The sequence below is a fragment of the Oreochromis niloticus genome, linkage group LG3, assembly GCF_001858045.2.
Source record: "Oreochromis niloticus isolate F11D_XX linkage group LG3, O_niloticus_UMD_NMBU, whole genome shotgun sequence".
Lineage (NCBI taxonomy): Eukaryota > Metazoa > Chordata > Actinopteri > Cichliformes > Cichlidae > Oreochromis > Oreochromis niloticus.
This window is the reverse complement of record NC_031967.2, coordinates 75,292,376-75,358,905: the sequence shown is the minus strand read 5'-3', so window position 1 is coordinate 75,358,905 and position 66,530 is coordinate 75,292,376. Positions and strand designations below refer to the sequence as shown.

At 40.2% G+C, this 66,530-nt stretch overlaps 4 protein-coding genes and 1 long non-coding RNA gene across 6 annotated transcripts; 2 read left to right on the top strand and 3 right to left on the bottom strand.

Annotated features, from left to right (window-relative positions):
• Positions 1-6,585: 6,585 nt before the first annotated feature.
• On the bottom strand, positions 6,586-7,796 carry LOC112846451 (uncharacterized). The gene is made up of 2 exons (XM_025905977.1): positions 7,636-7,796; positions 6,586-7,409 (listed from the first exon to the last, which is right to left on the bottom strand). Exons 1-2 carry the CDS (start codon positions 7,792-7,794, stop codon positions 6,891-6,893), a joined length of 678 nt encoding a protein of 225 aa, XP_025761762.1. The 5' UTR covers positions 7,795-7,796; the 3' UTR covers positions 6,586-6,890.
• Positions 7,797-22,197: 14,401 nt separating this feature from the next.
• On the bottom strand, positions 22,198-23,394 carry LOC112846452 (uncharacterized). Its single transcript, XR_003219418.1, has 2 exons — positions 22,832-23,394; positions 22,198-22,704 (listed from the first exon to the last, which is right to left on the bottom strand). It is a non-coding gene; the product is annotated as an uncharacterized LOC112846452 (long non-coding RNA).
• A 75-nt stretch (positions 23,395-23,469) lies between these two features.
• LOC112846018 (zinc finger protein 737-like) lies at positions 23,470-24,081 on the bottom strand (the record flags this gene model as incomplete). Its single annotated transcript, XM_025905230.1, has 1 exon — positions 23,470-24,081. A coding segment is annotated over one exon (612 nt), but the record flags the coding sequence as incomplete, so codon positions are not given.
• Positions 24,082-31,762: 7,681 nt separating this feature from the next.
• On the top strand, positions 31,763-35,805 carry LOC112846450 (uncharacterized). Of its 2 annotated transcripts, XM_025905975.1 has the most exons (11): positions 31,763-31,821; positions 33,052-33,214; positions 33,556-33,758; positions 33,847-33,912; positions 34,069-34,160; positions 34,664-34,724; positions 34,822-34,872; positions 34,961-35,005; positions 35,090-35,154; positions 35,231-35,339; positions 35,459-35,805. In XM_025905975.1, exons 4-11 carry the CDS (start codon positions 33,862-33,864, stop codon positions 35,720-35,722), a joined length of 738 nt encoding a protein of 245 aa, XP_025761760.1. In that variant the 5' UTR covers positions 31,763-31,821; positions 33,052-33,214; positions 33,556-33,758; positions 33,847-33,861; the 3' UTR covers positions 35,723-35,805. The 2 variants fall into 2 exon arrangements, with proteins under 2 accessions (XP_025761760.1, XP_025761761.1); XM_025905976.1 differs by lacking the exon at positions 31,763-31,821 and having other exon boundaries at positions 32,500-33,214.
• Positions 35,806-55,370: 19,565 nt separating this feature from the next.
• LOC109196663 (gastrula zinc finger protein XlCGF8.2DB-like) lies at positions 55,371-64,301 on the top strand. The gene is made up of 3 exons (XM_025905994.1): positions 55,371-55,416; positions 59,859-60,873; positions 63,058-64,301. The coding sequence occupies exon 2, from the start codon at positions 59,985-59,987 to the stop codon at positions 60,870-60,872; it is 888 nt and encodes a 295-aa protein (XP_025761779.1). The 5' UTR covers positions 55,371-55,416; positions 59,859-59,984; the 3' UTR covers position 60,873; positions 63,058-64,301.
• Positions 64,302-66,530: the final 2,229 nt, after the last annotated feature.

The following is a 66,530-nucleotide window of genomic DNA, read 5'->3' as shown; positions in this document are numbered from 1 at the left end:
TATTCCTCCATCAGTTATGACACAATAGATTTGAAAATGAAACCCGAGTCTGTGTGTAAAATTTTAAGATGTTTACTGAGTCAGACTCAATATAAAAGATGATGTAAGCCGGCACGTTGAAGCTTCAGTGAAAGCTTGAGTAACAACTCTGATAGAGGTCACCTTCACCTCTTCAGACTCCGCCCTGTTCTCTCAGGAGTACCTGATAGTTCTGTTTCTGCCACCTGCATCTGACTGTGGAACACAGCATGAAAGAAACAGGAAGAAGTCAGTCAAGAAAACCTTTATTTAGAGAGCACATCTTAATCCAGGTGCAAATACAAGCAAAAAACCGCACATTTAAAGCCCCATGGTAAAGACATGAATTAAACAAATCAAAACAGCAAACATGAAGAAAAGAACACAAGGAGATAATCAAAATTAAAAAGACCTAAAAATAAATCCCTAAAACTCAAAATAAAACTTAAAACTGCTGAAGCAGCAAAAATGATTGGAACGATAAGCTTAAACTAAGAAAAAGTGAAAAAATTAAATCAGTTACGATGAACAAGAGGTCCACTAAACAGGCCCCACAAAAGTGTTTCAGTCATTTCTTTATCAAGATGACAACATTTAGGTTAAAACCAGAAGCAGAAAAGAGATATTTTAATCATTTGCCATAGAAACAACTCCATACCCTTCATCCATTTTCCTGCTTGGGCTGAACTAAGGTCAGTTTTGTCATCAGACAGTTAGTCAGAAGGTTGTTCCCACATGCCAGTTATTATTGGGGGTACGCACGTGCTGCAAGAGCAAAAGCTGAAACCTCTATGCAGACCATTGATTCCCAGCCTCAGTTTTCATTTGCATTGCTCTCTTGACCTGTTTATCTCTCCACCTGTGACCTAGGTTGTGAGAAGACGTTTGGTGTGAGTGAGTTGATGCTCCTTCAGGCTGTTTTGCCAAAAAAAAAGGAAAAAACAACATTTTCCCGCAGGTTTCGCACCAGAACGGCCTCTCTCCAGTATGCAGATGCCTGTGGTGGTTAACACTGGACCGCTGAGTGAAGGTTTAGTTACACTTGTCGCACCAGTATGGCTTCCCTCCAGTGTGTATACAGCGATGGCTTCTGCCAGTTGAGCAAAGGTTTTGTCACACAGGTCACATCTATATGGTTTCTCTCCAGTGTGCAGCCTGTTTGCCACATTCTCCACAAACATAGGGTTTCTCTCCAGTGTGAACACGGAGATGATTTGTCAGTGTATCTGAAAGTGCGAAGGCTGCAAAGAAACTTACCTTACATAACACATAACACATTTCAAATGTGTTTTTATCACTTTCTAATGTTTTATTAATTAAACAATACATGTATTAATTGTTGTGTTATCTATAGATATAGTATTTATATATATTTATTTATAGTATAGCAAATATATTTAATTATTACTGTTTAAATGACTAATAAGTGACATATATTAGTAGTGATGTGGTGCTGAGGGTTAAAATGCCTTTTTGTCTTTTGGTATATTACGAAATGGCAATAAACCATTAATATATGTCTATGCTGTGCTCGTATTTATTTTACCCTACTCAAATTCAATGATGTGATACATTTTAAGATTTGAAATGGTTCTTTAAAGAACCATTTCAAAAAGATTCTTTAAAATGTTTTTTTAAAGAACCATTTGACAGACCTTTTTCAAAATGGTTCTTTGAAAAACCTTTAAAGGTTCTTCAATGAACCACTGAAAGAAATGGTTCTTCAAAGAACCATTGTTTGAAAGGTTCTTTGTGGCACCAAAAACGTTCTTCTATGGCATCAGTCTAAAGAACCACTTTTGGTTCCAGTTGGCACCCTCTGAGTGATAATGTTCTCAATCTTGGTAGAAGTACTGGAGCTGCAATCAGGGTCTTTCATTATTTCTCCAAAATGTTTCTGGATCCCATCCCGCAGTGCATCAACAAGAGGTCTACGCATTTTGCAAGATGACTCCAGCTTCCTCAGCTTCTCCAGCAACTGGTTAAGTGTTGACAGCTAGAAGCCCATGTGCACAGGTGATTGCCCTTGGAGGATGTTAAAGGCCATGGCAAGGGGCTTCATCACAGCAGTGTACTCAACCACAAATCCATTTCAGCAGGATTGAACCTAAAAAAGGTGTAAAAACAGAAATAAGTCATAGCTATTTCTACAAGAATGTAATAACTGTGCATTGTCTGTAAAATTTGCAAATGATTGGAAAATAAGACAGTAAAATTATAAGTAATTGATAAGGAATATTCACATTTTCAGTCTCAGTCAAAGTCACTTAAAAAAGGGTGGATTCACACATTAATCACAATTTAATATTTAAAAACAAGTTCAATCAAATTACATCTTTATCTTTAATGCTGTGCAAACATTGCTGATTCCTTTCTCTTCTTGCTCTTTATGAATGAATGAAACTGTCAGAGAAAACGGCAGCCTCGAGCAAGCCAGGATATTAGTTTACAGAGGCTGTTAAAATTATATGTCTAATGTTAAAATGTTGGTTAAAATGTTAATTTCATCCTAATGGTACTGACATATTCATAGGGTTGATTTTTGAGACAAAATATCATGAAGTAGTCATGATTATGCAAATATTCCACCTTGTAGTGCAGTTTGCACAAATCTTTTAAAAATGCACTCACCCTACAAACATTACTGATGAGTGACTCCTCAGTAATGTTTGTATAGTGTGCCTAAAATGTTGCATAATTTTCATAATTTTGATCTTTTACTTTGTGGTCATCTTAGATGAGTAGTTTTACGGACAAAACCCAGCAGGTCATTCAGTGTTCCCTTAGTGCTAATGTATCAGAGATGTTGGTGTACTATAACTGAAGTAATGTTGTTAAGTCCTTAAAGTCATATTCTTTTATTGTCATGACTGTATTTAAAGCTATTTTTATTTTTGTATGATACTTGATTTATATGGAATATGGCTGAAGTAAACTAAACTCTAAAATACTTAGTCAGTCATTTGTTTAATAGTAAATTAACATTATATAATTCACATATAAAACTATGAACTGTAATTTTAAATGGTTTAAAAGCATGTAGAATAGCATATGTAGGCAAGTATGTTTCTCTTTTTTTTTTCTTTTTTTTTTTTTTTAAATCAAGAAGCAAAGACAAAAAGGGGGGAAAAAAAGAAACAGGGCAGCGTTCTGTGGTTGAATCATCCGTCCCCACCAATGCAAAAACCAAACCTACGCCCTTGGAATGGATTTCTTCTAATGTTGCAGCAAGAACATCAGATGTGTGTGAACCTTTAATAGGTCTACAAGCCAGTGCAGCAGAATGCCTTTCTAAAGAGATGTCATCTATCCAATGACAAGTCACTCCTAAGTAGCTATGCTGTCTGGCAGACCAGCAGTCTGTTGTGGTAGCAACATAGTTCACAGTGCTCAGTTTTTTTATTCAAATTCAAATTGAAATTGTATTTGTCACATACACAGTCATACACAGTCATCTGCCCTTTGGTTTCACCTGCACAAGTGCCAAGGTAGGCCTCCCCTGCATAATTGGTTTTCCCTTTGTTGGGAGCACGCGCTGGGCTGTTCAAATCACGGACAAACAGTATCCCACATTCATGATTTTTAGTACACTTGTAATGACTAAATGACTAACTTGGAGATGTTAGCTTGTAAAAAATCATCGTTTTCGTTGATTCAAAACGCTGTTTACATGTGGATGAAAAAGCTCCGTTTTCAAAAATACCTGTGTAGGTGCGGAGGTAGCGTAAAAGAGTTAGTAGTTACTTTCTTACTACCTGTCATTTATTGCAGATTACTTGTATTTGGTTAATTGTTTACTAGATGTGAAATAAACCACAATGGAGCAAAATATGGGTGGGTGTTGTTGGAGGATGTGTTTGCACATGTGCACACGCGGGGGGGGGGGGGGGGGGGGGGCAGGCATTTTTCTTGTAAAACAAAGGGGGCCTTGCACAAAAACTTTGGGAACCACTGGGATAGCAAATTAATATGAAAATTAAAATAAAGGGTAAATTTCACCAGGAAAGAAAAAAGTAAAGTATAAAAATTAAAGTTAAAAATAAAATAACTGTACAACAAAATACACAACATAGAAAATATATAAAGAATATATGAAGAAATACAGAACAATAAGAGCAGCTGTACAAGTAATAAATGGTAATGAAAGAAATGCAATGTCCAGGGTTGTGCAATCCACCTATTTAAGTGTCTTGTGCTGTGCAAATATGCTTAAAAGTGATTTATTTAAGTGACTTGTGATAGTGTGATTTGATTTGATGACCACACAGTGCAGTAAACAAATGTCCATAATGTCCAGTGTGTGTGTAAAAACCATATGTGTGGGTCAGTACTATGTGGTGGTGTGACTGAGAGACCGTATCACCTCCACCACATAGTACTGACCCACACATATGGTTTTGACACACACACTGTCTCTTAGTGACGCTGAAAAACTAGTTCATGCATTTATTACTTCCAGGCTGGACTACTGTAATTCATTATTATCAGGATGTTCTAAAAACTCCCTGAAAAGCCTTCAGCTAATCCAAAATGCTGCAGCAAGAGTACTGACAGGGACTAGAAAGAGAGAGCATATTTCTCCTGGTTTGGCTTCCCTTCATTGGCTTCCTGTTAAATTCAAAATCCTGCTCCTCACATACAAGGTCTTAAATAATCAGGCCCCATCTTATCTTAATGACCTTGTAGTACCATATCACCCTATTAGAGCACTTCGCTCTCGCTCTGCAGGCCTACTTGCTGTTCCTAGAGTATTTAAAAGTAGAATGGGAGGGAGAGCCTTCAGTTTTCAGGCCCCTCTTCTGTGGAACCAGCTTCCAGTTTGGATTCAGGAGACAGACACTATCTCTACTTTCAAGATTAGGCTTAAAACTTTCCTTTTTGCTAAAGCACATAGTTAGGGCTGGACCAGGTGACCCTGAATCCTCCCTTAGTTATGCTGCAATAGACGTAGGCTGCCGGGGATTCCCATGATGCATGTGCACTTGTTGATTGAGTGAGAAATGACACACACTCACACCTATATCAAAATGCTGATTCACTGAGAAGTGATCCACACACAACATACACATGCACACGCTTGTGCAATGAAGAATGCTTTGCTAACAAATGCTTATGCTGATACGCAAAAGGCTGCACGCAAACATCCAAATACAGAAGTTGTTATAAAAAGCCATGGATTGCTTATTGGTTGAATGTGTTTTATGTCACCCAGAGGGCATTTATGTAGATTTAAGGAACAAGGTCTAAAATTGTCTGGTTATGAAAACAATGTCTGTGCGTGATGTCTGTTTATGGCTCAAGGCCTCGACTGAATTGTTTACTGTGCTTCACACAGCCTGATAAGGAGCGAAAACAGAATGAAAATGATGAACTAACTGTGTAAGTTTTATTGCGGAGCGTCGCATTTTCTTAATTCAAGGAGGAACAAAAGTTGTTACAGTACCTGAGGGTCTCATTCCTACACAATGTTGTCCGAGCAGGAAGCAAAAACTTTCCTGTGAATTTCTGGTTGATTTTTTGGGTTTTGCTTAGCACTAGGTTGAGTTTATCAGTGAGCTTTGGGTTGTTTTCTTTCTCTAAGAGAGAGAGAGATGGTTTTATGCTTGGACATGTCTGCGACGGGCCCTAGTACGTGTTATTTTAATCAGTATTTTATTGGTTACGCTTGTGTTTGCTTTTGTTACAGTGCACTGAGATAAGAACATCTGAGAGGTGTGATCCACCGACGGTGATATTTTGTGAGTTCATGATTTAAGAATCAGCTCTTTAAACCAGGCCTGAGAGATTGAAATTTAAAGTGCTATGAAATATTCTTACTGGAAACAGTTGCAAAGTGTGCTTCTCAATGATTATAATGGGTTTTGGAGAAATTCACTTATATGGGACACTGATCACATGACATGGTCCTGAGTCTAAAAGGATTGCAGCGAGTCAATCCAGTCCAAAATAACAGGGAAGTGTTTTCCTGTAAAATGATGACATCATCTTGCTGTTAATCAGTGTTGCCACAGTTACTTTGAAAAAGTAATATATTACGGACTACTGATTACTCCTTCCAAAAGTAACTTAGTTACTTTACTGATTACTTTATTTTTAAAGTAACTAAGTTAGATTACTAGTTACTTTATTAGTTACTTTCAGAAGCTGCCTATAACACTCCCCACTGCCTCAACATAAAAACATCAACCGGTTTTGCCAATACTCACTTTATTGGAAGTGTATTTTAACAGTAATGTCAACAATATATCTCCTGACATTTGAAGTTGAACTTATAACTTTTTTCCTGACAGAAATACTTGTTTGTATGAAAATAAAGACAGTCTTGTTACTTCACTTAACATAAATACTTTTTATAAAAAAAATAAGTCGACTTCATTTAACATAAATACTTTTTATAAAAAAACAAACAAACAAAGAGTCTTTCTTGACTTCATTTCACATAAATACTTTTTATAAAAAAAACAAACAAACAAAGAGTCTTTCTTGACTTCATTTCACATAAATACTTTTTATAAAAAAACAAACAAACAAAGAGTCTTTCTTGACTTCATTTCACATAAATACTTTTTATAAAAAAAACAAACAAACAAAGAGTCTTTCTTGACTTCCCTTAAGATACTTTTTATACCATCCACATGTAAGCACTATTGTCCGCTTTTGTAACTTTGGACTAATCTTATGAAAATAAAAGAGACTGCAGGTCCAACTTAAATTGCCTTACTTCCTTGCAAGTAATTGATTTAAGTTAATCAACTTGAAAACTTTAATAAGTTTATTAAGTGACTTTGATAAACTCAATTCAATTACTTGTAAATAGTTATTTAAATTGGATTCCCCATTCTCTTTTTTTCAGTATATGTTGTCATCGCATGTTATGGGGGAAACAGTAGAGTGGAGCGAGTAAACCAGTGGTTGTACCTCATTAACAGAAGCTTCTCAAACCTTCTGTCAGAAAGTCGATTTCTTTTAGGCGTGAGCACCAAACCTCCCAGACTAAAAAGTCGCTCCACAGGAGCACTTGATGGGGTTGGAGTGTTATACTTTAAAAAAATTGTCTTTATGCTTGAAAACTTATGCAGAATCTGAAGGTCGTAGCCTGACATCAGGTAGTCCATGACTTCTTTTTCTGCAGAATAGGTCTCCTCCTCTGGCTCTGCCTCAAAAGTGAAAAAGTCCATCTCACCTTGGCTGCTAGATGTAGTAGCACTGGGCACACTGGCAGGGTTTTTTGCCAGAGGAGCAGTGGTGCAACACTCTGCTGTCAGAAGCTGTTTTACTCGCTCCCTCCTTCCTGCATCTCTCAGCCATCGGAGTTTGAATTTTGGACTACTGGCAGCTGCGAGAAGGGCATCTTTGTCGTCCAGCACACTGGCGAAACGAGTCTGAATAGCCTAAAAAACATAATCGATATTTTTATGCCTACAGTTTATTATGTTATTGAATTATTTCCAAACCATGCCTAATATGAGATCAGTATTATGGATTTATTTTGTTTTAGGTTACTTGTAAACATTTTTAATTGTTTTAATCTTATTTTTCAATGATAATTAATATTCTGTTCCATGTTTGTGAATTGTATGAAGCAAAAAATTTGACTAATTTCAAGATGGAGCGTACCTTTACAATGGCATCTGGAAGGCCTGCAGTCATCCTGGAGAGGTCATCTTTCACAGCCTGGGTCTTCTGCATCAGAACTTCAAGTGTTGGTAGTAAAGTTCCATATGGACAGTCGCCTTGTAAAATGTCCAGTGCTGCAGTCAGAGGTTTCATGGCCATGCAGTACTTATGCAGGAACTGGTATTCTTGATCTTTGAAGCACTTCAGTCCTTGCTTTGTGCACACAGTATTCAGCTCACCCATGGGGATTTCTGCAATTCGCTTTACAGCATCAAAAAAGGAATTCCACCTTGTGGATGTTGGTATTAGGAGCTTTCTTTTGCTGATTTCTTCCACTGTTTCAGATGCAAGTGTAGATCTACTCAATTTGGTCCAAAGAGCTGTGCATTTTGCTGTGCTGCTCCTATACACAGCCCTGCTCTCTGCATTGGTTGTTAAATGTTTCTCCACATCACGTGTGCAAATTATGTTGATGGTGTGCGAAGCACACCTGCGGTGCGGGGGAAGAGACAGCTGACCCTCAGTTTCATTCTCAGCCGAGAGGATTTCTGACAGATCAGAAAAAGTGACATCATCGTCTTTGGGGGTGGACTCTTCCTCCTCCGTCTCATCATCGGACTCCGTGACAGGATGATAAACTTGAAACGCCTTAACAAAGTTGGATCCATTATCAGTAACTGTTGCAACTACTTTGTTGAGTAATCCATAAGAGGAGTGAATGTTTTCGATTTCTGTACCAATGACATCATACGTGTGTCTACCACGAATTCGCCTACATGCTAATGCAACCTTGTGGCGCTCTAATGTGGTTCTACTGATCCAGTGGAGCGTCACTCCCATATAGCTTCTGTTGTTAGCAGTCCAAATATCCGCGGTAGTTGAAACAAAGTCAATCTCATTCAGTGCGGCCTTCAAATTTCTCTCCATTTCTGTAAACTCCTTCTCCAGGTAAGAAGTAAAAGTCGTTCGGTGAGGCAGCTCGGCATTAACAGAAGTAGGGATCTTTTTTATTATGGCACGAAACGAGGGCGAGTCAACAGTATTTACAGGTAGCATTTCTTCTACAATATACTGCGCGACCAACTTCTTCAATTCTTCATCACTTACTGGTTTTGCACCAAAGTCCAACTTTTGTTGTTTGGGGTGTGTGGGACCTTCTGCGGAAGTCACGGCTCTCTGCTTCGGACCACTTGGTGGGACTCTCTCTGTGAGTTTGACTGTGCCGTGCTGCGACTCCAAATGTTTCTTTAAGTTTGACGTAGTGTTTTTGAAGGTAGATAACACTTTTTCGCCAACACAGAGTGTACAACGAACCTTAATATTAAAATCTTTAGTTGACAGAAACTCAAAATAGTGACCATATTTCCAGCTAAAGAACGAACATCTCTCTCCCTCCATTGTTGTTTACACTTTTTTTACGTCGCTGGCTGCTTGTGAGCGGGAAACGTGACCTGTCGCTTATGTGACGTTTCACGACGCATATGCGTTTGTCATCCGCTGAGACGAAAAGAAGAAACCAAATCTTTTTGCTTAAAAAAACAAAAAAGTAACGCACAGTGGTTTGGACAAGTAACTTTAATCTGACTACTGTTATGGAAATAGTAACGCGTTAGATTAGTCGTTACTGAAAAAGTGGTCATATTCAGAGTAACGCGTTACTAAGCAACGCGTTACCGGCATCACTGCTGTTAATGGATACTCGAATAGGTTGTGCGTGAGACTCCATTATCAGCAATAACTGGTATGGATGTGTGTGATTGAATGCATGCGACTGGACAATGATGGACTGACGATGTAGACTAAAAGTTTTGACTGACTTGATACTGAGACAAAAACTGCACCGACCATAGGATTAGTAAATGTCGACAAACAATTCACCCAGCCGGTAAGAAAAGGGTGGATGCATTGTTTTGTTTTGTTTTTGCAGGAGCAGGAGGACAAGAGAGACCGGAGGGGGAGAATGTAGCTTCACATGAGAGTGTGGAACTGCAGACTGAACCCTTTGGCTGCTAATTTTAAGTTACTGATGTTTGCATTAAGAAAATTGTATTTTCTTGGCTGTGTTTTGATTAAGGTATCAGATTATATTGTTGGGAATACCAAATGCTACAGTGGAGAAAACGTTTGATATCACTCATGACTGGAATATGTTACTATTAACCATAGCAGGCCACTGTAAAAGTTGATTACAAAATAGCCAAAACTTTAACAATATTTATGAATAAAAGGGGAAGGGTAGATTTGTCATGTTCAAAATAGAGATATGTAATAACAAACACTGGTCCATGTGATTTAGGTTCTCCCTTGAAATAGTCAATAATTAAAAAGTAGAATACAACTGACAGGGGCATGTGCTAGTGTAACGCTTCCAGTTCTTCATAAATCACAGACGCTCGGTTTATTCCTCACAGTGCAAACACGCCTTGTGTTGACAGACTTACATATTACTAATTGATAAAGAAAAGATGGAAAATAATAATTTCTCCCATTTTAGTCTGTCACACTGAACTTGTATACAAAAAGAAATCTTATAACCCATACAAATACTTTTCACAACCGTATAATCAAAATAACAGGATAACAGAAGTATCAGCGGCTAAACATTTCCCTCTAGTGGACAAATTATGGTAGAGCACTACACTTTCACATGCTTGAGCTTTACAGACAAAATGACCGTTAACAAGCGCACGTCCCTGCAGAAGACATAGAACACACTTAACACGTGTCTTCTGGTGGTACTCGCAATTGTAGCTCCTACAATGTAAAACAAACGTCACAAAAAGCACAGATAAACAGTAAGTCCAAACACATTTCCAGCTATGCGCAGCAACCACTAGGGGGCCGGCAAAAGCTTACTGCCAAAGAGCATAAATACGGCAGAAACACTGTTTAACAGCAACCAGCCTTTGTTTCGGTTATGCAGTAACATTCTAACATCAATACTAGTGATGGGGCCAGCAATACTAACGCATGTATCAAGCTCACAGAGTGAAGCCTGTGATCGCTCATTGCCAATGCACCAAAATGTTTTTAAAAGGTACCGCATCCGTAACTGTCAAAAGAATGAGTCGCCACCAAACCCCCCCCACAAAATTACTCTCGAAAAGATAAATAAAAATACACATCCCTCCATAACAAAATGGAGCCCGAAAGAAAAAGAAAAGTTTCTGCTGTGTGGGATCATTTTGATCTTTTAACTGCAAATAGTTTGTCTGTCTTTGTTTCAGTGTTTCAATCTATCAGAATGGGAAAAAACAGCAATGTGACTTGCAGTGTAAATTATTTATTTCATGTTCTGCATTTCTTACACAAACAAAAGCAACTCCTCAGTGTTCAGGCATGACAGAACCAAACATGAAAATGAGGAGACAAACACACTGAGAATGAACACAGGTTGGCCTATATTGACACTGAACAGCTTTATCATCATTTTTTTTTAATATGTTTTATGATTTTGGAGAGTGTCGGAGAGAAACATTCCAAGATCAGAGGATCCTTTAACGCAGAGGTTCCCAAAGTGTGGGGCCCGCCCCCTAGGGGGGGCGCAGAGCCATTGCAGGGGGGGCGCGGTATGAAAAGGGAAAAAACAAAAAAAGAGCGCTTGGACACTGTGGACAGGTTTTTGACGGGGCTCCCACATAAACGCAAAGCAGGAGATGAAGCATCGCCAAATATGTTTCCAAACCAACTTCTTTCCAAGCCAAAGACTAGCAAATATGGTGAAGCATATCTTCCCTTTGGCTTCACCTGCACAAGTGCCAAGGTAGGTCTCCCCTGCAAAATTAGTTTCCCTGCGTCGGGAGCAGCGCTGGGCTCTCCAAATCACGGACAAACAGGATCCCACATTCTTGATTTTTAGTTCACAAACACTTCTTGTAATAACTAACTACTCCTGACATTTTGGACATGTTAGCTCTTTATGCAGTAAAGTTACAGTGGGATACAAATAATATCAGGCTGATCCTGCCGTAATTTGTTCCCCCTGTTCAAATCACGGACAAACAGTATCCCACAGCTGTTTATGTGTTTAAACCCATTTTGCACAGAGAGGCATTTTTTGAAAAATGTATTGACAGCAATGTTGAATATTATTACACAGGAAAAAAAACAACTACACGTAAAATAATCACACCGTGACGCCTCTGCCTTTCTAAATGGAGGGACAGTAACTGCGTGTGTATATGTAAGCGTGTAAAACCTGAAGATAGTCAGATTAACAATATTTTGTCTCTATCTGCAATTCATCTCATGTAAACAACAACGTGGCGCACAGCGTGACGTGAAAAAAGGCACATACCTTTGACGTTGTGTGACGAACTCTGTAATCCTCGTCCAAACGTAAACGCAAAAAAGGAGTTTTAAATAATCTCCGTTTTCGGTGAATCGCAACGCCGTTTACATGTTGACGAAATGCCCAAACACATAGAAACAGCTGAGTTTTCAAAAATACCCGTGTAGGTGTGGACGTAGCGTAAAAGAGTTAGTAGTATATTTTATTACTACCTGTAATTTATTGCCGTTTACTTGTATTTGCTTAGTTGTTTACTAAATGTTTGAGGTGTGAAATAAACCGCAATGGAGTTTGTAAACAAAATATGGGTGTGTGTGTTTGGAGGATGTGTTTGTGCGGGGCGTTAGGTGGTGGGGGGACGCGAACATTTTTCTTGTAAAAAAGGGGGGCCTGGCAAAAAAAGTTTGGGAACCACTGCTTTAACGTACTGGAGGAATAGGAAGACGTCTTATCAGAACCTTTTCCACCTGACTTTACAGTTTTTGTGTACCCCAGCTTCATCTGTGCCTGTGAGTTTTCCAAAGCTGGGGAAATGGTGTAATAAAAAAAAACCATTTAAGTAATTAAAAAAATATTTAAAGTCCAGCAGGTGTCAGTATGGAGCAAAACAGCAACACTGTGTCGACACGGACGATCTGATATGCTCGTGTCAGTGTTGTTCCCACATCATCATAATAAATGTTGTTCCAGGTTCAACATTGCAAGTGACCAATCACATTGTTGTGACGTCCCCCTTTTGTGCCTTTGAAAAATACCACCTTAAAAAAATCTACTTCACTTGCGAGAAGAAAAACCCCTTCTGTCTGCCGATCCAGGAACTGGAATTCTTTGCATTTCAGGATACTTTCCTTTAATAAATGGTAAGCATTGTACATATTGTCCTTACAGAGGCAGTTTCTCTTCTTGCAAGTGAAGTCGAATTTTTGAAGGCGTTTGTTTTTTTCGAGGTCGTGGATGATGTCAGCAGAAGGTGATTGGTCACTTGCAATGTTGAACCTGGAACAACATTATTTATTATAACGAGGGAACAACACCAACACGAGGATATCAGATCGTCCGTGTCAACACAGTATCAATACAGTTTGGGGAATGTGCTGAAACGCTTCATGAGGCCTCATCTACCCATCACTAATCTATACAAACCTATATACATCGACATGTACAACTTATGTGCCAACATTTACGCCAGAAACCATAATAATGTCAGAGCCTTTCATTACTGAACTTACCCTCACAGTGCAAACGCGCTTTGTGAGGAACGGAAGCCTTAGAAGCTTCAGACGCCAGAGTGAGATCCGGTTTCTGGGTTTCCAAAATAAAATACAACAAAAATGATAAATTCACACTTAAAATAATAATTAAGACCAGGTAAGTACATGTTTTTCCAGATGTATTTTTAACTCTGTTACACTAGGATGTAGTACTGCAAAGAAGAAGAGTAAAAAAATGAAGGAAAAACCACTGTGTTTAGCTTTGATAAATTAAAATGTACCATTACACTCAGAGGATCAATATGAAATCAAAATATATGCAAATTTTGCATGAAGCACATGACTGATAGTTGTTCTGTCCTGAGCTTTTGTTTCCTATAGCACCCACTTTATTAAGCGGTTATAATCATTTTCATACACACATTGCAAAGAAGAGTTGACACTCAGTCTTCTGAAGGTCATAAGTAAATGCAAATGCTTAAATGGTAAATGGTCCGTATTTATATAGCGCTTTTACTAGTCCCTAAGGACTCCAAAGCGCTTTACACATTCAGTCATCCACCCATTCACACACACACTCACACACTGGTGATGGCAAGCTACGTTGTAGCCACAGCCACCCTGGGGCGCACTGACAGAGGCGAGGCTGCCGAACACTGGCGCCACTGGGCCCTCTGACCGCCACCAGTAGGCAACGGGTGAAGTGTCTTGCCCAAGGACACAACGACCGAGACTGTCCGAACCGGGGCTCGAACCAGCAACCTTCCGATTACAAGGCGAACGCCCAACTCTTGAGCCACGATCGCCCATGCTTACACATGTAGATATGATTAGAATAAGTCCCTGGATCAGAGAGTCCTGAACATGATATTCTAAACCAAATTTGAATCACTAGAAGAACAATGGATAACAACATTAGATTATTAAGGCTAGGCAGAGAGGTGTTTTGGTTTTCTGCCTTACAGAGGAAGGAACAGACATCAGACGAGGTCACGGAGATACAAGGACCCTTCGCAGCAGAGACAGACACAGAGACTGCCAAGACAGTAACTGGGGTCAAGTGTCATGCCGTTTGGGCTCCGGCTAGTCACCTCAAGAGGATGGATCCCATAAGCACACTAATAACCACGAAAGGGGTTGGCAGAAATCCAGGAACACCAGACCAAGGAGGTTCGAAGAGGAGCAGAGAATCACCCGACTGGAAGAAACTGGTAGCTGCAGCAATAAAACAAAGGTTAAAAGCTCCTCAGACAGAAGTTCTAGTCTGAGTACGTGGGAAAGGTACAAGGTAGCACCAAGATGAGGTTGGGGAAAACTGTAGCACCAAAATAAAGCTGTGGGAGAACTGGAGAGTGATGGGAGTGTCATCTGTAACTACTGTTGTTGTTGTAAATTTAGTCTTTTTTGGATCTGAATTGCCCAAACACAGAGGTCATCCCACATAAGGTCCATCCGTTAAAGGAGCACAGAGGGCCATAGGGGTAAGAAGAATTGGACCTCGCAAAACTGGATTATAAGTAGAGCTGGGCGATATAAGATTTTTTCATATCATGATATGTTTTTTTCATTTCAGGCGATAACGATATATATCACGATATAAGCCAAATAACTATATTTGTAAGATTTAAATGTGCTGTTGCTCACAAGTAAAATGTGAAATAATTAGCAGCTTGTTTTAATGAAAATATTTATTTCCCATAATAAGTTCAACAGGGTAGATGTACTTAAGGAACATGAGACTTCAGTTTCAGATAAATAAAGGCAAATATTGCAAACTACACAAAAGGCAGCCGCTAAAGCGTTTAAGTTTCAAAAGAGAACAAACAAACAGACTACTAAATTGTCAATTCCACTTAGAAACAAAATATTAATTCTAAAAATAAATCTTAGTTCATTTTACAGAAGAACAGACAAAATTGACTAACTTTTGTCAATATCAAATAAACTGAGAACTAAAAGGAAATTCTCAATCTCTCCTTGTTGTATAGCTTAGCTTTTCAAACAGTTTTAACAGTTACTTTAGTCTGACAAAAGCCGAATGACGAATTAGCGCTTTCAGTCAGAGATTGAGCATGCACCGCTTTATTGTATTTCCAGACTTGCTTTCGGCACAATTTACAGTGCGCGCTACTCTGTTTTTTGTCAGACTTGAAATAGCCGAAATACCTTCACACTACGGAACTTCTGTGGCCTTTCCGTTCGACAAGCTCTCCGACATTGGAACCATCATCTGTTTTTTTCTTCGGTAACCTTCGCTCACGCTCTCGGTTGATTTTTCTCTCGTCGGCAAACTAATTTCCTTCATTACCCGGGCTGCACGGCTGCAAAAACAAATACACATGTGCGCCTTGGCGCTTGTGCTGTACGTAACAAGTCACGTGACGTGACGCTGCGGCTGTGATTGGTTCCGCTCTGCGCTACTTAATTTGGATTGGCTGTTCTTTTTTTTTTTTAAAGAGGACAAGAGAGATGAGGCCTATCGCAATAGTTTAATTTTTCTATCGAGAAAAAGTTATTTCGCAATACATATCGTTATCGTTCTATCGCCCAGCTCTAATTATAAGGTGTAAGTGATCTCTTTAAAAAGAGATCAAAGGGGGAATTGTGAGATTATTATACTATCTTATGCCACGTTATACCCCTAATTAAAGACTGTGAAATTATGTAGTTTTAGTTTGCATTGTTCTCCTGTCATGTTTTTAGTTTAGAATCTGATGAGCAATATTTTAATTTATTTTTTGATTTGTTGCTTTTCTGTTTTCTACCTGAGGGATTGCCACCTTAATGTGGTTAGGGGGTTTGCGTGCCTTAGTGACCATAAAAGCTAGACCAGCAGAAGCTTAGTTTTCAGGTGGGACACCCAAGTTGGTCAGGTCATAAGGTGGAGGCCTGATAAAGTGCAGTCCAATTACATGACAAAAACAGTTCTCCAGAGTAGGGGTGCCATGATTAGTTGACTAGTCACTATTACGTCGACTATCAAAGTCGTCAATGACTAATTCAATAGTTGGCACGTGATTTGAAGCTTTGTAAGATCTTGAAAGATGCAGGAATAAGTAGTAGGATTTAAGAGTGTAATATCGGACTGAACGGAAAACAGTTACTCATATTTTGTATTTTAAATACGTAACGCCGGTACATGTATTCCATTACTCCCCAACACTGCCCCTAATCCAGAGCACCCCACCCAACCCCCACACTGTTCTTGCTTCCATTGCCACCAGGTGCCCCCTTTACATTTCTGTCTGCCCCCTCATATATGCCTGTCTACAACCGACCCAGGTACTGTCACTGGGTTCATACTAAAGGAGTATTCACAAGAAATCATCAGTATCAAACTGTGACAACAAAAAATGTTCATTAAAGCAACCAAGAATGGGATAAGTTTGATGTGAATCTTTAGTAATGGATGGGGGAAGCTCTGTGACAATTTTATCAACAAATAAGGATTTCATCGTCTTCTGGATGCGATACCTTGGCCTCCAGTAACACTATGAGGAATCTTACAGTCATTTTGACCAGGACTTGTCTTTCAATGGAAATATTAAGCAAATGTTTAAGCCTGCTTTCTTCCATTTCTGCAATATATTTAAAATTAGAAATATCCTGTCTGGGAAGGATGCAATGGCTGTTTTTTTTTTTATCCATGTGTGGATGCACCTGCCCACCACCCAAATTGTACCCAATAGTGATGGGATTTCCGGCTCTTTTTAGAGAACCGGCTCTTTCAGCTCCAAACTGGCTCTTCAGGTTGTTTTGTTGCTTTAATTAATTTATTACTAACAACTCTATAAAATTATGCACAAAAGGAATTACTAATGTAAAAAAGTGGTTTTATTTATATATGTTTATATATAAATATATGCGGTGGCCCATAGAGACAAAGTACGTACAAACTCCAAAACACATTTCTAGCGTTAACTGAAATTCCAAAACAGAGCTACCTAGATCACTTAAATTACACAATTGAAAGTATATGTGTATTGTTTTGCGTATTTATACACAAGCACTCATATATATTCAAATAATTAAAAAAAAATGTTCATTTACCTGTTACTACCACACACCAAATCCGGTCGTTGGTACTTGCTGGCTTGTGTAGCCACTAGGTAACAAAAGCTCAACACTGCGCCCTAGCATCCTGGAGCACTTCTGTTGTCCTTTTGTTCGTGTTTTAGAGTTTTTACGTGCTTCTGAGTTTGTACGTGCTTCTGAGTTTGTAACTGTTTTGAAGTTTGTATGTGCTTTGTCTCTAGGGGCCACTGTAAATATACTTTTATTTATTCACTCCACATAAAATGTAATAAATAAATCATATAATACAAAAACAACTTTTCACATTTCAATTTTTAACTATTTAAATTTTCAGCTTTTTCCTTTTAAACAAATTTAAAGTGAAACAACATAAAACACTGCAAACCACAATACAATTAAATATAAATTAAAATATGAAAACAAAAAGTAGATGCACATTCTCTGTCATATAGGCCTGCATGAATAAACTTTCTGACTCCTTTATCATCTGCAACTGAAAATAGTTGTGGATGATAACTATACCTTTCTAATGTGACGTTGTTGTCCCTGGCTCTCTTCTCTCTCTCTCCCTCCCACTCTGTTCCTGTGCTAGTGCGAGTGTAACTACCGCCCCTCCCCCCTCTTCCCAGTGCAAAGCACAAGGCTCGCATGCGGAGTGAAGCGGAAAAAAAGTGCGAGAGAGAGGGTGAGAGAAAGAAAAAAAATTAAAAAGCAAAAACACCCCACGGCTCGTGATAAGGAGCCGGCGCGCGTCGTTCACGTCAAAGATCAGGCTCTAAGAGCCATTTCGTTCGCAACCGACACGTCACTAGTACCCAGACTCTGTACCTCCCTCCATCCAACCACACACTTCTTTGGGTTTGCCATTAGCCCTGCCTGCCTCATGGACTCCGGGACTGTGACCAACCACTGCACATGATCCACCAAGGTATCACAATGAATGACAACACCATCCAGGTAAGGAACAGCATTTGCAGTGTGAGCTAGCGCTCCATGAGGTGCTGGAAAATGGTCGGGCTTCAACCAAGGCAAACAGAAGTGTGAGGAATTGATACGAACCATACAGAGTAGAGAAGGACGTTTTTGTCTGTGGACTCTGCACACAAGGGAATCTGCCAGTGGGCGTTGGTTAAATGTAGCATAATAGAAAAAACAAGCAGTGCTTATACAGTCCGGGTCAACATGGGGCATGGGATAAGCATCAAACCATGAGACCTTGTTCACTTTGTGACAATCACCACAGAACCGTATAAAACCCTGCGCTCACTTCTTAATTACCTGGAAGCAGTTTAAAGACAACCGGCCCCTCTCAACAGCCAGACAGGCTGCGTTTCAAAGTGGTGCTCCGTGAGAGTCGTGCAGACGAGCAGGGGGGAGAACACATCTTCAAACCACTGCTGCAATGCAGGAACATCACCACCACCACAGCACATTTTTGAGAAAAATCGAATATTTTTGTCCTTGAAGATCATTTCAGAGTTTTTAACGAGCTGCAGGAGCTGAGGAGACTTGCCTGAGTGGAGAACAGCCAAGTCTCCTCCTCTGATAAACCTCCACACGTACCACTGAAAACTGTTAAATTACTTAGAATCTGAAATCATGGCTCAAACTACTTGTTGTGAGACCATTTCTTTATTTTTTCACACCAAACTGTTTAATAAGACAAACTCTACACAGAGTTCATGAAATATAAGTAACGCTTTAACATTATCAGGATTTTCATAATGCAAACTTCAAATTAACAAGAAAACAGCTGCAGAACATGTGGATCAAAATGAATTCATTAAAAAACAACATGTGGACTTCAAGAATACAGTAAATACACTAAAGTAAAAGGAGGAGCCAAAAATAGAGGTTTAATAGAATTTGAAACAACTAAAAGTAGTCACCTGTGATCTTTAAAATGGTCTTGATGTGTGCTGCTGTTTTTAACTTTGAACACTTCTTTAAAATGAATACTTTAAAAAAAGAAGTTAATTTTGGAAAAACTAAGAAAGTTCAAATGAAAGAAATTGACTGAAGTCTAATTGTTGAATGTTGTCATTGTGGTTCTTAAATTTGAGAGTCTTAGTTCAATCTATAGGATCAAGACATTCCTTTGTCTCTGACCACCTCTCCAGCTACTCTGTGCTGGGGGAGGTTTTATTGTAGACACATCTGTTTGTTGATTCTGTTTGTTGTTTGGTAAGCTTCCTGCCCTTTGTATGGCTTCACTGTGTTGTGCATGGTGAACCAATACAGGCATTGAACCATATATGCACTCCATACTGTACATTAATGCCACTGTTTTGCACATACCAACCTCTGTATATTTTATATATCTTATTTTATTGTTTACTTTATTTCATTTGTAAAACATGTATATACACACTCACACACACACACACACACACACGTAGAAAAACATATTTAGTACACACGTTCAGTAATGTATATACCTTTATATATTGTACATATATTTATTACTTTTTAGATTAGCCATTTTTATATTTTGCTTGTTTTACGTTATTGTATTTTTGCACAACTCTGTTGCTTGTGAAGCTCGCACACAAGAATTTCACTCACATGTACTGTACCAGTGTACCTGCACATGTGACGTGACAATAAAAGTGATTTGATTTGATTTGATTTGATATATTGGGTTTGGGGGAGATTACCATTTTATGACTAAGGATGTTGTTAGAAACAGTTGGAAGTCACGCACAAAGAGAGACACACATTCTCACACACTTTACGGTGGGAGGTGCTTGTGTTGTGTTGTATTGTGTAAACTGTAACTGTCATGTCCATAAAAAGGCTATGAGGACAGCTGCTCTTTGAAGGATTTAGGCTTCAAGAGCTGGTTCTTCACCAAAGCGTCCCTCGTTAGAGAGTTAAAAAAACGGATGAAGATGATCTGTTATGTTTTGCGTTCTTCATGAGGAATAAGTCTCTAAACTAGCGGGGCATGTGGAAACACAGACCCAACATTGATATATATCCATATCTGTAATTTTGATACAATATCAGTTTGGTAAAAAAGATATTTCTATAACTTTAATAATACAGTAACAAGTACAACTACTAAACACTACTGTGTCCTAAGGGAACAAAGAATAAAATGTAACAGGGATAACATTTTAGAAAATTAAATTCCCTCAAAGGAAAAGAATAAACTTGATATGCATATCTATACATGCAGGTTCCTAAATGTAACATTCAGGGTTATTCACTGCAGGTCCAGAAATCAGAGCTACCTCATCAGATCCAAGTGTGACATCAGCTGACACTCTTTACAGGAGATTCCAGCTGAACTCTGTGGAGCCTGATCTCAAGGTTTTTAAGTCTGACCCTGAAACCAGAAGAGGATCTTTCTCTCTCTTCAGATTCATTGTGATCCAGTCTTGATGCATTCTCAATCATCCAGGAAAGTAAATCTCCAAAAGTTGAATCTGTTCATCTGGACGTAGCGTTTTGTGGGAGAAACGTTTCGTCACTCATCCAAGTGACTTCTTCAGTCTCAGCTGACTGCAGGTTTCCCCAAACCTTATAAACAGTACATTTGCATAATGACTGAAACCAGCCCACTGAAGGAACAATGGGCTGTGAGGTCAGTTCCTTAATCATAATTATGCAAATTCCCATGACCATTGATCAAAAATCACTGACCAAAACCCACTGATCAAAGAACACTGATCAATGGCCATGAGTACCATTCACAGAGAGTTGGGGAATGGCTGCAATCACAGCATTGTAAGATGGCGAAAGATGTACCCTTAGGCCCCCTCCTCGATTCAGAGATGGTCTTTCCCTTTTCACGTAAATGGCCTCCTTGACTCCGCGCTCAAACCAGCATTTTTCCCTGTCCAGGATGTGTACATCCTCATCGTTGAAAGAGTGTCCACTGGCCTGTAGGTGTAAATAAACTGCAGAGTCCTGGCCTGATGAGGTTGCTCTTCTGTGTTGTGCCATCCGCTTCGCTAGAGGTTGTTTGGTTTCCCCGATGTATAAATCCTGGCAATCCTCCTGGCACTTAACAGCGTACACTATGTTACTCTGTTTGTGTCGGGGGGACCCGATCCTTGGGGTGGACCAATTTTTGGCGCAGCGTATTTTGGGGTTGAAAAGCCACAGAGACCCGGTGTTTAGAAAACTACATACTCCCATATGTGTCAGGAGTATCGGAACAGTTGAGACGCATGTAGCGAAAACCTGTAGTGATCCTATATGTGTCAGGAGTATCGGAACAGTTGAGACGCATTTTTTCTAAACACCGGGTCTCTGTGGCTTTTAAACCCCAAAATACGCTGCGCCAAAAATTGGTCCACCCCAAGGATCGGGTCCCCCGACACAAACAGAGTAACATAGTGTACACTGTTAAGTGCCAGGAGGATTGCCAGGATTTATACATCGGGGAAACCAAACAACCTCTAGCGAAGCGGATGGCACAACACAGAAGAGCAAACTCATCAGGCCAGGACTCTGCAGTCTATTTACACCTACAGGCCAGTGGACACTCTTTCAACGATGAGGATGTACACATCCTGGACAGGGAAGAACGCTGGTTTGAGCGCGGAGTCAAGGAGGCCATTTACGTGAAAAGGGAAAGACCATCTCTGAATCGAGGAGGGGGCCTAAGGGTACATCTTTCACCATCTTACAATGCTGTGATTGCAGCCATTCCCCAACTCTCTGTGAATGGTACTCATGGCCATTGATCAGTGTTCTTTGATCAGTGGGTTTTGGTCAGTGATTGTTGATCAATGGTCATGGGAATTTGCATAATTATGATTAAGGAACTGACCTCACAGCCCATTGTTCCTTCAGTGGGCTGGTTTCAGTCATTATGCAAATGTACTGTTTATAAGGTTTGGGGAAACCTGCAGTCAGCTGAGACTGAAGAAGTCACTTGGATGAGTGACAAAACGTTTCTCCCACAAAACACTACGTCCAGATGAACAGATTCAACTTTTGGAGATTGTGATCCAGTGATTTCAGTCCTGCATGATCAGGCTGATGTTTGCACAGAGCAGATAATGAAGTGAATGTTTTTGCACATTGGTAACAGTGAAACAGTTTATTTACAGTGTGGGATCATTTGTGTTCGGAGTATGAACTGAGATTCCTGAAGCTCTTGTCACACTGGTCACAGCTGAAGTTCACTTCCATGTTTGTACGTTCATGTTTGTTACAATGACCTGATTGTGAGCTTTTGTCACAGTGTCTGCACTTGTATGGTGTCTCTCCTGTGTGGATTCGCTTATGCTTTTTCATTAAGCTCATGTGCAGTGGTGAAGGATGACCCACACTGGTCACAGATGTGCTTTTTGACCCCACTGTGGAAGAGGTCATGTATTTCAATGTACTTGGGGTGTGGGAGCCTCTCACAAATTCTTTACAGTAGTTCATTTTGACTCCAGCGTGGCTACGTTGATGTGTTTTTAGGTCCCATTGATGATTGGAAGTTTTTCCACAAAGGTCACAGAAAAACGCTTTCCCACCACCACAGTGACGACAGGGTTGAGAACTGGATCCATGTGCTTTGCTCCACTTCTAAACAAAGACAGTGTAAGTCAGAGAATTCCTTCAATGTTTTTATCCTGAACGATGCCTTAAATAAGGAGCATTTCTGCCAACGTCCAATTAAATTTTACTGTTTACATTATAACACTCAGCTTACCAGACAAAGATGACTCTTCATTTTTCCAAACAGTTCATTCAGTATAATTCCACAAGTTTACTCATCAGACTTGTTCCAAACAATCAGGTTAAAATCAATACATCCTCACAGTAACTGCACTAGTAGAGTTACTTTCTGGTGTGGATCTGTTGGTGTTTTTTCAGGTGATGTGGAGCTTTAAAAGTCTTCTCACACAGGTCACATTTATAAGGTCTCTCCTCAGTGTGGGTAAACATGTGTATTTTTAACTGTGCATCTGTTGTAAACGGTTTTCCACACTGATCACAGCAGTAAACATCATTTCCAGTGTGAATCCGTAGGTGAATATTTTGGTAGTGTTTGTCGCTGAAACTTTTTCCACAAAAGTCGCAGCTGTATGCCTTAATTCCAGAGTGGGTAACTAGATGCCTCTGTAAGTTGCTACTTTGAGCAAAGGCTTTACCACACAACTCACAGCTGTAAGGTTTAAATCCACTGTGGATGAGTTGGTGTGTTTCTAAGGTTTGAGCCATTGAAAAAGACTTTCCACACAAGTCACAGCTGTAAGGTTTAACTCCACTGTGGATGAGTTGGTGTCTTTTTAAGTTTTGAGCCCGGTTAAAAGACTTTCCACACAAGTCACAGCTGTATGCTTTAACTCCACTGTGGATGACTTGGTGATTTTTTAAGCTGTGAGCCAGGGAAAAAGACTTTCCACACAAGTCACAGCTGTAAGGTTTAACTTCACTGTGGATGACTTGGTGTTTTTTTAAGTCTCCAGCCCAGACAAAGGACTTTCCACACAAGTCACAGTTGTAAGGTTTAACTCCACTGTGGATGAATTGGTGTTTTTTTAAGTCTCCAGCCCAGACAAAAGACTTTCCACACAAGTCACAGCTGTATGGTTGAACTCCACTGTGGATGAGTTGGTGTTTTTTTAAGTCTCCAGGCCAGGCAAAAGGCTTTCCACACAAGTCACAGCTGTACGGTTTAACTCCACTGTGGATGAGTTGATGTGTTTTTAAGCCTCCAGTCTGGGTAAAAGACTTTCCACACAACTCACAGCTGTAAGGTTTAAATCCACTGTGGATGAGTTGGTGTGTTTTTAAGCCTCCAGCCTGGGTAAAAGACTTTCCACACAAGTCACAGCTGTAAGGTTTAACTCCACTGTGGATGAGTTGGTGTGTTTTTAAGTCTCCAGCCCGGGTAAAAGACTTTCCACACAAGTCACAGCTGTAAGCTTTAACTCCACTGTGGATGAGTTGGTGTGTTTTTAAGTCTCCAGCCTGGACAAAAGACTTTCCACACTCATCACAGCTGTAGGTTTTCTCTCCCTTTCTTCTGTGACGTTTGTTGACCTCCTGAGAGCGCTGACTTCTCGCTCCATGTTGGTCCTGCAGTGACAGAGATACAAACAGAGGCAGTGAGTGAAATGCAGTCGTGGAACAAACTGAAACTCTCTCCACTAGTGGAATCAAACATGTCAAAAAACACATTGTAGGTGTGTTACCATCACCTTCTAGAGAAATTATCACATTTCAATGATGTGCTACAATGAGAGTTGTAATGAAAAATACATATTGAAGAAATATTGATCAGCTGAGAAAATCTTTTACTCATAAAAAATTTTGAGTTCAACTGATGATATTGTTGTTTCAATGTGTGCTGATAAAAATGATCTTTGTATTTTCTTATAACCTCTGAGTTTTTTGTTTGTGAATGCAGATTGTGAATGTATGGAGGAGCCCAGGATGGAAAAGAAAAAGCTGCTGTTAATAGGTCTTGATGCATTCTCAATCATCCAGGAAAGTAAATCTCCAAAAGTTGAATCCGTTCATCTGGACGTAGCGTTTTGTGGGAGAAACGTTTCGTCACTCATCCAAGTGACGTCCAGATGAACGGATTCAACTTTTGGAGACTGCTGTTAATAGTTTTTTAAAAACCAACTAGCTGTGCACACAGTTTCAATAACAGTGTAACTGTGATATTTTTCTTACCTTTTGTGTTGAAGTCATTGTTTCCTCTGTAGTGGCTGAGCTGAGTCCAAATGGCTGAAATTGTTCCTCTGCTGCTCCACCAGACTCTTCTCCTCCTGTTACTCAGCTGGGACACAAAAAGTATATATATGTATATTATTCCTGATAAAATATATATATTTACTCCATAAAGCACCCCTCCATTAGTCAAACCCATCTATTTTCTGATTGGATAGTTAAATTTGTGATTTACATGACATTGGCCAATCAGATGAAAAGTAGGGTCAAAATTCGTACTTGTAACTTGCAGAGTTTCACGCGTATTTTTTGGCTAAGTCCACACACAAATCTTTTTTACGCACACACAAATTCTTTACACAAATAAATCCTGATATAGAAGTACAAAACTGATTAACAAGTACAAAATATTTATGACCACAATTTGAGCCCATAATTGTGGGATATATGGGACCACGAAGCGTGCACCAGACCACGGTTTATATTTGGGGAAATCGACGACGCATTTGGAGTACACTTCGGATTGGGACAGCCATCATCGCATGGCGGTGATGTAATCGCACTCAAAATGCGTACTTCAAGCATGCAGTTTCTAAATTGGAACACAGCCATAATCTGTGCGTGGACAGAAGAAGTGTCAGACAGACTCGGACAATTGACTGATTAACATGTGTTCTATTTTGTGAACGGTTCATAAAAAGGCATTCCCTGTGAGTATACACTATTGTTTGGCACTTTATGTTAATTAATAGCAGTTACGTATATGCAGTATTACGCAGGCTAATTTATGGTTTTAGGCAGTTATTGGCTGTTAGCATTAGCACTTGTTTATGCAGTTCGTCACGTGATTACTAACATAATTACTGATGTCACGAGAGGGGGCGTGGCCAGGATTTTCGGTTGAGGTGCCATGTTTCTGGGCCAAACAAAGCGCAAGCAAAAGAGGACCGAAAGCACACGGATAACACCCGCTATGGTTCGTACTTGCTGTGCGGTCGGTTGTAATGTTAGATCGCACGGCCGGCAAGGGAATAAGGTTGAAAATGGTTTATCTTTTCATTCTTTCCCCACTTGGACACAACATGAGGCAGTTCATGTATCGGATGTTACCAAAAGAAGGCGTCTAGTCTGGATAGCAGCTGTGAGACGAGCTGATATCCAGTTCTCTTCCATCTCCAAATATGTGTTGGTGTGCTCCAGACATTTTCATTCCGGTAAGTTATAGATATGTTCATATTAGGGCTGTGCGATATGACCAAAATCTCATATCCCGATATTAAGACATCTATTGTCCGATAACGATATAAATCTGTAAATTCTGTGAATCTCGGGCAGCTCGACTTGCGTGAAGTGTTTCCAGCTGGGCGTCACGTACCTGGAGTCGAGTGTTTTAACTGATGCATGAAACAATACATTTTTAGACATAAGTTGTAACGGCCGCCGTTTTCTTTGTGAGTATTTATTACACAGCGTGCTGCGGGGAAAAGCCTGTTCTAACGTTTGAGGCTAAGGTTTATTTTTTAGCACCTGGCGGCTCTTTTTTGCTTCTCATCGTAAATACTCTGCATCTTTCACGTGATTCAGTTTATTTTGAAAAGTCTCAACAGGATCTTGAGCTTTATTGTGAAAGGTTTATGTGGAAAATAAACAAGCGGACACGAGGTGGTTTTACCGTCGTTGTTGCTAACGACAACGCATAAAAACAAGCGCTTGTCCGTCTGTAGTGTGGTTATATTAAATATAAGAGAAAGAGAGAACTTTAGGAAATTAATATAGCCACTACAGTGACCATCAAAACAATGAAAAAATATTGCCGTAAACAGTTTATTTTGCGACACCACGAAACAAACGATAGCGTAAAATGAAACGATAGACGTTTTTATATCGTCATCCGATATATATCGTTATATCGAACAGCCCTAGTTCATATCACTCTTTATCCGGTCTTTAAGTCTGACGTCACTAGCCGTGTCTGGGTTCAAACTTCGCTGCAGGTCCATGAATCACATGATCACTGTGGCATCGCTGAGAGTTGAAAACCTATCTAAAGTCTTTCATCCATAATAAAATGATCAGCGTTCTTAATGATCGGCAAAGTGTGTTTCTGGAATATTATGTTTTTGTTGCTGCAAGTGGTTTTTATGCAATTTTTGCAAAGCTATATGTGGAGGTAAACTGTGACCTAGGACAAGCTGAACTCCTCCAGTTTCATATGCAAAAAAATTTATTGCGCTGGCTTACGTGGTTGCAGTTCTACAGGGATTTAAAAATAGTTACACAAAACGGAGCGTGCCCACTCCGATCGGCTTTATAGGGTTAAAGAAAACAAAAATATTAAAATCATGATGAACATTTGGAGTGGTGATTTCTATAACTTTGTGTATATAATTTGGCATTTCTTACTGATGTAGGCAAAAAATGAATACATGATATAATTTCATTCAGTTCAAAGGTTTATTTGCAAGACGCACAAACAGACACAATAGAAAGTTACAAATGTATTGTGCATGAAAATGAATTCAAACGTGGTGCAGATGTGTGTCACAAGTTAATCTGGCTATAGGCTATGGCACTTGGCCAGAGGGGTTGCTAGTTGACTCGAATCTAGTGGTGTGCGATACTGCATATTTTGGTATCAACCCGATACCAAGTAAATACGGGCCAGTATCGCCGATATTGATACCAATACTTTTAAATAAATAAGGTGGATGCGCCATTTAATTGCTAAATCTCAATTAATTTTCATGACCTTAAGTGTTTTTTGTGATGTTTCCTTTTTTATTATTAAATAGTGAAAACTAGTGGTGCAACGGCTCACGGTTGATCCATAACCCGAACCGAGCCCGCTCCACGGTTCAGCACGCACGTGATCCGAAGATTCAAAAAAAAAAGTATGTGTATGGTAGTCAGTCTGTCAAGTGGTAGTTATGGCCAACGCTAGTGGTCCAAGTGAGGAGCAGAGGAGTTTGCGGTATTTTCTCAGCCCTTTGCTGCCCAATTCGACCGAGCTAAAGCTATTACAAAAGCTATTGGAGTGTTTAGCTGCAGACATGAGGCCGTACTCCATTGTGCAAAACAAGGGGTTTAAACTAAGATGAACGTGCTTGAGCTACGCTATGATATCCCATCCACTTCAGTGATAAAATTGTTCCAAGCATGTAAGAGCACAAGTTTAACATTATGGCTGAACTGTCCCAGGCTTCTTCTGTTGCCCAAACTACAAATGGGTGGACCTCCAGGGCAACGGAAAGCTACGTGACCGCTCACTATATCACAGCGGAGTGGTAGATATAAAGTTCTGTACTGCCCTATATTGCACCTTAATTTGTTTTTATATAAGTGTGTGGAATGAGTCTTGAGTTGAATGCTTTTTAATAGGCAAATAAATATCTAAATAAGTAAATGGTGAGTCAGATTTTTGTCTTTTTTTTCTTTTTTTGCTGATTCGAAAATTGATCCGAACCATGACTTAAAACCGTGATCGGATCCGAACAGTGAGATTTTTGATCTGTTGCACCACTAGTGAAAACCCAGGACATAATAAGGACAAAGTATATAATTAAAAAGAAAATGCTTTATTAGTGTGGCTGGTCTGTAATGCTGCTGCAGGTGAGATGGACTCACCAGCACCACATCTATAATCATACCTCACTGGCTTAAAACCTGTGCTCTGCTTCTGTTGTTGTTGGTGATGTGTACGGCTGGCAGCGGGAGAGCTGCAGCCCTTGAATGTACTGTTACAGCAACTGTGATTATTGGTAGAGATGGAACGATACCACAAATTTGGATATCTGCCGATACCAATATGAATCCGATATAATGTATTCTATAATCAATAAAACTGATTTTTTTTTTTTAAATCTTGCTGCAGGAGTAGGAGTAGGTTCAGCCGGATGGTTCCCCGGGCTCAGTCGGGTGAAGGGGGTAAGTGGCGGGGTGTGTTCAGAGCCCTGCATGAAAACAAGGACACTAACCATGGTGGACCAAGCTCAGGTAAGATTTTTTAGGTTTCAAGGATACAGTCATTTGCACTGTTCGGTAAGTTACTTTAAATTAGTAACTTAGTTATATTACTAGTTACTTCTATGAAACGTAACTCAGTTACTTCAAGTTACTCATTACTTTCAAAGTAACTAGTTACTACGGAAAGTAACTTTGCTTTTACTCAGAATTCTCTTGTTAATGTGTTGCTTCTGTAACTGGACACCCAGCAAGATTGCCAGTCTTCTAGCTTGCTTACTTGCCACACGTCCACTGTGCCACCTACCAATAGAAAGGAAAAAATTATGTGCATTTTTCTACGATAGAAATCCCACGCCTGGACCGTCGTTGACCGCCTCCATGATTCTAGCCTACGTCACAGCGTCATGTGCACTTTTTACATCCAACACAAAAACTGCAGTCGTGGTGCTTTCGATTAAATAAAACCAGAAATTCTGCCTTCCGAACAGGAAGATGTAGGTAACACCAGACTGCAGATGAGCTGCATACATGGCTGGACTGGGAGAAAAAAATCGGCCCGGGCATTTTGACTAGAGACATAAAGTCTTTGAATGAAAAGAAAGCAAAACTTTGCTAGATTCACCCCTGCACAGTTACCAGCTGTCAGCTACAACAACAACAAAAAAAAAAAAGGATCCTGGTGTTATTTGTCTCTCAGAAACAGTTCATAACTTCCCTTCAACCCATTCATGTCACCTAAAAGGCAAACCTGTTTCTCCATCACCTGTTCAGCTCTGATGATTCAGTAAGGACATCTCCTGGTTTCATCTTTATGTTTTCCTCTCACCACATATCCAAACCGATATCATGACCAGCAGCTTTTACAGCTGTGGCTCCAGCAAACATCAGCTGATACTAGAAAGTAATATTAAATCAATTCTAACAACAGCTGATCAAGCTTAAACGTGCTGCTGTTGTTTAGCGCGACATCCGCTGGTTTCCTCTTTCTGGCGCAAAGTGGGTGATAAACAAACAAGAGAGAAAAGCCGATCAGCTGATCATTGATCAGTTTCATGATTGAAGTAGAAACAGGAGAGAGAGGGGAGAGAATGAGAGAAGAGGAGGCAGCTGTGCAGCAAAGACAGAAAAACTCCAGCTTTGTCTTTTTCATTGTAGTTGAAGTCCGGGACAAACTGTGTTCCTTTTCACCTCAGTACGAAACGCGCAATATTTTCTCTGAATACGAGACGATTCTGAAAAGAAAAGAAAACTTCTCCCTAGTGTCATAGGCACTGTTATAAAGTCACAAACACATCACAACTCCCTCCCTATTTGTTTCCATGTACATTCCTGTGTTAAGCTGCCAATCTGTTATACACAAACATTAATATAATATTAAATATAACTAATATTTAGAGTTCAGTTATTGATGTCATGAAAAAAAGTAATTTATATATTCAACTTGAAGCTCCACACACTAGTTTGTGTCATTATCCAGATGTACTTAAGCATGATTACAAAGTTTTACAATCATTCCAAAACTCTGTCCTGAAAGTTTCCACTTTCTTTTTAGTATCAGACATACTGAGACAATATTCGGGATAAATAACCATGAAAACAGCTCCAGAGAAAATACCAAACTATACCCAATTTACAGTACTATACTTTGAATAGTCTCATCTTTGAGCTTAGAATAAAGGGAAACTATAAGAGGTGAGAGGGATATTTCACTGGATTCTGACTCTGGGTGACCCCAACTCCTTACCCTTTCACCCACAGCCAAGATTACTGAACAGTTTCTGAGAAAATTAATCCTAAACTTTATACAAATAACCGTACTCTTAATATTCACATCTTTGAGCTCATTTTAAAGGAAAACTATAGGAGGTGACACAGATTTCACTGGTTTCTGACTCTGGGCCATCCCCACTCTTTACCCTGTGACGCACAGCCAAAATTAATGTACAGTTTTTAGAGAAAATTAATACTAAACGTTACCCAAATTACATTACTGTACTTTGAATGAATGCCCTAGAGTCAGGATCTAGTGAAATATCTCTGTCACCTCTTACAGTTTCCCTTTAATCGGAGTTCAAAGATGAAAAACTACAGTAATTTGTGTATAGTTTAGTATTAATTTTCTCTGGAACCATACAGTAATTTTGGCTATGGGGTGGAAGAGGAAGAGTGGGGTTGGCCCAGAGTCATAATCCAGGAAGACATCTGTGTCACCTCTTACAGTTTTCCTTTAATATCAGCTAAAATATGAGAATGTGAATTGCTATAGTGTAATTTCTTGGCAACTATACAGTACATCAATTTTACTTGGTGGGTTATAGTTCAGTATAGTGAGAAGACAATGCTTTTTAAATATGTTATGACTGTGGAGCCACTGTGGAGCTCCACAGTAACCGGATACACGTGACCTCGACAGTAGCCAGAAACACGCATGGATACTGTGAAATTCTTGCAAGTGGATCGCAAAGGTTGGGACAGAGTCTTTATTAAATAAATTTGCCGTTAGTAATTTCATAATTCTAGGAATCGTCTAGTTTTCTTACAATGAACATGTTGCCACTTTTTTGTGTTACAACAACATTCATTCTTATTTTAATTTTTTTTTCATCGTGCTCCATGGCAGAGAAACACACAGATATGCTTTTTCCTGGGCCTGGTTTAAGTAAGAGAGCTGGATTAACGGCTTCTGTGGGCGTGAAGAAAAAAAAAAACACATTTTGCATTAGAATATGATTTATTGTTGGCCTCAGAGACGCAAAATAACGAATACTTCAATACAGTACTTAAGCAGAATTTTCTGGTATCTTTACTTTACTGCTGTACTTTTTTGTGCCTACTGTATACTTCTGCCTCGGACCGGAAGGCGTTGCAGAGGGTCGTGAAAACTGCCCAACGCATCGCCGGAGCACCACTTCCTGCCATAAAGGACATCTACAGGAAGCGGTGTCTGAAAAGGGCTGGGAAAATCATCAGAGACCCCAGTCACCCATCACATGGACTCTTCACCCTCCTGCCCTCTGGGAGGCGCTACAGGAGCCTCCGGACTAAGACCACCAGGTACCGGAACAGCTTCTTCCCCACAGCTGTCAGACTCCTGAACTCTGCCTCCTGACATCTGACCCACGTTAAACTCATGGACTGAACATACACACACCCACAACCACCTACACACACACACACACAATGGACAACCGTACCCTCAAACACACAATAATAACATGGACTGAACCACCACTCACAACCACTAGCACTTTATATAGCCTCTGTAGAAATTATCCACATATCTCACTTATCTTAACTGCACTACTGTATAGTTCTGTGTAAATAATCATTCTGTACATACAATAATTTTTAATCCTACAACTGTTTATAACTTGCATAGTTCACATTTCTGTATAGCTGTATATCTCATATTTCTGTATAGTTTTTTATTTCATATTCTGTATAGTTTTTTTCATATTTATATCCTGTTCATAGCCTGTACATAGCTTGTACTCACTACAGCCTGTACATACTTATAGTTATAGAATATTCATAACATACTTCATACCGTGTACATTATAACATACCATAATAGACCCATTTCTGTAATATACTTACATATCTATATTATTGCTAATATATATTGTAATATATCTATATCATGGCTAAAGCACTTCTGGATGGATGCAAACTGCATTTCGTTGCCCTGTACCTGTGACATGTGCAATGACAATAAAGTTGAATTCTATTCTGTTCTATTCTTTATACTTCTACTTCTCACATTTTAGCACACGTATCTGTACTTTGTAATCCCTACATTTGTAAATCAGCCCCCCGCACGCGTGCTTTGGACGCAAGATTACTTCAGAATTTTGTACATAAATTATATTTTAGACCCTGTACTTCTTACTTCCACTTGACTAAAAAGTCGAGTCAATGCTTCTACTTTTATTTGATTATTTTTAAACAGAGGTATCTAAACTGTAGTAAGGAACGTGTGTACTTGTGACACCTTTGGTTAGCGTCAACACTGTAAATTTCGTCACAAAAAGATTCATATATTTATCAACACTTCTATTCGTTATTCTATTCTGTACGCTTTTTTTATTGCCCAGATTTTAGTTAGCCCCTGTTCAATTGACTGTTATATGTCAATAGAAACATATCTCACAAATTAAAGTGTCTTGTTAAATATTTGGGGGGGGTTCAAGAATTTTCTTCCCAAATCTATTACATGCCAACTGTAAATTGTTATTTCAGCTAAAACCTTAACTTAAATGTCTATATGGTGTTTATCTGTTTTAGATGCACACATCAATCTGGAATTTGGGCTTAAAGCCAGAATTGCAGCAATGCAACACGTGTTGCAGAGGACTCTTTCACTGCCCTCTGTGCCCCACTTTCAGCCCTGCTGTAAAGACTGAGGAGCATCTAAGTGTGCATATAAAAAATGCTTTGTATTTCAACGGTATGTTTGTATTAAATATACTTTATAGTTATAAATATGCACTTTTTTAAACACTTCTGCAGTATCTTTGTTGACTTAAAAGTTGCTGTTGACATTGTACAGTTCAGTGCATTCATCTGCAACAAAAATAGTGTTTTTATAAAATATATTTTATTTACTTTTCACCACTTTTCTTGACATAACTTTTGTGACCCACACCATTTTGCTTTCATTATTGAGGTTGGCTTGGATGTTTTTGTTAACATGTACAATCTGATTGTTAGATAAATTGATTGCATTCTATACAACTACATTTAAATTACATGTTGTTGTTTGTTTGTTTGTTTGTTTATCTCTTACAGATAAAATGATATGCCGGTGCAGACTGCCTTGTAGGACAACAGGACGCTTTTGTAAGATTACAATCATACGGCGTGGGGATATGGCATTTATTGTCTTGTCAGCATTCTTCAATGCCAAGTCAGCCACCATCATCAGGACTGCTCCCCACTGAACTCTTCAAGGAGCCCCGTCTCCCCCCCCCCCCCCCAAGGTTTTGTCTTCGGTATCTGAACCATTTTCTGAATGATTTTTTTTTATAACTTTGGTGAGAGTTCATATAAAGAATACTTAAAAATAAAATTGTGTTTCAGACTGATGCTCAGAGGATGGACATCATAGTTCTCCCTCTCTGGACACCTGGTCATTTCCAGTTGTGTGTAAGTCTTGTTTTTTGACACATACAAACTGTTAGAATTTTGCTATGTGTCTGAGATGTATTCAAGCTTTTATGACGCAGTTTCAAAAGTCTTTGATTGTGATCCCTTGCAATGACATTGTTTTCAAGTTTGAAGTCATGGCTAACTGTCTTTTAGGTACTGAAGCCACCTAAAAGAGAAATCCTCTTTCTTGACCCATTATACACAAAGGCAGGATTTGGTGGCCAACAATATGTTTCACTTTTGAGGTCACATTTTTATAAGCATTTTTGGTTTGTTCCAGAGTTTTCAGGAACCTGTTCAGTGTTCCAGGTTAAGTGCATCCCCAGATCATGTTCTGCTGATCTTGAGTGTTCACACATACAGTACACTCACATGCTTTTTTTTATAAACTATATCAGCATGATGCTTCAACATTTTATTCTATTTCTCATCTTCACATTCTGATCAAGTCAGTGATGCTGTCTTTAGATGAGTTTCAGACATAAATAGGGTCTTCAAATGTTCTAGTTTAACATAAAACACCATTAAATAGTAGTTTGTAAAATATGCCAACCTGAAATTAAAGCTGAAAATGCTTAATTTTGACCAACTGTGAGCATGTGACTGTACTTTTTCATTTTGTTATGCTGTTTTGTTGAGGTCGTGTTCCTAAGGCCTGTAGTTACAGTTGGTGCTATTAGCAATAAACATTTCACACCCATCATGATGATGTCTGTTAACTTGTGAATGTAACTGTCTTGAAAAAAAGGAATCTTGCAGTGAAGCTCATTCCCGGGCAGTGGTCAGAAAAAAAGAGCTTTGACTTGAAGGTATGTGCTAGTTTAAGTGTATGGTGAACAATATGAATTACGCTAGTCTTCTTTTAAAGGATTTTATTAACGAGCCTTTATTTTCAATGTAATACAGGGTTTTTCAAGCCAAGACTATGGAGTTGACTGTGGGATCTTCATGCTGATGATAATTTTTCTCTTCTCTTCTTGAGATTCATACAGAAGCTAATTTAAGCTTCTAAAAAATTGACATTTTTATTTTTTCTTCCAAATAGTCTGCTCTGTACGTGGCACTGGATGCACCATTTGACTATACTATAGTAAGTATCCTATTTACTTTCACAGAAATGGAGTCTTGAATCTTTTGAAAGTTGTTAAATATGTTTCATATTAATATTTTACAGTCAGACATGCCCTACTTGCGTAAATGGTGGTGCTTGCTGTTGATGGAGAACTTTGATCTCAGGAGGTATTTATATTTTGACTTCTGTTCTATGTTGTGCCAAAGTTTACACACTTTAACAATATCAAAATTTTCTGTTAAGCTCTGGCAAGCTATTTGCACACTGGAGAGAGGAAGCCAAAGCTGTGCTTGAAGGACAACACGTGCCCATTTTCAGACTGAAAAAGCGCACATTCCAGGAAGTCAGTCAGGTCAGTATTCACTTTAAACAGTAGTGTAATTACATGGTTAGTGACATTTGAATAACTGTTAAAAAACTGTTCTGCAACAGAGAAATAGCTATGTTTTTATCCCCATTTGCCTGACACAGGAGGAAGCAGTTGTTGAAGATCTGCGTCCTGCTGTGCAGTGGGTTGTCCAAAATAAGGCACTTTTCCGTGGACACGTAACAATGCCAAAATATCTGTCCTTAAATCAAGGGGACCAGCAGAAGGTCTTAAAAGACATGTCAGAGGAAGAAGACACTGGAGCAAGGGACTTGTTCCTCTTTGTTTTTCAGTTTGCAGAGGACATGGAGCTCTTTTTGAAAGCATGTGCTTATTCAATTCAATTCAATTCAGTTTTATTTATATAGCGCCAAATCACAACAAAAGTCGCCTCAAGGCGCTTTATATTGTACAGTAGATAGCACAATAATAAATACAGAGAAAAACCCAACAATCATATGACCCCCTATGAGCAAGCACTTTGGCGACAGTGGGAAGGAAAAACTCCCTTTTAACAGGAAGAAACCTCCGGCAGAACCAGGCTCAGGGAGGGGCGGGGCCATCTGCTGCGACCGGTTGGGGTGAAAGAAGGAAAACAGGATAAAGACATGCTGTGGAAGAGAGACAGAGATTAATAACAGATATGATTCGATGCAGAGAGGTCTATTAACACATAGTGAGTGAGAAAGGTGACTGGAAGGGAAAAACTCAATGCATCATGGGAATCCCCGGCAGCCTACGTCTATTGCAGCATAACTAAGGGAGGATTCAGGGTCACCTGGTCCAGCCCTAACTATATGCTTTAGCAAAAAGGAAAGTTTTAAGCCTAATCTTGAAAGTAGAGATAGTGTCTGTCTCCCGAATCCAAACTGGAAGTTGGTTCCACAGAAGAGGGGCCTGAAAACTGAAGGCTCTGCCTCCCATTCTACTTTTAAATACTCTAGGAACAACAAGTAGGCCTGCAGTGCAAGAGCGAAGTGCTCTAATAGGGTGATATGGTACTACAAGGTCATTAAGATAAGATGGGGCCTGATTATTTAAGACCTTGTATGTGAGGAGCAGGATTTTGAATTCAATTCTGGATTTAACAGGAAGCCAATGAAGGGAAGCCAAAACAGGAGAAATATGCTCTCTCTTTCTAGTCCCTGTCAGGACTCTTGCTGCAGCATTTTGGATTAGCTGAAGGCTTTTCAGCGAGTTTTTAGGACATCCTGATAATAAAGAATTACAGTAGTCCAGCCTGGAAGTAATAAATGCATGAACTAGTTTTTCAGCATCACTCTGAGACAGGATATTTCTAATTTTAGAGATGTTGCGCAAATGGAAGAAAGCAGTCTTACATATTTGTTTAATATGTGCGTTGAAGGACATGTCCTGGTCAAAAATGACTCCAAGGTTTCTCACAGTGTTACTGGAGGCCAAGGTAATGCCATCCAGAGTAAGAATCTGGTTAGATACCATATTTCTAAGATTTTCAGGGCCGAGTACAATAACCTCAGTTTTATCTGATGAGCAGGGACTAAGGGTCAGTGCTATGTTTGACATGTAATGGACAAATGAAGGCACTGGCTGTGTTTGCTTGTTTGTTTAATATGTTGTTGTTGTTGTTTTTTGTTTTGTTTTTGCATAGTACAAAATTCCAATTAAACTTATTTCAAAATGTTGTTCACTTGATTTTATGTCCATACTTACAATAAAGGATTACAGTGTAACAGCATTAAATGTAAATGTAACAGCATTTTTTTTATACTTGTAATTTCAAAATAAAAAGCTTATTGTTGATATTAACAGTAAAGAATTGTAATCAATATTTTTATACACTTTAAACATTAACACTCTGGGCTCGATCCTGGCCATTTGTGGCCACTTCACTTCTTCTTTTTTTGACTACTACACTGCAGTGGACCAAAAGATGACACAGGTTTGATCTTAAGGATCTAATAGTTGTGTGTGCTGTGCATGACATGCCACAGAAATATGTATTTGCGAGATAGAGTAGAATAAATTATGACGCATCAAATACTACACAGGCTGCAGTCAATTTCTGTTGATACAGACTATTGAGCTTTGAGTTTCCCAGTCAAACTTAGCTTTGAAGCACATGCTAAAAACACTTTTACTCTTGTTCATTTCATAACAAGACACCATAGCCAAAATATATATTAATAAAAAATTCAAAGCTGCAGCACATACAGCAACAAACACTGTTAGTAAATGTGTCCTGGAGTTTATGCAGGTGCAGAAAGTGCTGCTGCTGTAAGTAAGCCTAACAGCTTCCAGATCACTCATATTTCTGGAAAGATGGTAGGAAGGGCATCACTGCTCATTTCTACAATCTCCCAGATCTTGGAATACAATGCCTTTGTCCCATGAAACCACTTCACAGTACTACGAGTCCACTAAAACCTATAAAGAGAGTGATCCTGGAAGAAATGGGGCACACACTAGTGACCTCAACAACTGCAAGACAGCCTTTTCCCCGATGCTCAGATGGGGGGAAAAAAACGCAAGTTTCATGAAAACATTAGGACTTTATCACCGTTTTATCTGAAAAGTTAATGGTAATATATAACCTAATTGGCTATAAAGAGTAAAAAATTTAGATACAATTTTGATTTTGATGAAAAGGACTGGTGCTATTTTAAAGAGTCACGTCGGTAAAAGTAGATAAATGTTTTAAGAAATATACATTTTATAGCATTTTGTGAACATACACAAAAAGTGGCCATTTTTGGCAACAAACAAGCTGAGAGATTTATATATTTTTTGCTCTCCTTGAACAAAAATAACAGTGCATAATAATCAATGTTGATGTTAATCAATTAGATGTCCCAGACTCTACTATTAATAATACAGCAGTCCCTCGTTTATCGCAGGAGTTACGTTCTAAAAATAACCCGCGGTAGGTGAAATCCATGAAGTAGCCAACTTTATTTTTTACAATTATTATAGATATTAAGACTGTAAAACCCCTCACCACATGCTTTATACACTTTTCTCAGACAGGCATGAACATTTTCACACTTTTCTCTTTTGTTCAAACACTCTTAGAGTTCAAACCTTCGTAGAAACATAAGTCCAGTATTATGGAATGAAACCAAAAGGTGCCTTTGGCGGTGCAAAACGTATCGTCGGCATTGTTGTGTTTGTTTGGGAGAAAACTTACAAACATACAGTACAGCACTTCAGGGTTACACTGCTAGCAATCGAAGATTTATGTAAATTCGACAAGCTAAACGCATTCTGTACTGTACAGCAGCGCTCCCCAACCTTTTTTGCACCACGGACCACTTTAATGTCAGACAATATTTTCAGGGACCGACCTTTAAGGTGTCGCGGATAAATACAACAAAAGACTAAAAAAGAAACTGTGGTATTTTGTAAATATAATAATAAACGTGAATTGAGCTGTGCGCCAACAACAATGACAGTGACATCCTCCTCTCTGCTTCTTAATGCACTCTGGTCGCTATGGTAACGCGTAAATAGTTCTATCAAAATAAGACACACAACTACAACCATACATTTCACACCGGAGCCTCAACTCTCGCGGAACGGTACTAAAGGACTCACGGACCGGGTCTATTAGGGACAGCTCCTGTACAGGAGACACTGGACTAGATTGATTGACAATGGTCTACAGCAATCAGAACGCACAACACGATGTGCTGTAAAAAATAAAATAAAAATCAGCGAAACAGCGAGTGTCGCGGAAGGTGTGCCGCGTTATAGCGAAGGACCGCTGTACACTTTTGGCCACGAACAATTTAGGGGCGTGTGAATTTTTTTTAACAAACCCGGAGTGTTAAAAAAACCCCCACTTAGAACCATTTTTATTTCTCAGCAGCATCAATAGTAACAAAAACGCGATTTAGTTTTCGCTGTCAAAGTCGATTTAACTGAAGTTACGTGTTTCCGGTTAGTGTGGAGGTCACGTGTATCCGGTTACTGTGGAGCTCCACAGTGGGCGTTTATCAATATGCGTACTTGCGTTCTCGTGTACTCGTGATACGTCATCAGTCGGAGACCAAGTACTGTTCCAATTCGAAGTACGCATCAAGCCGAGAACGCGAAAAAGTCCCGGATGTGTTCTCGATCCGCCCGTTTTATCGAGCATGCATCGGTGTGGACTTGGTACAGCTATATGTCCCAGAATGCATTTCGTCCAAAACTCAACAGCGGACTCCCGGCACCCCCCCCCCCGCTCGCGGACTCTATAGTATTGAGTGTCCACTAGAATAGAAATAAAAGCGTTCTAACATCTCACCTGCTTGTTTGTATTAAGGTATGTACACGTATGTACATGTACACTATTTTTATTATTAGAGGTTTCACTAGTGCGGTTAACAATGATATATAAGTCACTTAGATCACTTCTACATGTTAATGTTTGGTTTATTTCAGTGTTTTATTTGTTCCTGAGTAAACTGGTTTGGCTGTGATTAAAGTTAAGCTTCATAACATGTTACTCACAGTTACATTAAGAGGGGACGGCAGTAAAAACTCCGGACCTGTGACATCATCACGTACGCTGGTGTTCCGACTGTACAAATCACGAGTCCGTGCTCGCGTACTTGGGCATTGAGAAACGGCCAGTGGCTGCGGCCAGGTGCTCTTGAACCTGTCGGCACCCGAAACCGTAATATGCGTAAGAATAGCGCAACAGCATTTGCGGTGAGGCTGGCTTGACTGTGACACTTGACCACAAACTACAGTCTCTCTAACTCCAGTGTATACCAAGCAATCTATTGTTCGCAACAGAGATAAACTCAACATAAACTGAAGCCACATTAAAGTTAGCTCGGTGCTTACCTTTAAATGAGCCCACAAACCGAGAGAAACTCCATGATGAAGCTGGAAGTCTTTCCAAGCACAAGAAACACATCAGGGAGCAGAGACCCACGTGGTTCACGCTGATCTCACTTACGATCCAGGAGACAAGGGTGTGCAGATCGATGCCGATATCGATCCAAACGTTGGTAGTGGTATATGTTCCTGTAGGTTTACTACTTTAGTCCCGTTTTATGAAAAGCAGCTCTCTCTATGCTCACCTCATCTACTGCGCACACACACACACCCCTTGCTCCGCCCCCTTACCCGGGCTCTGCTGTGATTCGTTGCTGTGCGGTCACGTGACTCAGCAGCGTAACGAATCCACGTGGGATGTTATTTCAAAATTAGGGCCTATCTCGGCTGTCCCAATTCAGGGTATGCACGCTTGAAGTACGCACACTACGCGTACTACGTACGGTGCGTACTACAAGTACGGGAAGTGCGGAAGTGAGAGGCTTGTGAAATGGGACGGTCTAGCCTTCTTCGCGCTGAAACGAGAAACGTTTCATACAGCATTGTTTGACAGAAATGAAGGAGAAAAAAATGTTTTGTTGGTCATTCATTTTTGTCATGACATCAATTTGATTAGTTGAGACCACAGGACTGTAAAACATGATAGTTGATAAGATAAGATAACCTTTATTAGTCCCACACGTGGGAAATTTGTTTTGTCACAGCAGGAAGTGGACAGTGCAAAAGTTATGAAGCAAAAATTAGAATAAAATAAAATAACAATAAATACAGTACACAACTGTACAGAATAGAATAAAATAAAATACTATATACAGTAGAATAAAATAGAATAAAATATACAATAAGATAAAAATAGAATACAAATGCTATATACAACTGAGTAAAAAACAGGACCTTGCAGAAATGGGCTTCATTTCTGTACTGAACAGTCATTTCAAGATTAGTTAGTAATTAGCTAATGTTGTTCATGAGACTAAAGTCATCTCACTGTGGTAATGTTAATATAATATGGACAATATTATATGTATTGTCAGATTATTTTATATATATATACATACACATATATACACACACACACACACACATATATATATCTATATATATCTATATATCTATATATATATATATATATATATATATGAGCTTGAACTCTGGGTCAAAGATGCAAGTAGTAGTTATTTAAATCTTCACTCAAAGACAAGTATCTCTGACAGTGTATATACAGATGTATTATATATAAGAGACAAACATTGTTCTTTTAATATGTTGGCATTACTAAATTTGGCTCAATGCTGACATATATGTGTAAAAAGAAAATATACGAGCTGTGATAACTGTTTCTGATAAAATGAAGAGTAGACTGATATATTAAATATTCCTGTACTGGGTGAGAAAATCAGACCATGTCATAACTGCTTTAAGTCATACAGAATAGATATCAGAGCCTTAAACAGGCTGACTTTTGCTAAATGGGTCAAACTGGGCAGAAAGTATACAAACACATAACATCCTTATAGAATATGATGTAACACTATAGATCAACTTAGCTCAGAATATATAAAGCATATAAACAATTACAGCAATATGATGCAACAAACACAGCAGTACTACTAATCCAAAATACTCAAAGCTTCATAGAACTGAAACAACCATTTATTTTTAGCTCCATTCTGCTGCTGATACATACTTTAGGTTTCTGAATATTAAACTTGTTGCTGCCTTTCATAGTGTGTAACTTGAAGGCCCTGAGTACTTTCTCCCACACTGAAAACACTGGAATGATAACATTATTCAAACATTACCTAATAAGACTGATTCAGGACAGACAATTAGTTATTTTAAACTTTCCTAGCAGTCCTTCACAAACAGGGAACAGTCTGTCTGTTCTCTCCATCTGTCAGCTGCTGCTGGCTCTTCCTCCTCCTCTTCCTCACACACTGCTGAGTTTGTCCTGGTGGATCATCAGGGGTGCAAAGCCTCACAGATGATGTGCAGCAGTGGGTCCCTCAGTCTGTCCTCTCTCTGGACACATGGAAATCAAATGTGTGATAAGCTGCAGGATTCAAACACAAGTGTAACTTATAAACACATGTTCATACTTTTATTCCACAATCAGAGAGAAAGAAACAGAGAGAGAGTGCAGGACAGACAGACAGGTGACAGTCTCAGGTGTACACACTGCTACAAAACAGCACAAGAGAAGGAGGATTTAGTGTTTGTGTTATTACGAGTGCCAAACAAGAAGAGTTCCAGATGGTACAGTGGACACATGTGTGACTCCTGTGATTAAAGCATCTTTCTTTCAGCTTGACGAGTGAACCGTCAGCTCGTTCAAACACACGTTAAAGTCCGTTTGGCTAGACACCACCGAACAGAGGCAGCAATATAACATAGCTAACATTAACAGTGCAGTGAATCCTGCTTGTGCCGTCATATTCAGGACTGCAAATCGAGCAGCATCACTGACTTTCAGCTTGTTGTGTTTGTGGATATATGACTGACTTTAATTATCCATAAAATCATCACATTCTCTGTAAGATTAAGGTCAACTATATATATATTTAGAAGTAGAGGCTTTAAAACCAAGCCGACGCTGAAAGTACAAACATCACTAATGTCACATAGCTTTGCCAACATGTGGCCGATATTTAATGTTCTTCATTATTAAACATTCGCACATAAATAAGTGACATGATATTCAGTACTTACTTCTGACAGTTCACTCTTCGGCCGCTCCCGTCTGCCGTATTTTGTGGCAAAATTATCCACACCCACCGCCACGCTATGGATTGTGGGATATATGGGGCCACGAAGCGTGCACCGGACCACGCTTGATATTTGGGGTAATCGAATGCGCATTTGGAGTATGCATTTGAAGTACACTTCGAATTGGGACAGCCGTCGTCGTGTGGCGGTGACGTAATCGCACTTGAAATGCGTACTTCAAGCGTGCATACTCTGAATTCGGACACAGCCCCTGGCTGGGGGATGGATGCTTAAAATGCCATATTTGGAGGCAAGGATGTCACAGCGACATGACGAGGGCTGTCCGAATTCAAAGAGTACTCAAAATGTGGCGACAAATGCGTCCTACTTTGCCCTGAATTCTAAGGATGGTCCGATGTATCCTTCATGTCCTACTATCAGTGTTGGGGAGTAACGAAATACATGTACCGTCGTTACGTATTTAGAATACAAAATATGAGTAACTGTATTCCGTTACAGTTACCGTTTAAAAAGGTGGTATTTAGAATACAGTTACTTTGTTGAAATAAATGGATTACACGGCGGTAATTTCCTGTTTCATATTGTCGTGGGTAAGGACTGTTTGGGTTTTGTTTGACAGCTATGTTCTGTTGTTCCAGGCGGCATGGTTACAGGGTGACGCGCTCTCTCTCTGCGTGTTTCCTGGGTGAGAGAGCGCCTTGTTGTTGTTGTGCTAAGCTAATAGGCAGAATGCTACAGGCATAGCTCTAAAGAATGTAGCTTCATAGGCAGTGTAGTCCGTGCTGCAGGGAGAATGGACTGCCATACCCGTTATGTGTCTGTAAGCGAGGGAGGGAGAAAAAGGAGAGTGGAAAAGTACGAGTTGTCACTGAGTAGAAACAGGAGCTGGAAGCATGTAAATATAAAAATAACCACTGCAGCCAAAAAGAGTGCCTGATGAGCCCAGCTGTAAGTAAGCTATTAAGACTCGACTGTACACTGTGTTCGTGTTTTTCTCTGAAACAATAAGTTCTGTTGGAGCAGCCTTTCAACGCCTCTCTCTGTCTCTCGCTAGCAAAGTTGACCCAAACATTTTTTTTTATTTATATTAAGATTTAAAAATCTAGTTGGTATTGGTATGGCGAGTATCCTTCAGTAACAGTAATAAATCACACAGCAATAGTAGATTGATGTAGTTGTAAAAAGGATGATAATATATTAAGTAATCCAAAGTATTCAGAATACGTTACTGTCATTGAGTAACGTAATGGAATATGTTACAAAATACATTTTGGGACATGTATTCTGTAATCTGTAGTGGAATACATTTTGAAAGCAACCTTCCCAACACTGCCTAAAATCCTTCTCACATAAAAGGTCCTGTTGTTCCTAGAGTATTTAAAAGCAGAATAGGAGGCAGAGCCTTCAGTTTTCAGGCCCCTCTTCTGTGGAACCAGCTTCCAGTTTGGATTCGGGAGACAGACACTATCTCTACTTTCAAGATTAGGCTTTAAACTTTCCTTTGTGATAAAGTATATAGTTAGGGCTGGACCAGGTGACCCTGAATCCTCCCTTAGTTATGCTGCAATAGGTGTAGGTAAGATCTTGTTGTCAGAGTTGGACTTTCACATCTCACCACTAGGGATGGGTACCAGTATCCGGCACCGGTTCTGACATAAACGGTAGTAACCAGACCGAAAAGCAGCGCACATTTCGGTGCTTTATTTTCCTGAGATGTCATACACTTCAGATTCTAGCCAATCGTTTTATGTTTCCGAGGATAGTAGGCGGGCCCAGGTACGTCAAAAGTCTGGCTGTACTTCACAGCAAAAGATGCAAACTCAGCAGCCTGCAACAAGTGCTTTAAGCTGATACTGTGATTCTGTGCAAAGGAGGTAACACCTCGAATCTGATGAAGAGTAGAGTCCTGACCCCTAGCCCTGCCAGTGTAGCAGAAATGATGACGGATGATGATGGCAGCAGCAGCCGTTCTTCTCTGCGTGTTGTTTGTGTGTAATTTACGTTGAGTAGGCTAATCACGTTATTACATTAATGCATGTAAGGTGAGCTAGCAAACCCCGTCGTAGTTACATGCGGCTGTCTTCTTGTTTGATGGCAGATACTCCCTTCACCCTGGCCAAAAAGGCTAAAATGACCAAAGAAAAAGTGGAAAACAGTTAAACATGAGAGATTTTTGAACAAAGTTTGTGTTTTTTCCATTGTTTAAGCACTGGTTCGAGCACCGTTAAAGCACCGGCACCGTCCCTACTCATCCCTATTCACCACCAGGGAACCACTGCTTTATATAATATGAAAATGAAGTTCAAGCAGATCCCATGAAACTTGGATTACACACACACACACACACACCTCCAACTTTCAGATCCCCTTTTTTCCTCATCAGGATTTTTTCCTTGTTGTAGACGGTGCAGGTGTAGGTGTTTGTGTCCCAGTCTGTGGGGTACTTCAGGGTCAGACTGAGGTCTCCATTTTTCAGCAGGTCTTTATTCATCTGCGTTCGGTTTCTGTATCGGCGGTCCTGTTCTTCAGGTTGGTCAGAGTTGTTCTGATACACGTAGAGCATCCTGTATGAACTGTCCACCCACTCCACTTTCGAGTTGTTAGGCCGGCTAACTTTAATTTGGAGGGGGAGTTGGACAGACTCCACCCCCAACTGCTCCACCTCCACAATGGGGAATGAGAGGGAAACAAAGCACAATGTGCGCTGTAAAAACAGCAGCATGAACACTGAGCACATTTTCTTTGACCGGATGAAGTGAAATATTTGCACTGAAAATATTTGAGTCCACTCTGACACAGAGCTGAGGGGTGTCCCATGAAGCGAGTGTTTATACACCTCCCTGCATTTAATTATCAGTTACTATTATTCAGATCGATTCAAGTGTATTCTGCCTCATTCAGCTGATTCATATCAGAATCAGTGTGATGCTCTTTTTCAGTAAGTTTCACTGTTTCAAGCTCACTGAGGAACTCTGCTGGTTTAGAGGCTGTTTGGACAGGATTTAGTGTAAAAAAGGTCACAACTGGGTATCACGTAAAATACAGGTAAAAACTAATTATGTTCTGACCTTTGACTTTCAGCTCCACTTGTTTCTTCATCAGGGTTTTTCACTCCTTGCTGTAGACAGTGCAGGTGTAGGTGTTGTTATCTCCATCTGTGGGGGTTTCAGGTTCAGACTGAGGTCTCCGGTTTGCAGGAAGTTTTCATTCATCTTCGTTCGGTCTCATTAAACAGGGTCCTGATCTTCAGGCTCACAGATGTTCTGACACACATGAACCTTCCTGTCTGAACTGTCCCTCCACACCACTTTAGTGTCTTTGAGGAAGTCATCTACAGTTTTGTAGGGCAGTCAGACAGACTCCACTCCTGAATCCACCTCCACCTGGGGAACTGAGAGGAAAACAAAGCACAACATGAGCTGTACAGACAGCAGCAGCAACTCTGAGAACATTTTTTTGACTGGATGAAGTGAAATGTTTGCAGTCAAAACATGTTTGACTGATTCCAGTCTGAAATATGTCCACTGAACAAAGACAGTGTCGTCTTTGGTGTCCAATCAGCAGCACAGCTGACTACGTCCTTAAGAGTTCAGTTGTCACAGAAGCAAGACGGTCACTGGAGGAAACTCTGAACTTGGTAACTGTGGGGTATCCTATGAGGCCAGTTTAACACTGTGACAACTAATTTTACCCTCAAACTTTGAACAAAACCTGTTGTAGACCAGCTAATGTGTTTAAAAAAAAGACACAGCAGCAGATGTACTTCCTCTGCATCCTGAGGAAGAATAACTTCCCTTTTCACCATCACCAAGCGCTTGTTCAAGTGGGTGTTGCCTGATTTTTGGGGTATTGTCTGTATCATTTTAAGGTCTTTACCTTGCAAAAGAAAGAACCAACTGTTGTGACGTGAAACTATATAAAAAAAATGAATTGGGTGATTTTAATGGAATGTATCTGTCACAATAAATACCATGTGCCATATTGAACTGAATCATATTGGAGTCAGGGTCAAAGCAAAGAAAGGGGGTTTGATGGCAGTACTTGGAAGTCGAGTGAAGTGAGCCGTGTGGAGATATTGAAGTAGGATCCAAACGCAGGCACTTGTAAAGGTGTGAAGGTGGTTTATTGAAAATAAAGTACAAAATAGAAAAACAGCAAACTGGGCTGCAGACTATCTGAACTGGGAACAACTAACCTACAAAACACGAACCAGGACACAAACATGAAGAAGGATGGGCGGAGTAAGAGATGACGAACAGCAGGGAGATCACACGGATGAAATACGATGGATACACAGATGGACCAGCAACTACAACAACAGAAGACACGACTTAAATACACTCAGGCTGTGTCCCAATTCAGGGTATGCACGCTTGAAGTACGCACACTACGCATACTACGTACGGTGCGTACTACAAGTACGGGAAGTGCGGAAGTGAGAGGCTTGTGAAATGGGACGGTCTAGCCTTCGTCGCGCTGTTCAGGTTGCCTAGCAACCATGATACTAACCGCGAGAAATGTTTCATACAGCTTTGTGTGACAGAAATGAAGGAGAAAAAATGTTTTGTTGGTCATTCATTTTTGTCATGACATCACTTTGATTAGTTGAGACCACAGGACTGTAAAACATGATAGTTGGGCTTCATTTCTGTACTGAACAGTCATTTCAAGATTAGTTAGTAAATAATAATTAGCTAATGTTGTTCATGAGACTAAAGTCATCTCACTGTGGTAATGTTAATATAATATGGACAATATTATATGTATTGTCAGATCATATATATATATATATGAGCTTTAACTCTGGGTCAAAGATGCAAGTAGCAGTTATTTATATTTCCTTTATACAGATGTATTATATATAAGAGACAAACATTGTTCTTTCAATATGTTGACATTACTAAATTTGGCTCAATGCTTACATATATGTGTAAAAAGAAAATGTACGAGCTGTGATAACTGTTTCTGATAGAATGAACAGTAGACTGATATATGAAATATTCCTTTATTGGGTGAGAAAATCAGACCATGTCATAACTGCTTTAAGTCATACAGAATAGATATCAGAGCCTTAAACAGGCTGACTTCCGCTAAATGGGTCAAACTGGGCTGAGAGTGCAAACTGAGAGAGAGTGCAGGACAGACAGACAGGTGACAGTCTCAGGTGTACACACTGCTACAAAACAGCACAAGAGAAGGAGGATTTAGTGTTTGTGTTATTACGAGTGCTAAACAAGAAGAGTTCCCAGATGGTCCAGTGGACACATGTGTGACTCCTGTGATTAAAGCATCTTTCTTTCAGCTTAACGAGTGAACCGTCAGCTCGTTCAAACACACGTTAAAGTCCGTTTGGCTCGACACCACCGAACAGAGGCAGCAATATAACATAGCTAACATTAACAGTGCAGTGAATCCTGCTTGTGCTGTGATATTCAGGACTGCAAACCGAGCAGCATCACTGACTTTCAGCTTGTTGTGTTTGTGGATATATGACTGACTTTAATTATCCATAAAATCATCACATTCTCTGTAAGATTAAGGTCAACTATATATATATTTAGAAGTAGAGGCTTTAAAACCAAGTTACCGCTGAAAGTACAAACATCACTAATGTCACATAACTTTGCCGACATGTGGCCAACAGTAATGTTTTAATGTTCTTAAACATTCGCACATAAATAAGTGACATAATATTCAGTACTTACCTTTGACAGTTCACTCTTCGGCCGCTCCCTTCTGCCGTATTTTGCGGCAAAATTATCCACACCCACCGCCGCGCTATGGATTGTGGGATATATGGGGCCACGAAGCGTGCACCGGACCACGCTTGATATTTGGGGAAATCGACGGCGCATTTGGAGTATGCATTTGAAGTACACTTCGAATTGGGACAGCCGTCGTCGCGTGGCGGTGACGTAATCGCACTTGAAATGCGTACTTCAAGCGTGCATACCCTGAATTGGGACACAGCCTCAGAGAAACACGGGGGCCGTTTATCAATGCCCAAGTACGCGAGTACGTACTCGCGTGCTCGGTGAGTACGTACTCGCCGAGAACGCACGGGAGTACGTACCCGCCGAGAACGCGAGCACGGACTCGTGGGCCGTTTCTCAATTCTCAAGTACGCGAGCACGGACTCGTGATTTGTACAGTCGGAACACCAGCGTACGTGATGATGTCACAGGTCCGGAGTTTTTACTGCCGTCCCCTCCTAATTTAACTGTGAGTAACATGTTATGAAGCTTAACTTTAATCACAGCCAAACCGGTTTACTCAGGAACAAATAAAACACTGAAATGAACCAAACATTAACATTTAGAAGTGATCTACGTGACTTATATATCATTTTTAACCTCAGTAGTGAAACCTCTATTAATAAAAATAGTCTACATGTACATACGTGTACATACCTTAATAAAAACAAGCAGGTGAGATGTTAGAACGCTTTTATTTCTATTCTAGTGGACACTCAATACTATAGACAGCTGCTGGGGTTTCTTTAACCTGAGTAGTGAGAAGTCCGCGAGCGGGGGGGGGGGGGTTGAAAACGATGTGCCGGGAGTCCGCTGTTGAGTTTTGGACGAAATGCATTCTGGGATATATAGCTGTCCCAAGTCTACACCGATGCATGCTCGATAAAATGGGCGGATCGAGAACACATCCGGGACTTTTTCGCGTTCTCGGCGTGATGCGTACTTCGAATTGGAACAGTACTTGGTCTCCGACTGATGACGTATCACGAGTACACGAGATCGCAAATACGCACAAGTACGCATATTGATAAATGCCCGGGGAGATTACACACAGGTGGGGGACACAGCTGGGAGTAATTAACGAGACGAGACAAGGGAGGTAAACACAGTCACATGAGACACAGACCTTCACAATAAAACAGGAAACAAGAAACCATCACACAAAGACGCAGACTTGACACTGAGAGGCAGACAGAATATAACACATGAAACTCAATGCTGAACATGAGACACAAATCCTCAAACACGAATAAACAGAAACATGGAACTCTAATCATCATCATCATCATCATCATCATCAACATCATCATCAACACAAGCACTACAAGAGAATAAGAAAACAATCCGTAATGCAAAAACACACCAAAACATAACAACTCAAAATACTGGTCAAACTGACCCAGAACCGTGAAAGTTTTCTGATTCTGCAAAGAGACTGAGGACAACAAAGCCCAGAGAACATGAGATACACAACATCCAACATTCAGACTCAAACAGCCTCCATAAATGAAGACTACCAGGTTGGCCCAGTTATACTAGGGCTGGGCCATATACCGTTCACGGTAATACCGGTATAATGTTAAGCAATGATAAAAAAAAAATGAAATATTAAATATGGATAACCTGCCTTTCCGAACAGATTTTAGGTGGCACACGGCGCTCAAAAATCTGTCAAAAATGTTTTAGTATGACTTTGCTGAGCTATGCAGCCGCACTGCTTGATGGACTGTTGGAGCATTACGGCTACCGTAGTCGGGAGCCTCGCAGTGATACGGTGCTTCAACGTAATATTACTGCATTGTGTGTGTTTAACCTCATTTTAAGTTTTGTGGATATTATACATGGTTATGCTGAGGATATGTTGGCCAATTTCCACTGGAAATGCCTTTTGGTTAAACTGTCAGCGAGGAATTTGCATTTGCACTGTTACATTTTTATATGACTTTAATGCACATAAAAAACAGCTGCTTGTTTAAGTGAAAATACATTGATGGGTTTTTTGCACTAATAAAGTTGTGGAGTTGTAAAGTATTTTGTCGAGTGTCATTTATATCGTTATCGCAAATTTTCAAATATATATCGTGATAAATATTTTGGGCCATATTGCCCTGCTCTACTAGATATGAGCATACTTTACATAACTGTGTATGAATGATGATCAAGAGACAAACTTTGAAGATGCAGAGCATGATGTCGCATCATCAGACTGTAAACAAACATCCACCAGGCTTCTTTGCTGGCAGAGGTGATGATTCTCCCATCAGGGATCAGTAGAGTGTATTAACCTGTGGTATAAGCAGCAGTCAGTGAAATATTACTGTTTCACATAAGAAATCTAGCACATGAAAGCCAGGGTGGGAGGGATCTCTGCAAACTGACTCACCTCTGCAAGTGTGAAGCTCAACAAAGATCTGACTCTGCAGTCACAGACAAACAAAAAACTCCAGCTGGGAGATAGAAAACGCTTTCTGGGTCTTCCTGGATGTTGCTGGTCAGAGTCCCACATTAGCAGAGTGCTTCTTGGTCCCACTGACCCATGTGGACAGCGACTGTGGAGAACTGTTCTGGAAAACAGAAAAGAGAAGTAAAATAACAAAAAGCCAAACAGGATTTCCACAAAGACTCTCTTAGAATCAGCAATCAAAAAATCATTGGTTCATATTCATATTACAATTAAATATGACCAGGCTCCTTAAATGTAAGCAGTTAAGATCTGATCTGATTTACATCCTTCACACAGCACATGTGTCCAGGCTGTCAGGTAAACATAGAATTAATCTCAGGTAACATGACTCACAGTAGAGATTCAGGAAGAAAGATTGCCAGCTCTAATATTATTACCACACCAACAGCTCAGATTTCTAGAAGTATTTAAACAAATGTCAGTCTATCCATTCATTTTCTCCTAAATAATTAATTCATGTTCACAGTGGGAGGGTGGGGGATTTTGTAAATAAAGTGTGCAACACAGCTGTGATCAAGCTATTTATTACTGTGCGCAGGAGAACCAACACACATCAAACATCACAGTTCAGTCATGCCAGCTCTGCCACAGAAGTCGTGCTCCTACTCCTTTATGCACTCCAAGGAAGAGGGAGGAAGTTACAAACTGATCCTACCACACTTCACACGCCTCGCTATGAAACCTAAAAGTTCAATGGTTACACTGTTTTGTGTCCTTGGCCTTATCAGCAACTGTAAAGGGAGTTGTTTTCTCAAACTGCTGACGCTGAAGTTCATCTAGTTTTCACTAAACAGTCTATAACAGTATCACAACTAAGCATATGCATCAGCACTTAAATACTTTAAATGAGAATAATAGAAAGTTTCTATTACAGGAGCCAGAGCCTGTCCCAGTAGTCATAGGTAGAGCACACCTGGACAGGTACCAGTCTGTCAGAGGACTAACACAGAGAGACAGACATCAGAGTAACAAATCTATTTAAAATTAGTGTAAGTTTGCTACAGCTGTATGTATGAACATGTGTTTCTGTGCTCACAGTCCACCTCTCAGGAACCTGCAGTTCATCTTTAGTCTACTTTAAACAGACCTCACAAAAGGCTGATGTGGCTGGATCAGTAGTCTGATTTAAGTACGATACCTTTGGCCAGGGAATCATCTGGTACATCGCTTCACTGCAGTCTTATGTGTTTTCCCCACAGTAGTAATAAGGGGGCATTAGTCCAAGATGGCGGCCAACCAAACCGTTTTTCCCTGTTTCGTGCGTGTGCGCGTTCAGGTGTGCTCGGGGCCATGCGAGTTCATGTGTGGAAACACACAGGACGTCAGAGGGGTTATATGAGTTTATGTGTTTTTAACTGTGTTTTAATTTAAACAAACCATAGAGTTTTTAATTAAACTTTTTTCATCACTTTGGTGTATCTCAACATTCAGTTATACAGAAATTTGTGTTCTTAAAAGCAATTCTTTGTTTTGGGAGCTGTTTTGCTTCACAGTGCACCTTAACAAAGAGGGGATGCTTTTTATTTAAATCTAGTCAAAAGTGTTGGTAATAGTGTTTTAATCACACTAATTTTATAATTCTGACAATATCTCAGCTTGCAGCGATGCATGCATTTTATTTTAAAAACGGCACAAGTGGGAATTTCTTCTGAATGGGTAATGTCAGCTTGTTTTCATTTAATCAAACCACTAGTTTTAATTGAACTAGTTTTTACGCATCTACTGGGGTTTCTTTCACGGGATGATGAGATTATTTTATTTAAAAATCAGGATTTCAGAATGTTGAACTAAGAGTGAGACAGGGGCTACTAGTTTTAACACAACAGATGGTCACAAATAACATTCATAGACTATAGAATGACATAGAAGAGCGCACTACATGGTTTAAGGACATGTTTTTATACAGTGGTGCGACTGGAGAGCTATGCTGTGTCTCTTTAGCCAGATTGACGACACCATCAAGAGGGAAAGGCTCAACAGTGCGTACGAGTGTATTAGAAAACGCCTTGTTTTTGATGATTTTGCGACTTGTCCAAAGACTGGCATTCATTCTACCCTGTGCAAACCTAAAATCATAAGGCCGTCTGACAACTAAATAAACCAAATGGTAGGTTAAATGTGTGTGAGAGTATCTATGCAACAAACTATAACATCTTGTTATTGTTCTCATTTTTCACAGGGAGACATGCAAGCATGGGACCTCTCAGACTCGCCAGACTCCGAATTGCCCGAGTATTACTTTGACACCCACTATGATGATGTGATGCTGAGGCTCAAGACATTCCGATTCATCCCCGCCATACGCTTGTTTGTACGCTCATACACAGTCGATGGGACTGGAACACAATTCAGCAGGATTGCAGAACACACCATGACTGAACTGAGATCATCACAACATATAGTGTGATGGAAATTCAGTTTCCAGTAGCACAGCACCGACAGAAGTTGCATGTTACAGATACGCTAAGGGAAATGAGAGTAAGGATATAAGCACACAGCCCCACTCCACTGACGACCTGCTGTTGGCCAACACCCTCAACGACTCTTACTGCTGGTTTGATGAGACATCAAGCAGCCTTGACACCTCCACCTTCCCCAACAATAGAGACACTTTGGTCCATCATCCCCCCACCTCCCCACTCCCACCAGCACAGAGCCATCACCACCATCAAAGACTTCACCCACAGGAGCCCCCTCCTCACTCCACAGCTATGAGGATTTCACACCACCTTCTCCCACTACAACCCTTCATATTCATGATGTGAGGACGCAGGTTAACCCTTTAGACCTACTAAAGAACCCAGTCCGCCTGAGCTTATCTTTATATTTTTACATGTTGTAGTGCCATTTCTGGGAGTATTTTAAGTTGCTTTACATCAATACAACCATTATATCCCAAATTTTAATCATATGTATGCACTAAGTCATCAGTAACTACATAAATTGCAATAGTGGTATTTTTACACAAATTTCTAGTTAAAGTAATTTCAGAGGTTCATCCCTGAAAATTGTAAATGTAAAAAAGTTGCATAAAACAGTTTCCAAATTAATTTTGAGAGTCTTCATAGTTTTGTTTTTGAGATACACCAATTTGTATATACTGCAGCCACCAACTTTGAAATTCTCATTTACATGACTTATTTAAACATTCTCCTCTTGAATGCAAAATTCTTAAAAACATCTTTTATCCTTTAAGAGTAAATAAATCTGAAAGCTGTTCCATCCTAAAAGAGTACAACAATGTGTAGTTTATGATGTTCTAAAGGTTTCAGCATCTTTTTGAATTTGTCACATGTGTGGAAAGGTATGAGTGAGCCTTTGTATCATACTGTGAGTGATGCTCGTCAGCACACAAACCCAGAGTTTCTCTACAGCAGGGGTGGGCACCGAGGGCCGGTGTCCCTGCAGGTTTTACATGTGTCCTTGAACCAACACAGCTGATTTAAATCAGCTAAATTATCTCCTCAACATGTCCTGATGTTCTCCAGAGGCCTGGTAACGAACTAATCATGTGATTCAGGTGTGTTGACCCAAGGTGAGATCTAAAACCTGCAGGGACACCGGCCCTCGGGGCCTGGAATTGCCCACCCCTGCTCTACAGGAACACAGAGAGAGTTATTCCCTGTACTGTAAGGACACATTCACCATTGTGCAGTAAATCCAGATCATCCCAGTTAAATGATTACATGGATGTGAGTGTGGTCGTCAGAGCAGCACTGATCAGTGTCAGGTTATAATGACCAAGGTGTTCACAAACACTAAGTTTGAGTGTGTGCAGTGAGACTTCAGTCAAAGCATTTAACTGAGGTGTGAAAAATAAGCTGAACTCTACAGCTTGTTGTGGTCCCCTGTGGCTTGACAGCCTTCCAGCTGTTCTCCAGCATTTTCATTTACAGTCATAAAATATCTCCACAAGTTGCTCCTCTTTCTCTCTCTCTGCAGTCCAAATGCGTCTTCTGAGCGCATCTGAGTCACGTGACGGCACAGTAACAAATCCCAGCAGGGCAGGGAGAAGGGGGCGGAGCAAAGTGCGTCTGCCGCATAAGAAGAGATGTTCACACAGACAGAGCTGCGTTTTCATCCACAGCGAGTAAATAGTGAACCTCCAGGAGAGAAACAAACTAAAGTATCGATCATATACCACTACCAACGTTTGGATCGATATCTGCATCGATCTGCACACCCTTGTCTCCTGGATCGTAGCTGAGATCAGCGTGAACCACGTGGGTCTCTGCTCCCTGACCTGTTTCCTGTTTGGAAAGAGTTCCAGCTTCATCACGGAGTTTCTCTCGGTTTGTGGGCTCATCTAAAGGTAAGCACCGAGCTAACTTCAACACTAGATTTACTAACCCTGCGCACATTTGCAGAAATCCCTTGAACCCAACACCTACTAGAATATATGTATGTATGTATGTATGTATGTCTATATATATATATATAGAAGCGGGTGCTGTAGGCGAGGTTATTATCCAGCTTCTTGTGACAGAAGCCATTTTTCCTCGTTCACTACAAAGAATCGACTCTTAGAGCAAACTTGTGAACTTCACATCACTACCAGCCTCGGGTTTAAAACTAGTGTTAATGGAGGGAGTTTGAAGGTTCAGTTTGTCTCACGGCTGCATTTCACACTGTCCCGATCCTTTTATTTGAGTTCGAGAAAAAACAACCAACACTCCAGAGAAGTCCAGTCAAACAATGATTTATTGATTACATTTACGCGGGAGAGGTCTGCAGCGTCACTCACTAGAGATCTCAACTAGGAAGCACACATCACACTACTTTTGTATATTAAAGTATGAACTCTGTCACACACACACACACACACACACACACACACACACACACACACACACACACACACTCTCTGACTCACTCACTGGCCTGCACCAGTTATTAGCCACCTGTGGAGCATTGGACTGCCATTACCTCATAAGACTTTGTTCTGTTACACTACCTCCTACCGTACATTACCAAATCTCCATTTGCACTATTTGCCTATTTGCACTACCCTGCCTGGTCTACACTGAATGTCATCTACCGTTACCGTTACCTGAATATTGTATATTGTATATTGTATAGCTTGTACTGTATTTATTCAAATTTTACTTTTTAATTATTTTACTTGCATTTTTAATCTCTCTCTTATATTTAAATGTTCATTGCTACTTCTTCTAGGGTTTGAGAGTAACGGAATTTCTATTCTCTGTATGTCCTGTACATATGGCAGAATTGACAAATAAAGTTGACTTTGACTTTGACTTTGACTTAAAGTCCAGCCTCACAATACGTAAGCAGATATCATAATATGCGTCAGTTACTTGACTTCTATAACACTTAAAAACCGTCCTCACCGTCTCACACTCTGTGTTTCCTGCTGTTTTTCTCCTCGTACACGTCTCTGAAACATCCAGAGTACATTCTGTGCTAATCTCACTGAGCAGGCGTACAGGCACAGCCAAATGTCTCTAATCTTTGCCCTAGAAACAAGTCTAATATTTATCTGTCTGTAAGCGAGTTTGCATTGACCCTCAAAAGACTGAATGCCAACTCTCATGAGCACATTTGCAATGTGAGCAAGGCAAGTTTATTTATATAGCACAATTCAACAACAAGGTGATTCAAAGTGCTTTACAGAGACATTGAAAACAAAACAGATAAAAAGCATGATTTAAAATTGATTAAGACAAACAAACAAACAAAACAGTATATAAAATCAAAAATCAAAACAGTAGATAAAATCAAATCAGTAGTTAAAATGTAAGTTTTGAAATTTAAGCTTAAAAGTGTGGATTTGGTGTTTTATTCAAATGCAGCTGAGAACAGGTGAGTCTTCAACCTGGATTTAAATAAACTGAGTGTTTCAGCTGATCTGAGGCTTTCTGGGAGTTTGTTCCAGATATATGGAGCATAAAAGCTGAATGCAGCTTCTCCGTGTCTGGTTCTGACTCTGGGAACTGATAAAAAACCGGATCCAGATGACCTGAGGGATCTGGAAGGTTCATACTGGGTCAGGAGGTCACTGATGTATGTTGGTCCTAAACCATTCAGAGCTTTATAGACCAGCATCAGAACTTTAAAGTCTATCCTCTGACGGACAGGCAGCCAGTGTAAAGACCTCAGAGCTGGACTGATGTGGTCCACTTTTTTGGTCTTAGTGAGGACTCGAGCAGCAGAGTTCTGAATGAGCTGTAGTTGTCTGACTGATTTTTTTTTTTTTTTTTTTTTTAGGTAGACCTGTAAAGATGCTGTTACAGTAATCAAGCCTGCTAAAGATAAATGCATGGACTAGTTTTTCCAGGTCCTGTTGAGACATCAGATCTTTTATCCTGTACTGTTTGTTCCTCTTTATGAGAACTCCTCGTTTATCTCAGCCTTGGCACCAAGCACAGATGGATGACGTATGGAATAAAACAAGTTGGAGGTGAACAGTTTCACCCCTGACTTGTTAAAATTAAATCCATTTGCTTTAAACAGATGCCTGCGTTCCCAAAAAATATTAAAGTTGTTGATAAAATGCACTGAGTGGTCAGTACATGCTTATATAAGCCATTTGTTCAGTGCAAACAATCTGCTGAATCTCTCGTCTCCTCCTCTGACGGGCGGTACAGGCCCACTGATGAATACAGCTGCATTCAGAGAGTTTACAGTATTTAATAATCCAGTAAAGTGCCGTTTCAGAGCCTCCGACTGTTGTTTGGACACATCGTTTGACCCTGTATGCAGAACAATGTTTGTCACAGTTGGATATTCATTTGCAATCTGAAGAATTCTCTCCTTCAGGTTGTTGACCATATCCTTAGGAAAGCAGAGGACTTTAGTGTTCTTACCGCACATCCTTTGTACATCCTTTACGGCAGAGTCCCCCACAATCAGAGTTTCAGGCCTAGCCTTTAGCTTTCCCTGTGGCCTTTTACTTTTCAACAGATTTTCAGACCTTACTTCGCTACTTTTAGGTGGATGGTTGTCCGATATAGATCCAAGGTCCTTTGATAGTGGAGCAAATCTGTTCTGCAGTTTCACATTCAGTTGTTTTGGAGGTTTGTTGTTAACCTTCCTATTCACGGTTGTCCAGTCCTGTTTCCGTATACAGGGGTAGAAGAGCTTCTCTGTCTCGTAGGAAGTGAAGGCCAGTCGGTTTCAGAGATTTCAGCTCGCTGTGCTCTGCCTGTGATACGTCCTCCCCCTTCCAGGAGACATGATTTATGTCTTGGTTTTGCACCAAGACAGTCCAAGGGGGGATTATCGCTTGAGGATTTATAATAATGATGCACAGAGTCTACTTTCTTGGTCATGTTATCTGTGCTCCTTAACTGTGTACTAGCTTGCTCATCGCCATTGCTTTGAATCAAAGGCAAGGTTGTTTCATTTCCACACAGTCCATTTACCTCCACATTTACTTCTAAGCGATGAATTTTTGTCTCCAGTACTGCAATCTTCTGCAGGAGGCTGTGGTAGTCATCTGTGGAGAGGGAGGACATCTTGTTGCTAGTTAGCCTAGCGGTTAGCACCTTTCCAGGCTATCCGGTTGTTCAGTCTGACGTCACTGGCCGTGTCTGGGCCTAAACTCTGCTGCAGGTCCATATATCAAATGATCACTGTGGCATTACTGAGAGTTAAAACACTGTCTAAAGTCTTTCATCTTTAATAAAATGATCAGCGTTCTGCTCTACCAGGTGTAACAATTGAGTTTAACATCCAGGCATCCATGAAAACAGAATTTATGACATTTAATGGAGTTAGAAGTTAGCAGGAAGTTAGCTCGCTAGCTTCCATCTAAATACAATATAGCATGTCCCTACTGCGGGGGTTTAGAAACAAATTAAAACGTACAGCTCTGCTATCACTTCCAACATAAATGAAGACAGAAAACTAAACAGCAGTGACGTTTGTAGGGTTACTGAAATTTGGCTAGCTGGTATATAGTGATGTGCTACGTGACCGCTAGCGACACAGCTATGTTAGCATAATATAAACAAGCTAACTTTTTTTTTTCCACTCGATAAAAGTTAACGTGAGTGTTCTCGGTGGTCAGGAACAAATGTAATCGCATGGCAGGATGCTGTAAATGGACCAAACTTCAGCCAGGAGAACAACTGAGATAATCCATCCACAATACGAGGTTAGTTATTCATGCTGCATGGGCTGTGCTGTAGTTACATTGTAAGGTTTTAAAAACTGAGCTTAAATAAATGATTAGCGGTAATAAAAGCCGAGGGAGGTCAACGGTGATCACTGACTGTTTTTAGGAGCTTTTTGAGATTAAATAGAAGAAAATACAAAGCATTAAACATGTTAACAACACAAAAGCCATATTAAACGCAGACTACTTTAGGCCCGGAAGTAGGATTCGTCGCGTCATCACTGAACAACCGGATTGGCTGTTCGGTGTCCAGACGCTGTAATCAGGGTTCAGCTGTGTCTAGGCCACAGACACACGGAGCGCTGAGGATAAGGTAACTAAAAATGTTGCTGTTCTGTTAAGAACACTTTAGTCCTAATGATCTATAAGTGTCCAGAAGCTCTCGCAGGTAAGCTCATACAGAAAAAAGGGAAAAAATCAGCATAAAAATCAATAAAAGAAGCAAAGCATTTGAAGAGCAAAGAGAGGAAGCCTCCACACTCACGAAAGGGGCGGAGAAAATAAGTATAAATACTTATTTAATAAAAGCTCACAAAATACCACTAATAAAAGGCCGGTTAGAATAATGTATTTCCCACAAATCACTGCCTCTGTTTTTGTCTCTGTCACTGCAGGACCAACGTGGATCGAGAAGTCCGCGCTCTCAGGAGGCCGACAATTTCGTTGAAGAAAGAAGTGGAAGAAAAAAATACAACCGTGACGAGTTTGGGAAAGATTTTACTGTGAAAGCTTCCCTAAAAATGCATCAGGTCATCGACACCGGAGAGAGACCATTCAGCTGTGGAGACTGTGGAAAGTCTTTTACCAGGTCTGGAAGCTTAAAAAAACACCAACTCATCCACAGTGGAGAGACACCGTTCAGCTGTGGAGACTGTGGAAAGTCTTTTACCACGTCTGGAAACTTAAAAACACACCAACTAATCCACAGTGGAGAGAGACCGTTCAGCTGTAGAGACTGTGGAAAGTCTTTTACCACGTCTGGAAGCTTAAAAACACACCAACTAATCCACACTGGAGAGAGACCGTTCAGCTGTGGAGACTGTGGAAAGTCTTTTATCCACTCTGGACACTTAAAAAGACACCAACTCATCCACACTGGAGAGAGACCATTCAGCTGTGGAGACTGTGGAAAGTCTTTTACCACGTCTGGAAGCTTAAAAACACACCAACTAATCCACACTGGAGAGAGACCGTTCAGCTGTGACGAGTGTGGAAAGTCTTGTACCACATCTGGAAACTTAAAATCACACCAACTCATCCACAGTGGAGTTAAAGCGTACACCTGTGATCAGTGTGGCAGAGCTTTTACTCAAGGTAACAACTTACAGAGTCATCTAGTTACCCACTCTGGAATTAAGGCGTACAGCTGTGACATTTGTGGAAAAACTTTCAGCCGGACAGACAGCCGTAACATTCACCTACGCATTCACACCAGACATGATGTGTACAGCTGTGATCAGTGTGGTAAACAGTTTACTACAAACACAGAGTTACGACGTCACATGTTTACCCACACTGAGGAACGACCTTATAAATGTGACCTGTGTGAGAAGACTTTTAAATCTCCACATTACCTGAAAGCACACCAACAGATCCACACCAGAACTCTACAAGTGCAGTTACTGTGAGGTATGTATTTATATTTTTATCTTGTCAGCCCGACTGTTTGAAACAACTCTGCTCATCAAATTGTGTTAGCATGTTAGCAGTTCTACTGGCAGCTCTGAATGATTATTCAGACTCTAATCACAGGTTTTTAGGGATAGTGTTTGAGAATTGTGTTATTGTATCATTAAACTAGTATTACTTTAATGTAGGGATGCAACGATACCAATTTTTCAAACCGATCCGATACCGATACTTAGATCTGAGTACTTGCCGATACCGAGTACAAAAACCGATACTTCTACCACACACACACATAAAAAATGCAATGAATTGGAAGACAGTTTTTTTTATTCTGTGTCAATAAAAAATTAAATATTAATAAAAAAGACCACAAAAATTACATTTCAAGTAAAAAATAAACACTTCTCTTAAATTGTCCAGTGTCCACATTGTAAACAAACAAACAAACAAACAAAATAACTGAACTCTTTGGATCTCTTTCCCGCTTTCAGATTGAAAAAATAAACACTTCTGTTCAGAATAAAATAAACACTTCTCTTAAATTATTGCAGTGTCCACACTGAAAACAAACAAACAAAATAACTAAAGTGTTTTGCAGTCTCCATGTTTCAGAGAGACATAACATTGACGTCTGCAGCCGTGGCATCTGAAGAGCTGACTTTTCGAGTTAACTCCTCGAATGGACCCAGAACAGATATCACCTTCTCCAGCAGTGTCCATTGGTGAGCCATGAGAGTATCAGGGAGTCCATATTCAGACACAAATATTCCCAGAGCCCGTTTCTGCTCGATCAATGACTGTACCATATAAAAGGTGCTGTTCCAGCGGGTCTGAACGTCTTGCTGGAGCCGCTTCACAGGCTGGTTGACCTGTAATTGAATGTCCTCGAGACGGGAGCTGGCCAGAGCAGAATGTTTAAAATGTCCAACTATTTTGGGGCCAACTGCCACCGCATCAGCAACACTCCTCTGTGACAGAAGGCCCTCATGAACAACCAACTGGAGAGTGTGAGCAGTACAAGGCAGGCTGGGCAGCTCAGCATAACTCATGGCCTTTATCATATTTCTTGCGTTGTCCCGGAGCACTACGTGGACGGACGTCTTTGGTATATCCCAGGTTTGAAGCATGCTATCGAAAGCAGTTGCGATGGTTTGGCTGGTGTGCGAGCCCCTGAACGACTTTGCATGTAGTGTTACTTGATGACGAACAAACTCCTCATCAATCCACTGCGCCGTTAAACTGAGGAGCGACATCGGGGACACACTGCTTGTCCAAATGTCGGTAGTGAAACTTAAGGCTGAAACCTCCTGCAAGAGGTTATGCACGTGTTGTTGTTGTGTTTTTTTTTTTTTTTTTTTTTTTTTTTTTTTTACATCTTCAAAAAGTTTTGGCAGCATTATGTCCGTGATGTATGGGCGGCTGGGAATCTCATATCGCGGCTCGAGTACGCTGAGAAGGCGGCGAAATCCTACGTTTTCCACGACCGACAGTGGCTGGTCATCCAGAGCGATAAAATGAGTTAGAGCCTCTGTTATTTTTACTGCTCGTGGATTTTCTCTAGACATTTTTTGTCGCTTTTCCAAAACCTGTGTTAAAGTGGGCTGTTCTGGTCTTGCGTTAGCCTTAGCAAACTCGGTGTACTCCTGAGCATGATGTGTCCTCAGGTGTTTTATTAAATTGCTTGTATTGAACGATGTACTCTCCTTCCCTCCCCTGGACACCTTACGGTACACAGTTTGCACTCTGCCTTGCTTTTGTCATCTACACAAATTTTGAAGTAAGTCCACACTGCTGACATTTTGTTTAGCGTAGCTGCAGGAGCCGCCAGTCTCACTTGCCTAACCCCCTAGTGACATGTCCCCCTAGCGGCCAATCTAAAAAATTACAACAGAAAGTACAGGCCACCTTCTGATTCATGAAGTAAATTGGTATCGGTTCATGGTATCGGTTAGCTTTTACGAGCACGTACACATTTTACAGTATCGGCCCCGATACCCGATACCAGTATCGGTGCATCCCTACTTTAATGTTTTTACTCTTAACGTTTTTATAGCACATTAATTTGAGCTGAGTGTGATAATGTAAACAGCAAAATGTAATTGGACTTTGGCAGAGATGCTCTTTATTTCAGGTGACGTTCAGGATAAAAATGTTGAAGGACTGACTTACACTGTTTTTGTTTAGAAGCAGAGCGACACAGATGGATCAAGTTCTCAACCCTGTCATCGCTGTGGGAAGGACTTTTGTTGTGACCTTTGTGGAAAAACTTTTAGTCATTGAAGGACTCTGAAAATACATCAACGTAGACACACTGGAGACAAAATGAACTACTGTAGAGAATGCGGGAGAGGCTTCACCACTTCAAAGGACTTCAAACAATATGAACTCCTTCACAGTGGCGTCAAAAAGCATGTCTGCGATCAGTGTGGGTCATCCTTCATCAGTGCACGTCAGCTTGAAAAGCATAAACGAGTCCACACATGAGAGAAACCATACAAGTGCAGACTCTGTGACAAAACCTTTTCACAATCATGTGATCATACTAAGCATGAACGCAGACACATGAAAGAGAACTTCATCACGGCGCCCCCCGTGTGCGGCAGCCTGTTACAGCACCTTTGCTCGTTCTGAGTTTCTTTTTTTTATATCTTTTTCTTCTTGTAATTTTTTTATAACGAACGTATTAGTAATTAGATAACAAATTTCCCACATGTGGGACTAATAAAGGTTATCTTATCTTATCTGTGAAAGAGTTTGAGTAATCTCAGTTCATACTCCACTCAGAAACGATTCCATGTTACAAATAAACTGTTACGTCTTGATTCCTGCTTTTACGTTAATCTTATAAACAGTACATTTGTATAACGACTGAAACCGGCCCAATGAATGAACAATGGGCTGTGAGGCAATTTCTTCATCATTAATATGCAAATTCTTATGAGCATTGATCAACAACCACTGGTCAATGGCCATGAGTACCATTCACAGAGTAAAACTTTGCATAATGATTATGAAGTTTACTGTTGTAAATGTTCAAAGACATTTACTAAATTATCTTCTCTGTGCAAACATCAGCGTGATGCAGGACTGAAATCATTGCCATCTCTGGATCACAGTGAATCTGCAGAGACAGAAAGATCCTCTTCTGGTTTCAGGGTCAGACTTAAACCCTTGAGATCAGGCTCCACAGAGTTCAGGTGGAGTCTTTTGTAAAGATCTGATGAGGCAGCTCTGAATGAAAATGTGCCTCTTGTTACATTGTAAGCTTTCTAAACTGTTCTACTGTAGTGTTTGTGTTGAGTGGTTCGCTTTGTTCCAGCAGTTTGATTAAGATATCTGTTTCCTGTTATATTTTTAAAGAATGCATTGATCCATGTGTTTTGCAGGTTTGGTTTTTTTTTTTTTTTCAGCTTGTTTGTGTAATGAAATCCTGCAACAATTAAACCAAAATTTTATTTGTTAAATAAAGAAATGGTTTACTGACAAAGAGTTTGAGCCGTGATGTCATTTCCTGTATATCAGAGCAACACCTGAAGTAACCAGTGTTTAAAGTCAGAGTCAAATTTTGTGTCAGCATGACCTTGTGAAAACTGCTTGGCGATGCTTCACTACGTTATCTGCTAACTGTTAGGGTGTAGAAGGACGAAACTCCCAGGGTGACCAGTGGCAGGAGCTTCCTGATGCAGAGAGTTGAGTGTGGGGGATATAAAAGAGAAGCTGAGGCATCCCAAGGTTAAAGCTGGCATAACTGAACTTTAATGTTTGATGTGTGTTTTGGCTCTCCTGCACGCAGCAATTAATAGCTTGAACACAGCAGAGCTTGATATAAAAGCCTGGCTGTAGCTCAGGAGGTAGAGCAGGTCACTTAGTGATCGGAAGGTTGGAGGTTCGATCCCAGGCTCCTCCAGTCTGCATGCCAAGTATCCTTGGGCAAGATACTAACCCCAAGTTACTCTCCGATGCATCCATCAGAGTATGAATGTGTGTGAGTGTAGTTAGAAAGCACTCAGTATAGAGGTATTGCTTGTGAGAATGTGAATGTGGCGTGTTGTATTGAGTGCTTTGAGTACTCCGGGAGAGTAGAAAAGCGCTGTATAAGAATCAGTCCATTTACCATTACCATGAGTGACCAAAGTGTCTCTATTGTTGGGGAATTCTCTATTGAGTTGTGAAAGCTGCTTGATGTCTCATCAAACCAGCAGTAAAAGTCATTGAGGGCGTTGGCCAACAGTGGAGTGGGGCTGTGTGCTTCCTGAAGTGAAAATCTGGGATTTAAAGATGAATGGGAAAGACTCGCTCAAAGCTGACTAATGAATATTTGCATGCATGTTTAAGAACTGCATTGACCCCATTTCACCCAAGCTTCAAAATTCTGCCTGCAAATATCAGAGGTGTAGTCATCTGTGTCCATATTTTCCCACCATACGGGGGATTCCCATCATAATAAATCTTTTGGTAAGAGGTGATAAAGAACCTAATCAAAATTTTCCATCCAAATTGCCTCCATCTTTATGAGGCAGTGCATTTCCATTGTTCTTTCCATATTTGAGTCCATTCATCCTGTGTTATGCACACTCCTCCCTCCTTCTCCCATAATATCTTCTTTGTAAAAAATGTATACAAACAGGAAATGTGTTTTTTGTTAACCTCACCACTAGGGATGCACCGATATCGATACCGGTATCTGGTATCGGCCTCAATACCAATTCAATTCAATTCAATTCAATTTTATTTATATAGCGCCAAATCACAACAAAAGTCGCCTCAAGGCGCTTTATATTGTACAGTAGATCGCACAATAATAAATACAGAGAAAAACCCAACAATCATATCATATGACCCCCTATGAGCAAGCACTTTGGCGACAGTGGGAAGGAAAAACTCCCTTTTAACAGGAAGAAACCTCCGGCAGAACCAGGCTCAGGGAGGGGCGGGGCCATCTGCTGCGACCGGTTGGGGTGAAAGAAGGAAAACAGGATGAAAGACATGCTGTGGACGAGAGACAGAGATTAATAACAGATATGATTCAATGCAGAGAGGTCTATTAACACATAGTGAGTGAGAAAGGTGACTGGAAAGGAAAAACTCAATGCATCATGGGAATCCCCGGCAGCCTACGTCTATTGCAGCATAACTAAGGGAGGATTCAGGGTCACCTGGTCCAGCCCTAACTATATGCTTTAGCAAAAAGGAAAGTTTTAAGCCTAATCTTAAAAGTGGAGATAGTATCTGTCTCCCGAATCCAAACTGGAAGCTGGTTCCACAGAAGAGGGGCCTGAAAACTGAAGGCTCTCCCTCCCATTCTACTTTTAAATACTCTAGGAACAACAAGTAGGCCTGCAGAGCGAGAGCGAAGTGCTCTATAGGGTGATATGGTACTACAAGGTCATTAAGATAAGATGGGGCCTGATTATTTAAGACCTTGTAAGTGAGGAGCAGGATTTTGAATTCAATTCTGGATTTAACAGGAAGCCAATGAAGGGAAGCCAAAACAGGAGAAATATGCTCTCTCTTCCTAGTCCCTGTCAGTACTCTTGCTGCAGCATTTTGGATTAGCTGAAGACTTTTCAGCGAGTTTTTAGGACATCCTGATAATAATGAATTACAGTAGTCCAGCCTGGAAGTAATGAAGGCATGAACTAGTTTTTCAGCATCAC

Bases quoted from the DNA above. Each gene is read 5' to 3' on its own strand.
- LOC112846451 (XM_025905977.1), bottom strand. From the start codon at position 7,794: ATGGCCATGAAACCTCTGACTGCAGCACTGGACATTTTACAAGGCGAC. The intron at 7,410-7,635 runs GTACGCTCCATC...TATGTTTTTTAG, and splicing joins TTCCAGATGCCATTGTAAAG to GCTATTCAGACTCGTTTCGC.
- LOC112846450 (XM_025905975.1), top strand. From the start codon at position 33,862: ATGGACATCATAGTTCTCCCTCTCTGGACACCTGGTCATTTCCAGTTG. The intron at 34,873-34,960 runs ATAATTTTTCTC...TCTTCCAAATAG, and splicing joins GTGGGATCTTCATGCTGATG to TCTGCTCTGTACGTGGCACT. The intron at 35,155-35,230 runs GTATTTATATTT...TTTTCTGTTAAG, and splicing joins GAGAACTTTGATCTCAGGAG to CTCTGGCAAGCTATTTGCAC.
- LOC109196663 (XM_025905994.1), top strand. From the start codon at position 59,985: ATGCATCAGGTCATCGACACCGGAGAGAGACCATTCAGCTGTGGAGAC.